Source organism: Onychomys torridus, chromosome 13, assembly GCF_903995425.1.
Source record: "Onychomys torridus chromosome 13, mOncTor1.1, whole genome shotgun sequence".
Classification (NCBI taxonomy): Eukaryota; Metazoa; Chordata; class Mammalia; order Rodentia; family Cricetidae; genus Onychomys; species Onychomys torridus.
In genome coordinates, this window is record NC_050455.1 from 48,128,756 (window position 1) to 48,200,844 (window position 72,089).

A 72,089-nucleotide genomic window follows, 5' to 3' on the forward strand; every position below is an offset into this window, starting at 1 on the left:
TCTAGGCTGAGTCATAATGATGTTGAGTTCTTTAAAATCCCCATGCTATTTCTGCCATAATTGCTTCTAAACAACAGTTCCAACATTCTGCTCTTTCAGCTGCACAACTGAATCACCTAATGTTATAGTTTTATATTTATTCTGGCTAAAGTGTACTTTATGTTTTCTGTCTATAATTTAGGCCTGTCATGATGTTTTCCACCTTTATTTGACAATTTCCATCTTGACATGACAATTGAAAATATCTCCATTAATTTTCTGAGTTAATGAGCAACATTCTAAATCTTTTAAGTGCCTCTCTAGATATGAACATACGATAACCACAATGATTACTTTGTTCATGAGTCCTCTGCTACCATGTGAATAACGGTTTCCATAGCTTCAGTATAAATGGATCAAAACTCTTTTCAAATGCTAAGAAGATTTACATATAGGCTTTCATCCGATCAGCCATTCTGGGTGTTACACTCACATAACAGTTTTATCTTTCTGAGATATCCTAAGATAATTTATCTTTATCCCTAGAAAATATTGCTTTGTTTAAATGTTCATAAATGATCTACACAAGATCTTTTCCAAGTTTTGCCAAAGTATATTTTAAAGGAGAACGTGATGATGAAACTGAAATATCATGTGCTGGTGTTTATATGTCTAGAAGGTCTCTTGTGCCTGGCTGCTTCCTAAGCTTACTGAAGGTGTTCCATGTTCACATCTGTAAAACTCAAACTCTTTTGAGTACAAGTGGTTGAAATTCACTTCAAGGGTTAACAGCATCTCTGTACTATATGGTCTCTTGTATTTTAATCACTATACTGTTGGCTATCTCCCTTTCATCCCTTTCAACTGAAAAACCATTCTCCAAAATATCTTTTGTAATAGTATCCTTGGTTCATATCTGCCTTTGTTGATGAAATAAAACATGGAGCTGATTCTTTCTGTTTTTTTTTCTATTTACATTGTTCATAAACTAGAAAAGTGTCTTTTAAAGGTGTTTTTCAGATCTTAGCATACTGTCACCGTTTGTCAAGTGAGCAGCAGCCACTAATGTAGTGATGCTCTTTGATGAACTCTCTAATCCCTGACTGTGCTCTTAAGCCTGCCAGTAATAGCCTTGGGTAAAATTTTAAGTGCTTAGCTGGTCCTTATTCTTATGTCCATTTCTTGGCATTTTAATTAAAAGAATTTCACATCTTCTGCCATAATATGCATTAGAGGTTTTGAGCATGACAATATACCACTTTTCATATCAAAGGGTTAATCTGACTCTCTCAAGTCTAGTATAATCTGATTATGCTACTTATATCTTTGTGATCATCAAACCTTGATGTTTCTTTTTCTTCTATACTTCTTGTTTTAAAGTTTATTTTTATTTATTTAAATTATTACCATGTCAGTTTGAAAGGGAAGCAACCCTGTTGCCTCAGGCATTTTAACACTTGGTCCTCATTTGGCAGTGCCATTTGGGGTAGTTTAGGAGGAATGGACTTGCTGGAGGAAGAATGACACTGGGGGTGGGCTTTGAGAGGAGAGAACTTCACCTACTCCCAAATTGTTCTCTGCTTCAAGTTTGCATTTGAAGATGGGAGCTCTCAGATTCCTGATAAATCATTATTGATTTCTTAATTCAAGAGTCCAGTCAAGAATATCAACAATCTTTGTTCTTATTTTTCACTTCTGAGATAAGTTTTACAGTTAGATTAGCATTACATAGTCCTATACTTTAATTTTTTTAAAGAATTGTTTAAATTGTGGCAATTATCATTGTCTTCTAAGCATCTAGAGTACTATTACCATATATGTATATAGTATTACTTGATTTTCTTCAGTGGAAGTTTGTTCATACTCATAAGCTGGCTGCTCCTGTCCCTACTACACTAAGCCATGATCCTAATTTTTTTCAAAACAAATTATTTTAAAGCTCTACTATGATTTTATTCTAAAATACTGCTACAAAAATCTCTTGTACTCATAAAAACATAAATTTGAATATCTCAATGCCAGGTTATCTTATCATATGCACTTGACACAATGAAACATATAGAAAATCATATATAGTTCCAAGACATTCTTCATAGAAGCATCTCTGGCGTTTTATGGATATGAACAAATACATGATACTGCTGATCATCTTCAGCTTCCCATAATAAATATCAAATATCTTCTGTATTTTTCTTCCTTTTGACAACTCACCATTGTCCTGTACAATATAATGTTGTTCTGTGTAGTTTAGGATTGCACCTACTCTTGGGTGCAAAGTTCACTTGGTACTTAGATTGACTCACTGTATTACCTACTACAATACTCATACTTATTTTCTATCACTATTCAATAGTCTTTCAGTGATCCAAAAAAACAAATGTTTTCTATCCTTTTGAGTATGTTTTAGGCTATAAATTTGTCAACATGTAACAGTTTTGTCAGTGGAGAGATTTCAACACAGTGGGGATTTTTGACCACTTGGAAGACACATTCCATCGAAGAAGAAAAATACTACATGATACTACATGATCCAGTCAGCTGAGCCAGCCTTTGAAGAAATGGACAAGGTCACTTGAAGAGAGTCACTAAAAGAGAAGAGGGTGAAGCTGCAAAGACAGATATTTTGTCTGTGAAGGAGAAAAAACAAAAACAAAGTTTTGGACCCTGTTCCATTTTGTAAATCTTTATAAAGCAATGAAAGGTCCGCATGTTTCAAAATTACTCATGTAATTTGAAAGCAAAGATTGACCTGATCCCAGCACTGGGAGGGAAAATTGGCACAGGCTCCCATCCCTAACCAAGAAGCCATCTTCATTTGACATCTATTTGCAAAGAAAAAAAAAAATGTTTTCTCTCACTAGATTCATTAACCACACTTAAAGACAGGCCCCATGCTCAGCAGTAAATGGCCAACACAAAATAAGTTCAATGTTATTTTGTTGACATTTGTCTCATATTTATTTGGGCTTTTTTGGTTTGTTTTGCTGGTCTTTTGATTATATGTTATGTTTTCCAATTTTGCATTTTATGCATTTGTGTGTGTGTGTGTGTGTGTGTGTGTGTGTGTGTGTGTGTCTGTCTGCCTGTCTGTCTAAGTGTGTTTTTTTATTATGGTTTGTTTGGTTTATTTGTTTGTGTTTTTGCCTGTTTTATTTCTAAAGAGAGAAGAGAAAGAACATGGAATTAGATGAGTGTGGATGTGGAGAGGATCTAGGAGCAGTTGAGGGAGGAGAAGCTGTGAACAGAATATATTTTATGAAAAATAAAGTTTTCAATAAAAAGTGGAAAGTGTTTAAATACAAAAATAAAAAAATACAATAACTACTATCCATTCCATATCTAAATTAGAAATTCAATGACACAAAACAACCGAACAAACCCTTTTACTCCAGGGCTGTTACAGAGAATCACTAATTTTATATTTTTTATTTGATTACATTGTTTCACTGGAAGTCTGTTCCCATCATTCCCTCAAGATACCCTGCTGTGTTTGTGGGTAAAACTATAAATCAGACAGTAGGTACTTCCTTTCTCTTTATTCTCTATTGTGAAGCATAATCTTAGTCTTAACAAATAAAAACCTGGAGTCAGATATCAAGGGTGAAAGCTGTAATATCAGAGAAGCAGAGCAGCCAGCCCCTAGAGACTTCTTACCTCTATGAAATTTCAGACTGAATTGGGGGGGAGGGGTGATCCTGTCTCCACCTGCTTTATATTCCTGTCTTCACCTCTGAAGTGCTGGGATTAAAGGCATGAGCCTCCCAAGTGCTGGGATCAAAGACTTGTGCAACCACTGCCCAGATCTGTTTCTCTTTTAGACTGGCTCAATTTCATGTAGCCCAGGGTGGCCTTGAACTCCTGATCTTCCTGGTTCCTCTTCCCAAGTGCTAGGATTTAAAGTGTTTGCCACCATTGCCTGGCTTCTATGGTTAACTAGCGGACTACCTGTGCCCTCTGATCTCCAGGCGTGCTTTATTTGTCAGAACACAAACGAAAATCATACATTATTGTGTTGTTTTATCCACCAGACTCTTTACAATGACATTGACATATTTTGGTTGCCTAAAATTTAATAATTTTCCCCCAGCTTGTTTACTAAGCCACTTCAACTTTTTGATGAGTAAGGAATGAACAGGCATTTCTCAAGATCACTGTGTGTATTCACAGTGGCTCATGGTTCTTTTCAACTGCTATGAAAGGAATATAGGCATCTATCCTTAACACTCTGAAGGAATATCTGTCTGTTGAGTGATCCAGACCTCAGACCTGGTTTTCCAATTCTAAGTCAGTGTTCTTCCATCACAGGGCATATTTGACAAATTTCCAGCTTGTCCCCACCTTGGCTTCTTATTCATTGGCTTGTAAACAAATTGATTAAATACAATGAATGATTTCCAAACTTTATAAACTTTGTGCAAAACAGAAAAGTCTCAGGTGAAATAAATGACACAACTTGTAATAATTAATAGAGCAAACCAATCATCTGGTAAAAATTCTAAAGTTATGTTAAATTAAACAAATTATGATGTTTATGTGTGATTTTGAGTTTTTAATGTGATACCAATTTAAAATATTAATTATCTCTCTTAAAATGTCAACTCATGTTTCTTTTTTATTTAGTTTAAAAATATTTTATTAATTCTTTAAAAATACATGTTTTTCACCCCCTTATTTTCACCTCCTCTTTCTCCAAGCCCTTCTAGATCTAACCCTCCTTGACTACTCGCCCAACTTTATAACCTCATTTTTTTTTTAAACCCATCAAGTCAAATGTGTATTGCACATATATTCTTGGGTGTCACCATCCACTGTCACCTGGTTCACCTACCAGGTGCCACAGTCTTAAATGAAACTAAATCTTCCTTTCTGAGAAGACATCATTTCCAAGTATTTACTTAAGTAGGTGAGGGATTTCATGCCCACTTCTCCTTTATACAAGGATTTTGTATGGCTTAAGTTGATGCAGGCCTTTGATAGAACCACATTGAGTTTGTATGTGCAATTTACCTGTTTCATTTTGTTTGGAAACACTGATTACTGTCATCCACTCTCTCTGACTCTTACAACCTTCCGTGATAATCTGTGAGCATTGGGAAGAGGGGTATGATATAGATGGCCCATGTATGTCTGAGAACTATGCAGTCTCTTATTCTCTGTACCTTAACCACTTGTGGGTCTGTGTTAGTTTTTATCTTCTGCAAAAATAAGCTTTTCTAATGAGGTTTGAGATACACACTACTATATGGGTGTAACAATAAGTCACTAGGAGTCAGTTTAATGCTATGTTCACTTAGCAGAATAATAGTAGTAGGTAGTTTCCTCATTCCTATGACCTGTCTAGTCATAGGTTCTTGATCCTGATAATAGTACTAGATATGGGTTTCTTCTTATGGTGCAGGATTTAAATCCAGTCAGAAAGTAGTTGTTTATTCCTATCACATTCAGACCACTACTGGAACAATAGGCCTCTCTTACCAGGTTGGACATTACTATAGTTCATAGAGATCATACTTGAGAGATATTAATGTCATGTATCAGCTTGGTTTTTCCATGTTCTATGATTCAAGTATGTGATGTCTTCAGCAGTAGGTTCTCACCATGAAGTTCCCAGGTATAACATTAGCAATGGCCTGTAATATCTGTGTGTGGGAAGGTATATGGGAACTCACTGGCCAACAACTTTAAAAGAGATAGCCTGTTCAAAGCACCTGCTACCCTGTGGTGTCTAGTAGGGGTGTTGTTTCCCCATTATAAGGTAACTTTATTTAAGCTCTTTTTATATATGTACATGCATATCTTTTAGCAGGCTTCTGAAGCATTAGGTTGTTATAACTTTTAGAAGAGTTCTTTAGTGTTAATTATATCCCTCTTCATATTCCTTCCTCTTCCCTGGCTCTGCCAATCCTCACTCAGTTTAACTTTCCTTGCTTTATTTTTCCACTTTCTCCCACCTTCATATCACTGCATTCACTCTCCTCTACCTTGAAATCCCACACCTTGGCCCTTTACTAATTTTGTGACCTTTGAAGACTATTCCAACTGGAACACACATACTTAAAAATTTAAACCTAACACCCACAAATGAGAGAAAACATGCAACATTTATCTTTCTGGGTCTGTATGTCCTCAATTCAAAATTATTGCTTCCAGCTCAATCTGTGTACCTGTGAATTATGTAATTTTGTCTTTCTTTTTTAAAAAGTTTTAATTAACTTTATTAAATTCAAACAGCTAATACACAACACACATAACTAACCATTAGAACAAAAAACCCTCCAAAATGAAGAAAATCACATACAAATAAACAAATAAATACCAACCATTAAGAACCTTGAACTATATGTTTTCGTTACTTTCTTTACCATCAACTTGTGATCCTGGATTTTATTAAGTGGAATCAAACATTGTAATTGTGTCTGAAATGCAATGTTTGTTGGACATTCATTGTCTGACCATTCTCTTTATGCTTAAATTCCTCTTCACTTTCCAATATACATTTTTTTCACAATAATATAATATGTCTTCAGTGATTATTTGAGAATTTCATACATGTATTTTCATCACAGTAATTCTGTAGTCCTCCCACACGATCCATTCATACCCTCCTCCTTACCCCTCCCTAGGTAATGTCCTTGTCTTTTAGAAATTATTGCTTTGCAGCAGGCATCCTGGTTCCTGGTTCTCTTTCTCCCTACCTCCAATGATATTTCCTGAGCTTTGGTGTGGAGGTTATGTTGTAAATGTATCAGTTGGGGGTTGACACCACCATCTCAATTGTTCTGTGTTTTGACCAGCTGTAGCTTCCATAATGATATCCTTTTGCTGCAAAAAGAAGCTTCTTTGATTATGGATGAGAGCTATACTTATCTGTGGATATAAGGATAAATATTAAACATGATGTTAAAAGTTATACTGGTTTAGTAAGACAGCAGAATATACTACTGCTAATTTCATTTTTCTTAACCACCAAATAATATTCTACTGCATAAGTGTAGCATATTTTCATTATCCACTTATTAGTTGATGGACATCCAAGGTATTTCAAAAACTGACTCTTCTAAATAGAGAAGAAATGAATATAGAGAACAATTGTCCTTCCTTTCTAATACAATTAATCATTTTGTTCTTCCATTGTTTTGGAGATTTGATATTTTAATGGCAATGTTACATTTTTGCAAGCATATGATATATTATTTTCTCAGTTATATTTCCAGCTTATTTTAGATAATTTTCAATTTTAGGTGATGTGAAAAAATCTGCTGTTGAAAGATTAAGGATAAACGCTCAGAACAGAATATTTCCCTCAATAAAGGAAATTTTTAATTAGCAAATGGCTATGTTGAAAATCAATTTGTTAATTACTTTTGCCTAGAGCTTTCTTATCTTCTCAGAAAGTCTGGTGTTATGATGCACTAGTGTGTGCCTGTGGAATGTTTTATTTATCATTTACTTTACATGCTATTACATCCTCAAATTCTTCTATTTTGGAATAACAAAACAAAACAGAAACATGACTAGTGTTCAAAATAACTGCATGTCAGATTGCTCACTGAGAGAGGCAGGATGAGTGAAAGCCCTTTGTCATTTTAGGGCACAACATATGAGTGATCTTTCCTCTCCTACTCACAGCTCTGCAAGAGTAGCTTGCAAGGTGACACACTTTCCTTGTTTTGCTTCCCTTTGCTATGTCCCATCAGAAAGAATATGGCTTCCATGGATCAAAAAGAGCAAACAAGTTGGGACTCTCCAGGCATGGCTCAAATGTAACATATGTTTTTCTTCCTTTGGCATTTTCTTAATATTGAATTGAACACCAGCAAATGATCATATGTTCACATTAATGTTTATAACATTTCTGTTGGGATTGTGTAATCATACATTAAGGATACAGGTCCATAAAAGGAAACTAAATATTATATGAACTTGGTAAAAATACAAAATACTTTAATATTCCCAAATGAAGAAGTTATTTTCATGTTTGTAATGGGCTGAATGTTCAGGCATTCCAGGGTCTCATGCTGAAGTCCTGACCCCCAAAGTGATGGTTTAAGACATAAACCTTTTGGGAGATGATTTTGCCTTAAAAACAGCTCATATCTAGAATAGACACCATTATAAAAGAGATTCTAAAGAGGTCCCTGATCCCATCTACCAGGTGAGAAAATAGTAAGAAAGTGCTTGATACAAGCTCTGCAATCCCATGATTTTAGATCTCCAAGGTTTTAAAGCAATAGTAACTAAATTCTATTACTTATAAACTATACAGTTTACTGTATTTTTATTCTACCACTCTAAATCGGCTTAGAAAACATACTTTTACTATTTTTGAAATGTGATTTATATTTTGCCACTGAGTGTTTTCTATTCTTTAGCCTCATAGTTTGCCTTTATCTCACATAGTAAAAATGTTACCTCAAGTGTTAAAAATTGGTCAATGATAGAGCCTGACAATGCATAACAAAAAGGCATGTAATAATTGCTCTTCGTGAACTTGTAGGAAAGGGAAAACAGCCAAAATTCCGTGCATGAAGTTTATTTTGCAATCAAATTGATGCAGCCACTGTTGGAAGCCTTTCTGAAACCCCTCTTGTACACTTCAGTCACACTAAAATGACAAGGATGGCAGTAGTAGATAGCTGCCAGTTGTTTGGAAGCTTGAGATTTGTTTATTTTCTGTATAACTAATAATACCTTCCTTTGTGTTATAAGAATAGTATGGGGACCTGCATGGCTAAGCACTCAGACACACAACAAGTTTTTGACTGATAGAAAATCCAATGACATAATCTCATGCTCCAGGTTGCATTCACTTTATGTGCAGACTGAGCACATTCAGGGAAGAAAATCCAAACTCCTCCCACTGAGTCATAATCAAATATCTCCTCTCTACTTCTCAAACATATTCAGACATGTGACCTCAAGATTAGTTCTTAACTGTATACCAACAGATTCATAGTCCACAGGGCTGTCCTCCTTTACTGAATTGTGAGCAGCATTCTACTGCATGAATACACCACCATTGTGCTACAAATACATTTACTACTACTCTGGTCTATGGCTTTTCACCCACACCAGTACTTCTCTTCAGTATTTACCCATGAGCGAATGCTGACCCACAGGTTATTTTACATACTCAGCTTCAAGAGGTGCTGTCAGTATTCCTAACAAATTTACATATTCAATAGCAGCTTAGGAATATTTCAAATGCTTGGTATTTTTCTCATTATCTTCCATTAGTATCTTAAAGTATCAGCCATCGTTATAACGTAAGATGACATTTCATTTGAATTCTGATCGTCACTCCTCTTAACTAAGGTTTAGGCACCTATAAATGGTTGGTGGAGATTTTATTCTGTTTTTGTAAAGGTCTTGTTCAAACATTTTCTGATCTTTTTAATGTGCTACATACCATTTTTTGATAATACTCTGTACAATTTCTTTATATAAACTTGGAGAAAGATTCTTTGGGTTGTGTGATTTGAAAATATCTTCTGCCGCTATGCACCTTAAATTTGCACTGACTCAAACATTATTCTTGAACAACTTCACTGATTTCAATGTTTCATTTATGCATCATGATTGAATTTTATGCTTTGCATGACCCTTTATGATATTTATGTATCCCCAAATTATGAAGCTCCATATATTGTTTTCTACATATGTTGATATTCATTTTTGATATCTTTATTACTAATTATACTAAATTTGTTTTGGAATATAGTATAGAGAATGAAAATGTTAATTATGTTTTGTATTTGACTATCCACTTGATGTAGACTTTAATTTTTTTTAGAAACTTATTTATTCTGCTACTTTGAAATCTACCTTTATAATAAACTCACTATTTATAAATGTGTCAATTTATCACTAAAATACTTTCTGTTCCCCTAGACAATTTGATAATCCATCTACAACATAAAAGTACTTTTTAAAACAGACTCTCATAGACACCAAGATAGCCTGAAACTCAATCTGTAGATGAGGCTGGATCTTCCTGCCTCCATTTCCCAAGTAGTCCTGAGATCACAGGTATTTATGAATGCACTCTGTTTAAGTGCCAAAGTATTCTGAAAACTACAGCAGTGCAATAAAATTTGCTACTCAGCACTGTCATCTCCAGTTTTACCATCACTCGAGAACAGTTTAATGATCCTTAGCTTGATATAAAGTTTAGAAACCACATATTAGCTTCAGATAACAACCAAAAAAAAAGGTTTTGAATGGAATTGCATTAAACAGATACATAAATTTTTAGAGAATGCTTTCACCATAGTGAATCTCTGATCCCATGAACAAAGCTTCATGTCAGGTAAAATCTAGACAACCATTATCTCCCCGATCCTCAAAGATTCTCATCAGAAAACATTATCCTCATGATTGGTACTGAAAATATGGGTGCTAAAACAGAGCATCTTCAGCCTTTTGTGTGAATATAATTTAATTCCCAAGCACATTTACAGACATGGAGTAGACATTGAGATACAAACTGGGTTATTTGACTGGTTATGCTGAACAGTTTCAAATTTACAACCAAATAGTTTTCCCTGTATTAGTTTCCAATAAAGTTATTTGTGTTGTTCAAAATAATTTATCTGTAAAAGCAACCTTCTGGTTAGTCTGTTGTCTGATTATATGAAACTTTGATCAAGAATTATGAACTCATTCTGTAGACTAGCCTGGCCTCAAACTAACAGATCTGCCTTCCTCTGCCTCCCAAGTGCTGAGATTGAAGACATGTGCCACTATTACCTATCAAAAAGGAAATCAGTTCACCAAAACCTAGAGTTACAGGTAATTAGGTTCTGAGAATTGAACCCAGGTCCTCAGGAAGAACACCCAGTGTTCCTAACCTCTGAGCTATTTCTCCAGGCAGCCCAGACCCAGAAAGACAAACATGTTATGTCCTTTTTTATAAGTGGATCTTAACTGTTAAGTAAAAGGATAATCATGCTAAAATCCACAGACTCAAGAGCGGCTAAGTAACAAGGAGGGCTCTAATGCGGATACGTGGATCTCCCTGGTAAGGAGAAATAGAATAGATTTTTGTGAATGGACTGGGTGGTGAGAATGGGAACAGGAAGAATGAGGGAAAGAGCACTGGGAGAGATGACTGAAATTGAGGAAGCATTTGGGGGGTAATGTGAAAAACTAGTGCAGCGAAAACTTCCTGGAACCTATGAGGGTAACCCTAGCAAAGACTCCTAGTAATGGAGGGATAAGGACCCTGGAGCAGCCATCTTCCATTGGTGGGACTGGGACATCAACCCAGCCCCAAAAGCTTTGACCTACAACCTGTCCTGCCTGTAAGATGTGCTGGGGCAATGATGGCTCAGAGCTTGTAAGAATAGGCAACTAATGATTGCTCTAACTTGAGACCCAGGCCATGAGAGGAAGCCCATACCTGGATAGCCAGGAACTAGAAGCTGGATGGTCCAGACCTAAGACAGACATAAACACGACTAGACAAAAATAAAATAAAATAAAATAAAATAAAGTGATGGTGGTGGTGGTAGTGGTGGTTTTATGTCAATGAAATGATTCCTAATGAAATTCTACTATACTCACAGATTGATGTCTAGGCCAACCTCATCAGAGAAGCTTCCTCCTGCAGCTGATGGGAGCAGATGCAGAGACTCACAGCAAAACACTAGATGGAGCTCAGGGATCCCTGCAGGACTAAGGGGAGGAAGGACTGTAGGAGACAGAGGCATCTACAACATCAGGAGAACATGGCCCACAGAATCAATTAAACAGGACTCATAGGGGCTCACAGACTGAAGCAGCAATCATAGAGTCTGTATGGGTTGGAGCTAGGTCCCCAGCATATAAATTGTAGTTGTTTAGATTTTTTTTTTTATTATTTTTTTTTGAGACTCCCAGCAGTGGGAATTGGGCTGTCTATGACTCTTTTGCCTACTCTTGGGACCCTTATTTCTCCTACTGGGTTGCCTAGTCCAGCTGTGATATATCTAGTCTTACTTCATTTTATGTTGAGTTTGGTTGATATCTCTGGGAGGTCTGCTCTTTTCTGAAGGGAAACAGAGGAGGGTGAATCTGAGGGAAAAGGAAAGTTGGGGGATTGGGATTAGAGGACTAAAGGGAGGGAAGGCTGGGGTTGGGATGTATTGTATGAGAGAAGAATTAAAAAAAAATATGGAGTTCATTTTCCTACCACCATAAATAGTATCACAGCACAGTGTCTATAACAATTTGTCATCCTTTCCCATTATGTACCAATCAAAGATACTTGATAATCAACTCTCAGAGTATTTTACTTAGTCTTTAACTTTGAAACATTTTAAAAATTCATATATTACAAATATTTATTGAGTACTTAGCAATAATCCTAGCAATATGTAATACAATAGAAACATGTTTATTGTTTTATAATATATGTAAAATATAAACTTCTTGTGTATGAACTTAATATAAATGATAATCCACAAATCATTTATTTGTTTAAGTCAATTCAGATGATTTCTCTTTTGCTATTATTTGGGGAGTTTTACTCAATGTTGTGGAAATGTGTTGTAATTAATCCCACAGTCATACTAGACCACAATGCCTCACATTTTTATTCTAAAAAAAAATCCCACAATTGCCTCCAAAATACTGAGTTCAATGAATTCACTTTTAAGCATCTTTTTGAGGAGCCTCACTTACACATAGCCACTGGCTTGTTAGTTTTTTTCCACCCTAGAAGCTCCATCCTGACTCCAAGCTCACTCCTGAACATACTGTGTTTCCTCTTAAGAGATGCCCACATCCTATAATGACTATGATGGTGTTTAGGGACCCAATTAAAAAAATACATATTATAATGTTGAGATTGAATCTAGTCAACTTGTGTTTTTGCATTCCAGTGACTACATTAATGATATTTACTATTACCTAATATTTTCAAATATCAAGACAGAAACAGGAGCAACTAGAGAAAGCATTGACCCCATTTTCCAGCACTTCTTTCCATTCCTTCTCTTATTCACACTGCATTTCTATTAGTAGATATCTGTTCATCTTTAACACACATTAATTCCTTATATTCAGAATGGAATGATCCAACCTATTCTGTCTTCTGGGTTTATACAGTAAAATACCCATTAGATAATCAAGTTTCCCTATTCAATGTTTCTCTGTTCCTCCTAAGATATTAGCAGTAATGAGAACAGTGATTATTCTGGTTAATTTCCATGTCCCCAATAACTACCTTACATCTCAAGAAACAGTTTTAATTGATGAACAAGGGAATAAATATATAGGTTAATAATATAAATTATTTTTGAAATTCATTCATAATTTTCATAATATTTTACCTCTATTATTTGAACAAGCAATGTATACTTTTTCTTTATCAAATAGTATATTGGAATATCTTTTGACTTATTAAATTGTCTTCCCTCTTTTTTGCGCTAATTCTTTAATTACAACTACAAAATGTTTTCATCATTCATAATGACACATGCTGAAATGTTAGTCACAGGAGAAATATGCAATATTAAATAATTCTCAGATTATTAAATAAGAATCAAACTATGATTCTTAGCAATTTTATAAATATTAATGATAGATTCCAAAAATTCACAGCTCTCTTTTCAAAGAGTGCAGGAATTTTGTTAAACTACTGACAGTCACTCCAACTCAAGATGGGTAATCAGCCGAAAGAAAACGAACACTGACTATCTTTCTGGGGCTGCTTTGTACTTCTTTAGTTACACTTGACGCTCCCACATGTACTTCATGCAAGTTTCAATTGACATTTAACAAAGGGCTGGATGGGAGAAGTGTTTTCGAGATACTCTGGGGAAGCAGGGACATAGAGACATCCACGAAATACGGTCTTCTGACCAACACAGATGATGACAGTAAGAACAGAGTTTACAGAGGAAGGAAATCAGAAAAAAACTCAATGCATAGAAAACTAGTGATTTAAAATAAAATTTTCTCCCTCCTATAGACCTATAATCATAGAAAATGGGCTCAGTCCATAGAGATTTGACAAGTGTCAAATATCTCCATTTTTTGGTGATAGTTTAGAAAGAACTCAAAGGGCTCTGAGGATGTCGCTTATAATAAATTGAAATTAATTTACAACACATTATTCACAATTCATAAATTAGCATAGTCCTTCAGGCTCAAAAAAACAACAAAAAACACCCAAAAACTCCATTAGATCAGACACAAGAGAAATGAAATTGAAAACATGAGCAGTTTTGAATAATAATTGAAATTGAAATTCACAATGTATAACAACCCTTCAGGCTGACAAACTATCCATTGTTTTCATACAATTGATACTTTTTAATTGGGAGAGTTTTTTCACTGTTTTATTTAATATGTAGCTTGATGGGAGGCATGAAGTCAAGCTGCTATGACACTAGGGTAGGTGGGAAATGCCCAATAAATGTCAGTCTAACATGGAAGACCACAGAAAGAAAAGTAGAATTTATAGAGGTTAGGAACATTTTCTTTTACAAAGTTTTGGAAACATGACTACTTAAAATGGTAAGTTTGGTTCTATGTTCATTTTGCAAAATAATGCTAGTAGGTTTACCTCCAGGTCCTTTGAACTTGCCATCTATGGCATCTCCTCTTGTAGAATAGGCCTTGAATCCAATCAGAAGGAAGTCATTTATCCCTGTAACATTTATGTTGCTATGACACCATCAGACATTTCTTGTTATACTGGTAACTATTGTGGCTCAGAGCATTCACAGCTTTGGAAGACTGTATATAGTCTTATATAAGACAGCAATATCATATACAGTAGCCTACATATAGAACTGTCTTGTATTTTAAAAGCTAGACAACATGGAATATACTTCCAATATAGTATCAATTTGTCTTCAAGTCATGTGACCAAAGTGTGTGGTGTCTTCAGCAATGGAGTCTTATTACAAAGTTCTGATAGGCATCCAAAAGCAATATAATAACCAGTATTGTTTGAGGGTTCTCCAGGACATCCCTTACCAACAACATGAGGAAATGTATTCCACATCTGGCACTGGGATTTTTATTTGACAACCTACTGTTTCTGGAAAAAGTTATCCTCTGTACAGTGTAACTCTAATATATATGTATATGAAAATAGTAGATTTTCAAATATCTTTAATGTTAGTTATCCCTTCCTGATCCTTCTTCTCCTCCCTACCACCCTACTCCTCTCTCCACTTAGATGCCCTTGCTCATTACTCTCATTTTCTTCTTCATATCACCTGTGTTCTACCACTGCTCATCTTCGAGATCTTTCTTCCCTCTCCTATCAATGGCTCTTTTCTAGTTCCCTAGATCTGTAAGTATCCCAAGCTAAAATCACAAATCTAAAGATTTGATACTAGAATCCACATATGGGTGATTTCCTCCTCTGGGTGTGGTTTGATTCACTCAATATACTTTTCAGTTTGACCCATTTACATAAAAATTTCATAATTCATCTTTCCTTGTAGCTGAATAAAATTATGTTGTGTTTTGGTGCCTATATCCATTGATTGGTGTGGCTCATCAGAGAAATTTCTTTGTGCAGTGGAAGACAGTTCATTCAGAAACTTACCTGTGGTAAGTGCAGAGGGTAATTGTCTGAACAGTTACTCAAATATAAAAACATGTTTATAGGAGTAAAGAATGCAGATGAAAAGTTCCAGCACCTGGACTGAATGCATATGTAAGAAAAGGCACACTCAGTTAAGTGGGAAGGACAGAGTTACTTTACCCATCTCACCCTAGCCTCAGCAGCATAATTAGAGAAAAAAAGAACTTTATGTAGGGATAGAGCCCAGGCCTACTACAACACTTGTCTCACCTGAGGGAACTTTGCCCCAGTCAGCTCCAGCAGCTCAAACTCCAGACCAATTCGTGTGGGCCAAGACTGAGGTTGCCCCACTAGTACTAAGTTAGCCCCTTTCTCCAGAGCACAGGGTAACTCCTGATGTCCCATGCTTCAGTATTCATAGGGTTGAGACTTGCTATGGTAATACCTGAACAGTCTCTCCAAAGCAGACTCCAGACCTGGCCTCTATATCAGTTCCCATTGTAGCAGACTCTAGGCTTGTAGCATCACCAGGACAGCTTCAAGGACCGAAAGTGTTGGCTAGCTTCCTCAAATGCATGCTTCAGGTCCTCTCCAGAAGACCCTGATACAATATCATGAGACACCAACACTAATAATTCCTAGGAAATTTTCCCAAATTTAAAGGGTTAAAATCATGTATTTCAAATGATTTCAAAACTGAAATTGAAAGAAATACTCCCATGCTTGTTTTACTAAGTCAACATTACCCTGATACTAAATACAGAAATAAAAAGACAAGGAGAGTATGAGAGAGCTAATGAGACAGCATAGGTGATTGACACAGATGAAAAGATTCCTTCAGAAATTGGCAGCAAGCTGAAATCAACACATTAAAAGGATCACACATTAACTATTTTGCTATCCTTCCTGCACTATATTTAAGTACCATGATAAAGTGAGATTTATTACAGAGACAGAAGAATTAATCAATAAATATGAATTTATAAATATGAATCATAGTCACAACAAGAGGAGTATATACCATGTGAGCATCTCCTTTGAGGCTAAAAATTGTCAAAAAAAACATCCTTCATGATTAAGAATTCTGAACTAATTATGTATAGAATTATTGTATCTCACTACATCAAATGAAAAGTACAGGAAAATTATAATTCACTGTTATTACAGCTAACACCACACCATTCAGCAAAAAATTGGTTTTCTTCTAAGACTGAAGCAAGACAAGCATGCCTGTCCTTAGCATATTTATTCAACGTGGCACTAGATTCCTTGCCACAGCTAAAAGAAAGAAATGAGGTACCTCAGCTTCAAAGGGAGAAGTAAATTCTCTCTTAAAGCCCTGAAGACATGTGCTAAAATTAATAAATGTAGTAAGTAAACTTTTGAAGGCTAAGAAGAAAAATTAAATCCGGGATCATTTCTGTCCATTAACAACAAACTGTCCAAAATCAAGAAATTAGGGGAAATACCTACAACAGCATTAAAAAAATAAAGCCAATACCCCAGAATAAAGTTAAACAGGAGGTGAGAGAGTAAACTATAACTATTAACTACAGTTAATAATGTGTACTGGAATTGCTAAAATGGTAATTACTAATTTTTTTTTTAAATCACAAAGTGTCAAGTATATGAAGTGATTGTTGTCTTTTATTTTCTTGCTTTAATCATTTCACAAAATATAAGTATACCAAAATATTACACAGATAATAAATACATGCCAGTTGTGTCTGTTGACTATAGCTTATACAATGGGTTATATGGAAAGAGATCAAAGGGATAGAGAGCTTAAGTAGATCAATTTAAGGTCGTAAGGATGAATGGCAGAGGCCAGGGTGAGTACCTGGCTTTCTTTGAAAGGCCACACTGTCATCTGTCAGAGGTATTCTGCCTCTGTCTTCTCAGGTAACAGAACACTTCCAGTGATTGCTGAAGAGGGACAAAGTGAAACTATTTTACAGACACTACAAGAAGAGAGGAAATGCCACAGATATGATAGCAATTATTTCTACTTTAAAAGTTAGCTTCCTGTGCTTTATTCTTTAAACATAATTTTTCTTTTATGCAATGACATCCCTGTTTAGAAAGGCAACTTATTAACATGCTATACATTTCAAGAAGCTGACAACACAGGCGTCACGAGAATTTATGAAAAACATAGAATATTTCCTATGTTGTTGTTAATGATCACTCCGTTTTTTATCTGTGTGTATTTTATATATAATAATTGTCTACAGTGTATTTTATATAATACTTACCTACATTATATTTTAAGACATAACTATTTTTAAAAGTGTAAGTTTCACATCAACACTGAGCAATGCATGCATGTTCAATATAAACCTTACTTCTCCTTCTCATCAACTTCACTCACTTGAGTGGACATCTGCTATACCTCTTGAACTATACTGATATAGCAGTATACATGAAACCCATGGTTTAAATTAGGGTTTGCTCTTGGTGTTATATATTAAATATACCTAATAAAATGCATGATAATGTGAATCCACTATCATAGTGCATATACAGTATTTTAACTCGCTGAAAGTCCTTTGTGTGCTACTCATTTGTATGTTCATCTGTTTCTCCCCATACACCACACCCGGTCTCTGCCATTCACTGGACTTTCAACTGTCTCCATAATTCTGATTTTTCTAGAATGTTACATCATTTGAATCATATCATTTGTAGAGTTTTAGAATCACCTTTTAAATTTAGTGATATACATTTTACTTTCCTCCATGATTTCACTGCTTAATCATCCATCTGTTTTGCCCATAGATAGCATTCCATTCTCTGAATACATCTCAGTAGAGTTATACATTCACCTGCCAAAGGGGATCTGTTACTCCCAAACTTGGGCAAGTATAAAGATGATTTACACCTGTATGACTGATATTTGTTCAAATACTAAGTTTTCATATTGTTTGGTTAACAGCTGGATCATATGAGAAGAGTGTTGTAAGAGATTACAAAACTGCCTTGCAAAGCTGCAGTGCCAATTTGTATTCCCACCAGCAATGAATAACAGTTTCGGGAGCTTTACACCATTGCCAGCTCTTGGTGGTGTTATTATTCTGTTTTTCATCATGTTAATAAGCACATCCTGGTATCTAATGGTTTTAATTTGCATTTCCCTGATAACACATGGTTTACAATTGAAGATGATGGGAAAGTTTTCAGAATTTAAAACTATCTTAATGGCTTGATCTTGCACAAGGCTAATGACACAACTGAGGTGAGTGGATGTGTGCAACATCCGTGTCGTGTCCGGGTGTCAACATTCACAACTTTTCTCATCATCGCTTAGCTCCTACATTCTTTCTACTCACTCTTCTGTGATGCACCAAAAGTCATGGACAGATTACTAATAACAAAACAAAACGGAAGAGACAATCACAGCAGAGGGAGTTGGAAGTAGATAATGGTAGGCAGATATAATCAGAATACATTGTAAAAATGAACAGCATTTTAATAATAAATAAAATATCACACCATAAAAATAAATTTTATAGTCAATTATGCCAAAGTAGTAAGTAATTCAGCATAAATCATAAAGCTCACTTATTTATTAACAATTAAATAGTTTCAGCAAACCCCACAACTAATAGAGTAATGGGATTATACTATTTCTTTATTGCAGTATCTTTACTTTCATAAAGCTTGTTACCTAAGCATAACTTTTTTAATTAATATTTTTAATGGTTATAATGATTTTAAATGATACAATCAACTTGGCTAACAGCTTGAAAATTATTCTAGTAAAATGGGAGTACATGTCTTATGTGTGTTTTTAGCAGCTACATATGGAAAGAAATCCAATTGTCCATAAACATGTAAGTAGATAAATAAATTGTGACACACACATATATGCTGCCTATCAACTGAAATTAATATTTATTAATATACACTTTGAAATAGATTAATTTCCATATAGTTATAGTCATTGAAAGAAGATACCCCAAGTCAAGAAAAAAAAAGAAAAAGAAAAAAAGAAAAGAATGGAGTTTCATTGAAAAATAATTCTTGGAATGCAACCTCATGAACAATGACAGAAAAAAGATGAACTTTCCTCTTAGATAGATGTGACTATCTGTATCCCAATGGCCTGGTGAGTTGTGTGTTTTTATTCAATTACCCACTGTAATACCCAGTCTTTCCAGAAGAAACACAATAAAAACCCTTTTGCAGAGCCACTGTAACTATCTCTAAAAGAGACCAAATTCTTATCCACAAATCAAGTCTTATGAAATATGAAAGACTCAAAATAATTTCATATACTGTGTCAGATAATAATGCAACAACACTAGAAATCAATAGCAAGAAAAAAAAAAAACAAGCTATAGAAAAGCTTAAAGACCAGGACCTTTGGGATACAGCTAAGGCCGTTCATGTATACAGCTAAGAAAGGTTCATAATTATGAAGGCTTACATTAAATAAAACTCTAGGACACATCAAATAAATAGCATAATGATCCACCTTAAGGATCTAAAACAACAAGAACAATACAAGCCCCCAAAGAGTAGATGGTAAGAGGTAATAAAGATCAGGGCATAAGTCACTGAAATGCAGACTGAAAGAACAAGAGCCAGAGGCTAAAGACGTGGCTCAATGGTTAAGAGCACTTGTGGGTCCTACAAAGGACCCAGGTTCAGTTACTAGCACCCACATGGTGGTTCATATCTTTAATAACTTCAGTGCCAGGAAATCTGAGTCCTCTACCTCTTTAGGCACTAGACAAGCAAATGGTACACACACAAAGGTGCAGGCAAAATAGTAACATACATAAAATAAATAAATCTAAAAAATAAGAACCTTGGGCTTACACAGGGATACTTTGCTCAGCCTGAAAGGAGGGGACTGGACCTGCCTGGACTGAATCCATCAGGTTTAAATGAATCCCCAGGGGAGTCTTGGCCCTGGAGGAGATGGGAATGGAGGGGAGGAGATGGGGGGAAGGTGGAGGTGGGGCAGGAGGGGGGAAAACAGGGGAACCCATGGCTGATGTGTAAAATTAAAACACAAATATAATAATAAAAAAAGAAAAATAGAAAAAAATAAGAACAGTACATAAAATTAACCAAAGAGTTGATAATGAACTAAGACAGTACTCAAAGGAACCAAGAGAAAGAGAGATTAGATCCAAAGTAATAACATTAAAGACTCCTTATCACCGCCAGCAAGTGGGACCATTGCAGATGCCGTCATCCTTGTGTGGCAAGCTCTTTTGCCTGCTGAGCCATTTTGTCAGCCTAAATCCTATTGATTTTTAAAAATAAATTGTAAACTAGTGGAATTTACTGAGAAATTTTATTACCAACTATTTGATTCCGCTAATTCCCTGATTTTCAGAATGTCTATCATTTGGTTGATACTTGGAAAGAATTAATAAAATTTTATATTGAAAACTTAAATAATTTCTAAATTACTATCAAAATATTATCCTAGTAAATCAAAATATTTCTATTAAGTGAATTGGTTTTTTTGTAGAATAGGACAGAAGTGATCTTCTAGATCTGGACATTCAAAGCCATTGATTGCCTATCTATCTAATTAAGGACACACGCCTTAATCATGTAGAACTCAAAATAAGATGTTTGATTTAATTGCGTTAAGAAAAAAGAAAATATGGCAGATACACACAATGAAATTTTTATGGAGCTATAACTACATTCTTAAATTTGCAGACAAATGGATCCAATTTGAAATAATTAGGTCAGAGAAATAAGCCTGACTCAGAAAGACAAATACGATTTTTTTCATATGTAGAACCCAGAGGTGTGTGAGAGTGTGTGTGTGTGTGTGTGTGTGTGTGTGTGTGTGTGTGTGTGTGTGTTTGCATCAATAAATAGGTAAAAGAATGAATTTGAGAGGGAGTTGGGGGTACTTGGAAGGTATGGAGAGGGTGGGGTGGGAAATATGTAAATATAGTCCTCATGAATGAAGTTCTCAGAGAAATAAAATAATTAGTAACTAAAAGAGAGTGTTAAGGACCAAAAGCTATGTTAATGGGAAAGACTTCTTCAAAGATGGGAGATGTAAAAATATGTGTCAGTCTAGGAAGTCTACAGAACTTGGGGACTATGAGTACAGTGTCATAATTGTCATCATAGACAGTCCCCGTGGAGTGCAAGTGACCCGGAAACAGGATACCTTCATCATCATCCAACCCCCAGTGACACATCAAATGAACAAGGGCCAGGAGTTGAGAGGAAGAGGAGTGCTGGAAAGAGGTTGTCGGTGAAGGAAAGGGGAAGGGATGACTCAGAAGAAGGGTAACGCAGAAGCAGCTGGAACACAGCCGAGGACTCTGCTAACGTGGCAGAATACATAAATTTAGTCAGTCCAAGAGATTTCTAAAGTGTATTTATAAAGCTGGCTTTAATATACCTTAATAGGGATTCATTAAGGAAATAGCTTCTTTCCATTCATGTGTTTAATGATTACGGCATATTTCCTTAACTAGATAGGCAATTGATGACTTTAAATAGCCAGCTCTACCAGGCAATTTCTGTACTGTGCTGCACAAAATCAGTTCACTTAATAGAAACACTTCTATTCACTGAGAAAAGATAATATTTTAATATCTACAGTGCAGAATATTAAAGAAGGCACAGACTGAGCACAAAACATCGATTTTATTATTATAATCATGGTTGTTTCCAGTGGACTTATATATACTTCTCGTTACATTGGCTACGTATTCTGCATAGATTCATGGGAGGTTAAATAAAAATTAATTATGCATCAGGAAAGGGTTTAGAGTCTGATTTATCAAGGCTAATGTATTTTCCTATATTATCTTCTCCTTCCTGCCTTCATTATTATCATAATGGCTGTAGTTTAATTATTTCCATTATTCTCCAGGGAAGGGGTTTAGTGGTGGTTCTATTTCTGGCGACCCCGGTGTGCCTGAAATGAGCAGAGGACACTCATCTTCTCAATGAACCCAATATGTTTTCTGGAACTGTCTTTTGTACTTTTCCATATTTTCCTTTCCTGCCCGTCATAAGATGAGTGACCTCTCTGACATGCTTCTACTTCCATGATGTCACGTCTCATCAGAGGTCCAGATCCATTTGAGTCAGGCTGTGGAATGATAACCTCTGCAGCTGAGGATAAATTAATCTTCTTCCCTTCAAGTTTTTTTGTAACAGCAATAGTATTTTTGCAATAGTGATGTGAAGCCTTACCAAACAGTGTCAGAGAGTGGAAGGTGCTGAGGAGCAGAAGAGAGCATAGAAAGTTGATAGAAAATGCTGGGGTACAGAAGTAGGCTTGACTTTAAGTGGGGCAGTTAGAGTAAAGCCCACATGTAATGCTGGGCCAGCTTCCCATGAGATGAAGGAACAAAGCCACAGAAGTGAGGGGAGTATAGCTGGTGTGTGTGTGTGTGTGTGTGTGTGTGTGTGTGTGTGTGTGTGTGTGTGTGCATTATTTCTTATTGAAATTAGATTTGCCTAGAAACATGATAAGTCGACACTAGAAAAAGGTTGCTTACTTTAAAAAGGTAATAACCATTCAATTTGAGAGTGACGCAGAGTCATAAAGGGTACAGCTTTCTCTTCTTTAACATTCTCTGGGTGATTTGGCTCATTAAAATTGTGTGCATTTCTCATGATTCCATTTTATTATTTCACCTTTTCTAAAATAGAATATGCCATTTACTTGATATGCCATCAAATAATGACTAGCAATACAAAAACAGAAAGTGTCTGGCCAGCTGCAAAAATAGAATCATATTTAAAGAAAGTAAATCAAGGGTGTACTTGGTATGAATGGGTATGACAGTTTTTGTTAGGGGCATTACTTTGTATTCTGTTATAACAAATAAGCTGACTGTTTCATGTTTCAGGAGAACTTAATCAAGGTACTCTCAAGTTCTAAGTAATTTTACCCATGTGAAATAAATGTCAGGTACAGGAATGGTGATAACCCAAACAGCCAATTGTTCCTGAGTCTATAGACTCATAGCACTTACGACAAAACTTCAATCTTTTTAATGTCCATGTAAAAATGGCCAAATATTAGTTATAAACAACATGTAAGTAAATCCTGGTGGCTTCAGAGAAGGGAATTGTACCTTATATGCCATTAAAAACAGCTTCAGTTTGTGACAAATAGAAACATAGAATTATTGCTACACATAAGAAAACCAGACTAGCTAGTAGCATCAGAGAACTGAACCTTGAAACTACTGTTATTTGGTATTATCTTAGATTAATTATTTGAATTACACTTGGTGTATTCCTCTGTAAAACCTGTCAGAGCTAAACGTGAGACAAAATTTAAAGATGAAAATATAGTATGAAATATGTAGCATATTATATTGAAATATTTTTAATGTGTTGATGCTGCCTGGTTTATTCACTTAATATTTAATTATTTATCCATTAGTTTACTGATATTTGAGAAATGGAATAGACTTAATGAAGCACAAAGATCAAGGAAACTCATTACTCAGGAGTCACCCAAGAAACACAGAAATGGGATTCGTGTATGTATACTGGCTTGAATGATTTTGGAGTTGACAAGTCACAATATCTGAAGTGGTCAAATAGAAGACAGAGAAGCAAAGTCACAGCTCTATTCAGAGACTTCAGGCCTGAGAAGCAGGAGGACAATGGATAAAGTCCCCGTCTGAGTCTATATCTAAAGGATATCGACGACTAAAATCCCAGTTTAAAGACAGGAAACAAGTTCTGCCTTATTCAGCTTCTTTGTATTATTTCCCTTCGTAGAAAGAATGTATGAGGACCACCCACAACAGGGGCATGAATATGCTTCACTACCTACATAATCTCATACTCATCACCTATTAGGGCCAACTTCAAACACAGGGATTAAGTTTTCAGTATATCAGTTCTAGAGGCCATACTTTCAAACCACAGGAAATATCATAATTCATTTTATTATTAGTTGATAAAGTGAAGTTTTCTCTTTTAGCTGTTGGATGTCTTATTTCTTTGAAACTTCCTAAGAAGCCTTATTGAAAGCAGAAACACCTAAATACATCACAAATAATAAAAAAAAAAAAAAAATCAGACCACACCAACCAACACATGCTTCATTTCAAAAACAAGGACAAACTATATAAAAGAATTTTATTGAAATATTCAAGATGTTTAAAGAGCTCTTTAAAAACAAAATAAAAACACATTTTTTTAAAAAAAAGTGATCCGGGAGGTGGTGGTGCACGCCTTTAGTCTCAGCACTTGGGAGGCAGAGGCAGGTGGATCTTTGTGAGTTCAAGGCCATCCTGGTCTACAGGGTGAGATCCAGGAAAGGCAGAAAGCTACATAGAGAAACCCTGTCTTGAAAAAACTAAATAAATAAATAAATAAATGAGCAATGTACATAAATCATTAACTCATTTTTAAAAAAATCACATGGAAAGTGCATTATAACAGAATATTTGGTAAAGTCTCAATGATCATAATATTTTATATTTACTTTATATATACTATTTAATTATATATGAATATATATTATATGCTATTTAATTATATATACTATTTAATTATATATGAATATTGTGTGTGTGTGTGCATGCGTGTGTGTGTGTGTGTGTGTGTGTGTTAAGTGAAGTTATGCCACTTAGAGAGACAATGCTCCTCACAAGAGCCATAGACTAACAACAGCCCAGAAGCATGTATGAGAAACTTCCATTTGAGTTGGTCAGGGAAGTCCAAGGGACTTCTAAAACCATTACCCTTGGTTACCTCTGAGAGGTTGAATGGAAATCCCTGTTGCTGGAGACACCATGCATTTCAGAAGATTTGAACAGGATCTAACATGAAAGCCTCCTTTCTGCAGTCTAGCTTTCATAGTACTGGAAGGTACCATATAAGCTGACCAAATCATATCTTGGTGCCAACAGCTGACTAAATGGACTTAAGGACCTCTCAAACAGAAAAAAAAAAAATCATGCCTGATAGTAGAAATGCAGATTTCCTGCTCATTTGGTTCTTATAATCTTTTTTGCTTCCTGTTTCTTGGTGTTCCCTGAGCCTTAGGTATAGGAGTTGTGTTGTAGATATATCCACTGAGACTGGTACTCCATGATCAGTTGATGTCTCCATTATGACTAGCTGTGGTTTCATGTAATAGCCTCTGTTTCCTGCAAAGAGAAGCTTCTTTGATGAGGATTGATAGCTACACTCATCTGTGGGTATAAGAATATGTATTTAGAATAAAGTTAGGAATTATGCTGCTCAAGTAAAGTAACAGTAATAGGGTCTCCTCTAAGATCTAGGACTTCACTAGCTTGAATAATCTGGATTCCTACTACCAAGCCTAGCAAGTTCAAGTATAAATGAGGGTGAGCTTACCTCTCAGACAACAGGAACTTCTAGGGGCCATCTTGTAGAACCAAACTTGAGACAGTGGTAAACAAGATAACATTATGACCAAGTCTCTCCAATTATGAATATCTCCTGCCCCCTGTTTTAAAATTTTTATTAAAATTAAAGGCTCATATTGATAGCCCACATATGGAACTAAGGCTGTTAGACCTATCTAACTCCTCTATCTACCCCTCCAATCTAGGTAACATTGATTAAATCTCCTTTCTGTGTCTTTTGCCCTTACTTTTTCATTAACTGGACTATTGTAAGAGGGTCAAGATTAACTGCCTGCTAGGGTAGGGGTTATTTCTCTTAAAACTTCAGTTATACTAGGAACCATAGGAATTTGTATTAATTTGCTAATTTAACTTGCATGAGCACTCACTATTCTTTTTTCTAATTGAAAATAGATATTTTTCATAAACTATATTCTGATCTGTCCAACAACTCCTCCAAGATTCCCCTACCTTTATTCCCATTGGGATCCACACCCTTTCTGTCTCCAGTTAGAAAACAAACATCTAAAGAACAATAACAAAATAAAATAAAACAAAAACAAACAAACTGTAATAGGACAAAACCAACAAAAAGAATAAAGAGAGCCAAAGAAAAAGCAGAAGATACATATGTAGACTTAGTACACACATTTATTTCTACACACAGTAATCCCCTGAAAACAAAAACAAACAAACAAAAAAACCCAGGAAGCTATAATATATATTTTCAATGAATATGTAAGGTAAAAAAATAAAAAATAAAGCTTTGTCAAAACCTTGTGAGGGAAAGAACCTCCCAATATGTCACTGAGTTCATTATGAGTAAGCCATCTACTGTTCAACATGAGTTCTGCCCTTTAGGATAGTCTCTACCCTGTAATACTCCATTGAAGAGAACTGAGTTTTCATTTGCAAGAGGTTATCAACTGGACATAGCTTCTGGGTTATAGATGGGGGCATTTGTCCACTTCACTTCACAGTGCTGAGAGATCCCATCTGACACAGACCATTGCAAGGTCCTGTGCATGATACCACAGTCTCCCTGAGTTCATAAGTTTATTGGCCTTTCTGTGTTTAGTGGGACTTGTTTCTTTGGTATCCTCCATCCCCTCTGGTTTTAACAATCTTTCTGCATCCTCTTCCATAGAGTTCCCTGAGCTCTGAGGAGAGGTATTTGATGGAGATATTCCATTTAGGACAGAATGTTCCAAGGTTTCTCTTTATCTGTACATTTTCAAGTTGTAGGTCTCTGAATTTGTTCCCTCCTACTTCAGGAAGAAGATTCTCAGATTATGCCTGAGCAAAGCACTGATCTATAACAGAATGTCATTAGGAATCATTATATGGCAATGTCCCTTCAGCAGAACAGTAGTATTTGGTTTTCCCTTAAGTCCCTGATTTGTTTGGACTCTGATTCTTAGCTACCCAAACAGTGTCAGGTATAGGCTTCATCTCATAATGACCTTAAATCCAATCAGATATTTGTTGGTTACTCCCACATCTCTGTGCCACTACTACATATCTTGCAGGCAAGTTATCATTGTAGATCAAAGACTTTGTAGCTAGGTTAGTATTTACCTTTCTCCTTTGGTATCACTTGGAGTAGCCTCCAGAACCATGAACACTAACCTATAGAGGTGAAGGCTAGAAAGGTATCAGCTAGACTTTTACATACTTGATGAATTATGTAGATGTTGTTGTCAGCAATAGATCCTTAATATCAGTCTGTGGAAAACAACCAATAGTCTTGGCAATAACCTGGGTTGTTTGGGGATTCTCATGTGGCCCCCTTGGCCAACAACTTGATTAGATGTAAGTCATTCCTGCAAATGAAAACTTCATTTTATAACAAGATATATCGAGGTGATGCTACTTCTTAACAATTATTTGACATTTTTATTAAGATCTACTTCATATATGTTTACATTTTAGCAAGATTCTACTGTATTAAGTTCCCATTATACCCTGCCAATGGCCTTCAGTTTTTTTCTGTCCTCCCATATTCGTTCCCCCTACACACTTGATCCTCCTGTTCCTGCTTCCCCAGCCATCCATAATTATCTATTTCCCCTTTCTAGGAAGATGGATACCTCCTCCATTCCATTATTATATATATGAAACCTCTATGGTTTCATGGATTATACTTTGTTCATTAAAGACTTAACACATAACATTCACATAAAAGCAAACACATACAGTATTGTCTTTCTGGGTCTGGTTATCTCACTTGAGATGGTTTTTTCTATATCCATGCATTTATCCACATATTTCATTACTTATTTTAACAGTTGAGTAATGTTCCATTGTGTAAATGTACCACATTTTCTTTATCCATTCATATGTTGATGGTCATCTTGAATGTTTCCAACCTCTGGATATTATTAATAAAGCAGCAGCAATGAATATGGTTGATTGAGCAAGTGTCTCTGCAGTAAGATGGAGCATCCTTAAGGTATAGCAAAACCTTTGGGTAGATCTGTTCTCAAATTCCTGAAGAACAGTCACACTAATTTCCATAGTGGCTGTACAAGTTGGAATTCAAGCAATGAATAAGCATTTCCCTTACTTCACATCCTCACCAGTATGAGCTGTCATTTCTTTTATTGATCTTGGCCATTCTGATTGGTATAAGATTGTCTCAAAACAGCTTTGATTTACATTTCCCTGCTGACTATGGATGGTGAATACCTCTTTCCACTATTCTCAGACATTGGAGTTTTCTCCACTGAGAATTCTCTGTTTAGATCTGCATCCTATTTTGTAATTGGGTTTTTTTTTTCTTAATATCCAGTTTTTTGTTTGTTTCTGTTCTTTGTGTAGTTGGTGAAAATCTTTCCCAATCTGTAGGCTGCCACTTTGTTAAATTGATGGTGTCCTTTACTTTGCAGAAGCTTTTTAATTTCACGAGATTCAATTTGTTAATTGTTGATCTTAGCACCTGTGTTTGTGTTCCGATCAGAAAGTTTTCTCCTGTGACAATGAGTGCAAGCAACTCCCCACTTTCTCTTCTATCATATTCAGAATTCTGGTCTTAGGTTGAAATCATTGATCCATTTGGAATCAAGTTTTGTTCAGGATGATGAATATGAATCTACTTGCATTCTTAGTTTTGGTTTGAAATCTATCTGGTTGGATATTAAAACACCTATACTGCTTTCCTTCTTGGTCCCATTCTATTGGAATATGTTGTTCCACCCATTTACCCTGAGATGATCCCAATCCTTGATGGTATAGTGTGTTTCTTGGATGCAGCAGAAGAATAGATCCTGTTCTAATATCCATTCTGTTAATCTTTGTCCTTTTTATGGCAGAACAGAGACCATTGGTGCTGAGAGTTATTAATGAGTAGTGTTTGTTGATTGCTCTTATTTTTTTATGCTAGTGTGGGTTCCCCCCTCTTTTGATTTGCTACTTTGACATATTTCATGTGTTCTGTTGGATGTGGTTAACTTCTTATTTAGGTTTTCATTCTAGAACTTTCTGTATAGCTGGATTTGTAGATTGGTAATGATTAAATTTATTTTATCATGGAATATCTTTTTTTCTCCATCTATGTGATTCAAAGTTTTGCTGTGTATAGTATTCTGGGTTGGCATCAGTAGTCTCTTAGTGTTTGTAGAACTTCTGTCTAGGCCTTTCTGTCTCCATTGAAAAATCAAGAGTTATTTTAATAGGTCTTACTTTATATGTCATTTGTCTTTTTTCCTTTTAATATTCTTTATTCTTTATGAATGTTTATTGTTTTGATTATTATGTATTAAGGAGTATATCCTTTCTTGCCAGTCATTTTGGTGTTCTGTGTGATTGCTGTACCTTGGTAGGCACACCATTTTTGGGTTGGGGAAATTTTCTTCTATGATTTTGTTAAAAACATTTTCTATACATTTGACCTAAGTTTTTTTTCTCTTTGTTATATTCCTGCTTTTCATAGGGTAAGTCTTTTCAAGGTGTTCCAGATTTTCTGGATGTTTTGTGCCTGGGTTGTTTAGATTTATTTTCTTTGACTGAAATACTTATTTTTCTATTGTGTCTTCACTGCTGAGATTCTCTTCCATCTCTTGCATACTATTAGTAAAACTTCCCTCTCAGGTTCCTGTTTGAATTCATAAATTTTTCATTTCCAGAATTCCCTCAGTTTGGGCTTTCTTTATTGATTCCATTTCCACTTTCATGTTGAATAGTTTTCTTCATTCCATTCCATTGTTTGTTTGTGTTTTCATAGTTTCTTTAAGGAATTTATTCATTTCCTTTTTGAGGACCTCTGTGATAGTCATAAAGGCTATTTTAAGGTCTTTGACTTGTGTTTCAGCTTTATTTCATTTCTCAGGGCCTACTGTAGTAGAGTTTGGGGATCTAGTGGAGACATATTCCTCTTAGCTGTAATTGTGGTTTTATGCTGGCATCTCTATTTAGGATAGTTGTAACTCTAGGTGCTGATATCTGGTATTGTGTTTATTAAGTGGATGTTCTGTTCCTTGGTTTATGTTCCCCTCTTGTTCTTAGGAGACTACAGTTGCTGTGGGTTGCTGGGTTGGGAATGCTTCTGAGATCCTGCCAGGTATGGTCACTGAGAAATCCCAAGTAAAATGTGTTTCTAGGAATTTAGGAGCCAACATTAAGGAATGGAGATAGGCTAGAAAGAGAAAGGCCTGGAAGAAGGGGAAAGAATAGAGAAGGGTGATATCTGGGTGTGCCACTAGGATCTGCACAGTTCCCTGGGCATAGGAGCAGAGAGGAAGGAGAGGCCACAGTCGGCAGTATACTATAAAGCTGGAGATAAGACAGGGTGATTGGAACTGGAGGAGAGGAGGGGGAGTGAAGATTGCTAACTAACCAACAGGGTCCCAGGGAGTGCCTGAAAGATTGGTTGATGGGACAAAGAGATAGTGTGGTGGAGGAAGGCTGTAGTAGATGATCTTCAGGATCTGCTGGGTAAAGAGGCAGGAGTACAGGAAGATACAGCAGACAGTCCTGTTGCAAAGCTGCAGATCGGCTTCACTGATCTTAAATGCTAAGTTAGCATTGCATGAAAAAATGTAAAAATGTAAACATATATTGACAATAAATCTGTAAACAGAGTCCTATGAAAACAGAATGCAATATATTATATAAACATACACACATACATACATGTATGTATAAATGTATATATGTATGCCTGCAAGGAATAAATTCCACCAATGCATAAAGAAACAAAAAAAAATTGTAGTTTTCACTTACAATGATTGTTAGATTTTGATCTTGTTGTTTTGACTTTCTTAGAAACAAGGTAGAAAACTTAAAAATCTAGACCTAATCTGATCTCTGATAGAGCTCAAAGCTCAAGTAGATAAGGATAATTCTTTTTTTTTCCATTTTAAGAACAAAACAGCAGCAGGAGAGATGCCTTAAGACACTGGCATTTCTTTCTAAGTGTGCATTTCAGGCTAAGGTTTAGTCTTCTCTAATTTGTAGTGAGTCTAAACTATATTTTGTTCTTGCTTGTTAATCTAATATGTAAAAAAATGAATGAAATAAAGAAAATGGTATGAGATACCTATTTTAATTCCCTACTGGGACTAGACATCATTGACCGAACCAATGTAGCCATTCACCTATCATTTGAACATCCCCAAAGCTCTGGTGACTAGCTTCTTTCTCAGGCATTCTCAGAGGCCTTTCCAGCCTGGATCAGACACCACAAGTCCATTTCATGTAAACCCAGGATACTTCTAAGACCAAAAATCACAATACCCCTATCCCTGGCCCTGAGTGATAAATTTAATGACTGTAAGATGCACAGAACAACTGGACTGCAGCATCTCATGAAGTGCAAACACATAGAATCTAAATTCATTTACTTGAGTGTTGAGAATTTTAGAAATTTCTTGTTAAAAATTGTCTAATAAGAATCCAGAAATAAAAATGGGAATAAAGAGTCTCACAAAGAGTAACCTGAGGAGAAAAGAAAATTGTCAATAGAGAATGAAGGAGAAACTCAAGAGTATTTCCCTTAATTGGAAATTGGTAAAGTAGGATCAGCAAGGGCAAGTGACCTTACGATTGTAGGATCAAGTGAGAATCCAGAAGCAGTCCTTTCTACTGTGTTTGGATCCTGAATGTGTTGCTTTAGAGAGTAGCTCTATCAACTCTTGTCTGGAATAATGTACTATTCCAACCAATTCCTGTGAAAGTCATGTACTATTCCAGCTAACCCAGGAACAGCGTATGAATGACACTAAAGGATTCCTATCATCAGTGTCTGTGACACTTATTAAACCTTGTGTGTCTATGGCTATAGAAATAAATGAGTAGATAAATAAAAGCAGGATAAGTCAGGAAGAACGAATAAGAAAGTAAATACAAACCAAGAAGAAAATCACCAGTAATGATTCAGATAGATCCTGAACAAGTCCCTGTGCAGCCTAGCTATTTGTCAACTTGACCCAAACTGGAGTAATATAAGAAGAGGAAAGGTCAACTGAAGAATCACTTCCATCAGCCTGGCCTGTTGGCAAGTCTGATTCCACATCTGCATCAGTAGGAGCTGTCACTGTGTTATTGATCTTAGCCATTAAGACAGGTTCAAGATGAAATTTCAAAGTAGTTTTGATTTGGATTTCCCTGGTGGTTACAGATATTGAACATCTCTTTAAGTGATTCTCATCAATTTGAGTTTTCCCTATTGAGAATTCTCTGTTTAGATCTGTACCCCATATTTTGTTTGGAATTTTTTGATATCTAGTTTATTGAGTTCTTTATATATTTTGCATATTAGTCCCCTATCAGATATGGAGTTGCTAATATTGTTTCTTGTTCTGTGGGCTTCCACTTTGTCCAAATAACAGTGTCCTTTGCTTTACAAGAAATTTTTAATATAGGGTTGAAAGACAGGGGTTAGGGGACTGAATAAGTCACTTGGGAAGAAAGTAAGATACATCTAACAAAAGGATGTGGGTTCCTTTGGGAGTCACTTTATCTTCCCTCTTCTCTGGTCTTTTAATAGTGTCTTACTATGTGGCATTGGCTAGCCTAGATGTCAATAACTCACTATGCAGATCAGGCTAACCCTGAGCTAATAGCAATTTTTATATTTTAGTTTTTCAAATTCTGGGGCTGCAGGCAGATAATACCATGCTCATCTAATTATTTCTAAAATTATGGCTTTTATATTTTATATTTCTGGTTACAAAGAAAAAATTAAAAATATGTGTTTAACTTGTAGTTTTGGAAGGGGTACATAGCATGATGTATGTCTGTCTGTCTATATGTGTATCATATGCTTTCAGTGTTCATCAGATTGCCTTGAATTGGAGTTACAGGAAGTTAAGAGATGCCTAATGTGGGTGCAAGTGTAACAGGTGCTCTTAACTATTGAGACATTGCCTCAGCTGCAAAAGTGGTTTTCCTCTTATTTTTTGTTTTGTTTTGTTTTATTTTATTTTAAACCTTGTGCTTTTCATTCTCCTCAAACTATGCGTTGTACATTTCTTTCTTCTACATATATCCAATGTTGTTTTGTTATAAAAGTCAGAATAGACTTAGAAAAATAATTATTCTCCAAGAAAACAAATTTGGTCCCTTAGAGTAATAAGTAAATCCAAGTTGATACTGGAATACATGATGGAGCTGGTACTTGTATACTAATACTCTATAGGACCAGGAAGTAAAAAATATTCAAAACATGATAGGAATATGTTATAGAGATGCAGAAAAATCTGAAAGTTTGCCCTTGACAAAATAATACAAAATAAATAATAGTGACAAATTGTGTTTCATCAAAGGAAAAAGATAACCATGATTCTGTTTTATAGAAATAAACCATGTAATATATAAGCAAGTGCAGAAAAAAATATCTTCTTCATAATGTATTTTCAAAAATGTAGAAATAAAGACAGAAAAAATCCTGATAGGACAAACACATCAATGTAGTGTTGTTGTTAAGCTACATAAAGTTAAGCAAGATGCCAAAAGTGATAAATTTGCAAGAAAATTTGTTTTTAATATTCTTATGAATCTGAAGCTATTTTAAAATGTAAATAAGAAAGATTATGCAAGGAAAAATAATTTTCTTAAATAAAAAAAAGAAAACAGTCAAGGGTGGAACTGAGATTTTTTTAAACTTTTTTTTTGTTATATTTGTGTTTTAATTTTACACATCAGCCATGGGTTCCCCTGTCCTCCTCCCTCCCATCCCCGCCCCCACCTAACCCCATCCTCTCCCCTCTGTTCCCATCTATTTTAAGAGTAAATAGCAGTTATTTGGGGGCATGTTAGGATCAAAATGGGTCACTGGAACATAAAAATTAGAGGACAGGTTCACATAAGATGGCAGGACTGGAAATGCCTCTTTAAAGATCCTTGACTCCAAGGGAACACACGGGAAACCAAATGTCAAGACAAAACCAAACAGAAGATACTCCGGGAAAGGCATGAAACGTGGGAGGGATCCCACAGGATACAAGCTGAAGAGTATCAGAAAGAAAAATATTTAGCAAGCCCAAAGAGTTGGTATCATAGAGTACAGAGCTTTTTAAAGTAATTTTCTTGTTGTTGTTATTCAACTACTCCTGAGCACAGATTTACCCTGGAGTGTGGTTTATACCCTCAGTGTCACTCCATTGGAGAAAACTGATTTTTCCCATTACTACTGGGTATCGGTTGCAAACAGTGTCTGGTTAGCAGTGTGACTCTGTGCCCACTTCCCCATCTCTGTGCCCAGATGTTGTCTGGCTTGAACTGTGCAGGTCTTGTGCATGCTGCCATGGTTTCTTTCTGTGAGTTCATATGCCCATCTACCTTGATGTGTGCTTTTGCTTTGTTTTGACTTGACTTGATGGCTTTTCTTTTCTTTTCTTTTTTCTTTTTTTTTTTGGAGAAAGAAAACATGGAATTGGGTGGGTAGGAAGAGATAGTATATGGGAAGATTTGGGAGAGAGGAAAGACTATGGGCAAAATACATTATATGAAAAAAATAAAAATAATTGAGTCAGTTGCTTGCCAAATGTTATAGTAGAGGAGAGGGAAACAGGGGGTCATGGAGGGGAGTACACTGGGCATGCCTTTAAAGACAATGTGGCTAATTCTGAATTATAAGAATAAGAAGGAACTTTCACAGGCATCCAGGCAGTGGCACTTTTAGGAATCTACTTAAACTATAGAATTTACATTTGCTGTGGTGGAAGTAAGAGGACTGGATAATTATCTACATCTTGATAGTGAAGAATTGCATTTTAATAATACTCTATAGAGCTAAGATATAATTTATCTGTCAAATAAGAGAGAAACATCTGGGGCCTGAAAGGATTTAGCAGTTCTATTAGCCAAATTATTTGTCTGATAAAAAAGTTCAAGAAAGAAAACATGCAAACCATTAGGAATTCAGGCAGATATTGCAACTAGAATACAAGGAGGGAATACATGAGATGATCTGAGTGGGGTTTTTTCACAGTTAAATTATAAATGGATTATAAAGTTAATGGGATTGTATAAAGTATTTGTGAATCTGGAAATAGATAAAAGGAACAACATAATACCGCAAACCATAATGTCCTTAAATCTTAGCACAGGATTTGGATATGAATGAGGAAATAGAAAATAAAAACTTTGGTATAAAGGGATTAGACAGATGCTCTGGAGAAAGAAACCCATTTGACATCTTGAGGTGACTCATGTTCGTACACATAGTTAGATGTCATTTTATAATGTAAACATATTTTTATGTTTTGAATGTCTAAGTCCGGAAAACAAACATCATTTGTTCAATCCTCTTATTGGTAACAGTGAAGAATAAAAAGAAGGAGAAAAAACTAAAACCAAATGGTAAGGTTTAAACTTCAGTAATTGTGTTTAGTTATTCTAAAATGAAACAAATATATTGGCATGAAAATTAAGCCCCTCCTCCTGAAGCATTCTGAAGATCAATGTAATTTATAAAACATTTCCCCTCTATCTTTCCCTTCATCTTTCCCTCCATAATGATCACCAGACATCTAAGCATTCTTTCTCCCTCAAATTAAATTGCTAATTAAAGTGATCATAAAATTTCTTCTTAATTTCTGTCCAAAAGTTGATGTTTCTCACCCAGAAATGAATGTTCAAGATATTTTCCCTAAATTTGATGTGATAATCTTATATAATCCTTCAGAAAAATATTTCCATTTTTCAGCCTGCTGCTCTGCCTCAAATTCACAAGGCTCTTAAGTAGATGTCTTAGCCTAGTATTCCTCATTTCAGGGAATCACTTAATACATTTAGGAGCTTAATAAAAGGTGTCATAAATCATTTCATTCATGCCTTACTTTTTACACAATGCTTGGTTGAAAAAGGGGAGGCAGTGGGTTTATAATGATTAGACAGATGGAGAAATCAAATAACAGACTTAAAGTCCCAGTAATATCTGGTGTTTCCTCTCTGATCTTTACTTCAGAGTTCAGACAAGAAAAGAAATGGGATAACTTTTAAAAAAGGAGGCCTTGGTTAGGTTCCTCTGATTTTGAGGAGAAAAGGAAAACAGCTCCCTAACAGTGAGATTTGGTGTCCTGGGTCCTTCCTACAGGCTCCTTTTGGTATTACAACCTATTTAGTTCATACTTACTAAACTCTGAAATATTGATAATTGACAATAAAACAAGTTGGCTTCTCTGTATAGCCCATCAGTTTCCCTGGACAGCGTAAAGTAAAAATTATAAACAGCGAAACATGTGTAAACAATGCTACAAGAAAGAGTCAATTTAGATATTAACAATTATAAATCTTTGTTAATTTAAAAATACGCTCAGTGTTTATATAGGTATTCTTTTGATATCATATCAAATTATCACATATTTAGTGGTTTAAATATAATTTAACCACCATAAAGTTTTGTGGACAAAACCCTAACATGGATCTCTTTGGAACAAGGCAGAATGGAAGTCTTCTCTGGACATTTTGGGGGAGAAATGTTGTCCTTCTTTTGTAGGATTTTGCAGACGACATGCATTCCTGGCCTCTCAACTCTGTTCTCCATCTGTCAAAGTAGCAATATCACATACCCTTGATCCTTCTCCTTCCACATGTTTTTCTGATGACAGCTGTAATGGCTCACATCTAGTAAACATCTGTGAGACTGGACTGTTATTTCAAGCCACCTGAATCCTATCTGTAGCTCCTCTTGTCACATCATCTAACATATTCACAGGCTCATGGGATGAGCTTTTAGACACCTTTGAGGTACATTCCAAAATATTAATTAGAAATTATAGAGCAATGTTGATAAAGAGGAGGAATGGAGATCTCAAAGCTGATATCAAACATAAAGGAGAGATTACTTCAGGAAATAATCTTAGCCTCTTTTATTATTTTGCCTGGAAACTTTTTCTCACAGAGCCTCTTTTACCTACAGCTCTCTTAGGCTTATAAGTGTCAGTCTTAACCTCCTAGGAACAAGTTGCTCCTTGTCATGCCTACACATTCTGGTCCATAATACAGAATATAACAACATCAACAAGGACAATAATGCATACATTATCATTCGTATTATTAGTTTTGAGCTATTAGTTATGTGCAATATACAATTTTATAAGAGTATCAAGAGGTAAAGGATGAAGAAGTACTTCATACCACTTTAATCATCATGGAAAAGCAATCTTATTGTGTCTAATACACATGAAAGAAAAATTAAATATAGACTTTAGATAAGATATGATGGGACATATCCTGAGAGGATGTTTTTCAAGAGTTATGGGGGTAGAAGTGGGTAGAATAATGGTCACTGAAATAAATCATGAGCAAATCACTACATCCTTCATATGGAAATGTATATATTCCTTTACATATGCCATAGTATCAAATGTTTCATGGGGTACATTACTATGGCCCAGCTCATCTTAAATTACATTCTGCAAGGGTTTACAATTAAAATCCACTACAATTCTCTTGCCAGAGTCATGACTTCACCTAGAAATTCCCAGAGCTAGAGCTCTCAGGCTGAAAGACTGTACAATGCATGTGCACCAAACACACAAGATATGCATTAGTTTAGCCCAATTGCTGTTGAAATTCACATATTAATATTTCTGATAGGTTATTATAGTAGAGATTGATTACAAGTCAAATTACTCATGCATTCTCATTTGTTATTTCTGTTTGGACAGTGGTAACAATAATAACAAGAAAAGGAGAACCAATTACAAAACTTTTTAAAAAAAATAATTCTGGAGCCAATAGGACCCTTGATTTATTATTTCAGTTTAGTTTTACTTTACATCTTTGATTCAACTGCAGCCTTGAAGGTTATTGAAGGAACTAAATATAATACCACAACATTGAGAGCAGAAATGGAAAAAATATGAAGAGGCCAATTTATTAGGCCATTTGATATTTACCTATTTTACTTCCTAAAATAGCTACATTATTTTTCTGGAAAGAATTTGTGTCTGTTTATTTTGTTTATTTTATTTTTAGCAAATTCTGTACACGTGTGGCTCACTATTTTTCCTTCAGGGATGATAGAGTGATGCTGTATTGAAGAGGAATAGCTTCCTGTACCCAATTAATTATTTCAGTAAAATTTCTCCATGAACAACATCACTCATCTTGACTGCTTATAAAGCTGTTAAGTGCTGGCTCTGAGTCACTTTTGGATGTTGTACAAGACAGTCTATCAACCTGTCTTTATACTGGCTTTGAAACAGTCCTCAGAGAACCCATATGAACTGCAGTATAGGTTTTAAAGATTTTCTCTGACCTGATTAACAAAGTATATAAAATTGAGAATTATTGTTTAATATTAAAATTTTAAAGTTCAAAATTCATAGAACAGATACAGAATCTACATCAGGAAGTTATTTATGAAGACAAGAGCCTCAGGAGTATTCCCCTACTCTTTAGTTTTCCCCTTTACACTGAGTTGAAAATTGAAAATTACAGTGAGAATATACCACAGAGTGGAGATCTGAGGATTTGAACTGATTGACCATGTTCAGCAGTAATGGACGAAAACAACAACAACAACAACCAGAAACTTCACAAAAGAAGCCCAGTGCTGTTCCTTGCCATGTATAGGTTCTTGAGGATTTGTTTTTGTTAGTGTTAAAAAGCAAAGATGATGTTTGTGTCCACCCTCATTAGAATCCTAGCTCTCATGCTAGAGTTTTGCCTTAAATGAGATGCATGTTCATAATAAAATAGATTGAAGAAGAAGCCCACATAGTAAAGACACACTTTGTCGTATTCACAGACTTATGGTCATCAAACTTATAAACAGTGCTAAATTCTAATTCTCAGGGACTTGCAGTGCTTGCTTGGGACAAAATTCCTAACCACACTACTCATTTACAGATGTCATGACCTCCAGGTAAATAGAATAAACTCAGTATTGTGTTATTAACAGTAACATATTTACTCTGTATCAATTCTCAGAATAAATTGCTTTATTGTTTTCTGTAATGGTTCCCTTTTACAGTTAAATGAAATTGTATATGATGATGAAATTTAATACATCTACAGATACCAGTGGCCATGTCAGAGGAGCAACGGGTGACAATTGAAGTTCAAGGTGTCAGACCACCACAAGACAACTCCCTGATGGGTGAATTTTGGATAGGCAAGACCCTGAGACCACAGATCTCAGAATGTCTTTTGCTTCTGCTGTGCCTTTACATGTTTGCCACTGCCATTTTTCTCTAGTATCTGGCATGGTGTGAATGGGTGTGGGGAGATCCCCACTGCCTGCAATGTAGTGTGTTTATCTCATGGAAACATCCCGCCCTACCGTGCATTTTTAACTGTGGATTATTTGAAGATGGTGTATTCTTAAACCCGTACTAATTGATAATAAATAATGTTAGTTTAAATAGAGTTTTGATGATTAAAACTATAAACAAGGAACTGTCTCACAGCTAGAACACTTAAGTTGCTATTGAGAAGCTGTACAGACTATGGCTTAGGTTAATGATTAGGAAAAACAGTTAAGCCCCTGTAGCCCAGCTAGCTTAAATTCTTTTAACTTTAATGTTGGAAGATGTGTTCACAGGTTTTGGAGTGCATAATAACTGATACAAAGCTTTGAAAGTAACTTAAAGTTAGACTAGGATGTTTTCATCAAATGGCTTTGAGGTAAAGTACCCAAGAAGACAATTTAAAGTTTTATAAAGGCACATGGTTGAATGAGGAACTCGTTATGGTCAGGAAACAAGAACAAAGCAGCCTAATTATCATTAGCTGATATGCCTTTCTTGCTAGGATTGGTTGATGACCAAAGGTGATGATTAATTCCTTGTACCCATTTTTACCCTCACTATCCTGATATAAAAAAAAAATTATTAGTGAGTGGATATGTACCTTAAAGATTTAAAGTAGAGCTAACTGATTCTTTTCCATGTATTTAAGTTTAGGTTTGTTATTCCTTTAAGATTCCTTATAAGATTACCTTTCAAGATAAGTAATAAAGTAATTGGCTCTTTCTTTGTAAATGTAAAACGCAGCCTGCCAGTAAAAGGCCTGACTGAGAAGAATATCTTGCTTGCCTACACAGTTAATCTATAACAAGTTGCTTAGGTATGAATGCACATGGGTTCTTGTGATAATTTTTCACCTGTAAAACATAAAATGTTTAATCATGTAAGAAATATGGAAACACACTGTTCTTTTTACTTGTTTTTATTGTAGTCATTCACTTGAAAAATAGAATGTAACCACACTGTGATTTTTATATTGCTGGGTATATAAGCTGTAAGGAAAAGAATAAAGATGGAGTTAAAATGGGTTAGAAGGAAAACATCAAGAAAGAGAGTTAGAAGGAGTTAGAAGAAAAACATCAAGAACAAAAATAGAAGGAAAACATTAAGAATGAGGGAAGGAAATCATGAGAAAAAATAAAGAATAGAGAGTATTGAAGAAGAATAAAGAAAAGGTCTGAAGAAAACCATCAAGAGAGTGTGTGAATATCTTTTTCCTTTACCCCCCAGACAGAAAAAGTCTTAGTACATGCCAACTCCATGGACTCCCTTTGAGGCCCCTGGGGGCTGGTCCACTAGGCAATGATATGCTGGGTTTACAGCATCAAGTTGTAAATGGACAACTTTAGAGAGTCAATTCTGTTCAATAATTTTGGGGGTGATTATTATCTTATTTGCTTTAAAATTTTTCCCTGTTTTCTTCCCATAGCCTGGTAAGATAGATGAATTGGGGTCGTTATTATTACACTTCAGATAATACTCAATAAATGGTTATAGTAGTTCATTTTGGTGAAAGAGATGCTAGTAGACCTCATTTCTACAGACAGCTGCTGCTACTTTTTCCTAATGGAATTGTTCATATGAAGAACAGTTCTAGAGCAAGCCTCCATTCTTAACAAATTTGCTGATGACCTACTTTATGTGAGAGATTGTTTGGAGTAGTATATATGGTTGTCAGAACAAAATATTCCCTGTTCCCACAGAAGTTACATTCTTGTGGAGTGTGTAAACTTACAACAAAGACACATGAGTAAGTAGAGTTTTAAAACACATGTTGTCCTACTGTGCTTCTCTGTTGCTGTGATAAAACACTGACAAAATGCAACTTGGAGGAGGAGAGTGATTATTTTTACAGATTCAGTATTGATGGACATCAAAGTAGGAAGTCTAGGTAGGAGCTTAAAGCAAAAACTGCAAAGGAACAGTCCTTTGTGGCTTCCATCATCAGATGTTTAAGTACTGATTTTCCATCTGCTTCTTGCCTGTACTGAATCCACCAGGTTTAAATGAATCCCCAGGGGAGTCTTGGCCCAGGAGGAGATGGGAATGGAGGGGAGGGGATGGGAGAAGGTAGGGGTGGAGGCGGGAGGGGGGAGGACAGGGGAACCCATGGCTGATGTGTAAAATTAAAACACAAATATAATAATAATAATAATAATAATAATAAATGGAATTGTAACACAAATTTAAAAAAAGGTGGAAATCAATGAATGGAACCTACCAAGTAAGAAAGTAAAACTTAAATACTGCATGTTACATAGTAAGCATTCAAAAGTGATGTTTGGTGAATGATGCAGTATTGTAGCTGAAGAAAGACAGAGCAGATGCTGGTAGCCACCAGAAGAAAAAGCCAGATGTAAAAGTGCCAGTAAGCCAAGAGCCATGTGGCAAAGTATAGATTTATAGAAATGGGTTAATTTAAGAGATAAGAACTAGATAACAAGAAGCCTGGTGTGGCCATAGTTTAAAAATAATATTAGACTGTTTGTGTTTATTTGGGTCTGAGTGGTTGCAGGACTGGCAACTGAGAGAGATTTGTCCTGACTGCAGGCAAGAAGGGAGACAGGAAAACTTTCAACTACACAGTATCACCATACAACATGGATATCAAAATTTGACTTAAATTGCTGGGGATATATGAAAGGAAAAGACCTTATGTCTAAATTCATGAAGACCTTGATCATGAAGCTTCTGGCAGATGGCAGAATCTTCAAATAGAGGGGCTTCTGGGAAGTAGATATAGGCCCTCTTGATATAGCCAGCCCAAACCCTCATGACCCCACAACTGCCCAACCCCCTCTTCCAACCACAAAATCTGGATTCCAGAAGTTAGACCTCTGGCAGTCACTTCTGTCTAACCAATAACTATCATTGATTTCCTAAGCCAGGACCTCATCATCACTCCTGCTCTACAGTAACTCTGATTGCAAGCATCTGGATGTGTGACAGGAGAATCATTTACCCACACAATGCCTGGCACTTTCCATGCCTGAGGTTTAAGATTGTGAATCTCTATACAATTAAGTTAGAGAAGTAGACACAGCCATGTCTTCCTGCTTCCCTTTGGACATCACTGTTCATTTCACAGCTCCGGACAAAGAACATGGACAAACAGGTGCTTTCGGATTCAAGCATCGCCAGCCTTTTTTTCAGACAAATATAGAAGTATGGAGTGCAAGAGCATATGTGGTAGTGTAGGTAGAGTTACAAGGGACACACCATGCAAACTAGGAGAGGCTGCTGAAAACAGGTTGAATTTATGATGTTTTTATATCAATAAATAATATTATATATAAAAAAAATTATCTCGCCAAGTACTTAGGTTCATGTCTAAAATTCCATCCATGAGGACAATCTTCAACTTACATGCTTTTAAGTCATGCTCAGGAAATATATCATATCCAAAGAGCTGTTGTCCAATTATCCTCACAAAAGCATGCTATGTGCATAGTTAGGTTAGTAATAGGAAATAACATGTAGATGAAATATGCCATGAGAATGAGAATGCCAGACACGGTATGCAGGACTTATATGTGAATCAGAACGCAGTTATTAAGGTGCTGATGTCTGAGCATTTGTCTGAATCCACAAGAGATCACATTGTTTTCTAAAGATTTTTCATGCCTTGGGTTCTGAGGGGGGAAGAGTATGAATACATGTTTCAGCATCTGAACAATTTACCTTCCCCTGGAGACTGATCACTGTCAGCCTCTCCATTCCTCCTTAAAGGAATACTGCCACAATTACAAGTAGATGCACTGAGGAAACATCTGTACTTCTGGGTTGTGAGGTCCAGTTTCTAGTACAGAAGCTAAAGGTCAGAGCCAAGAAATCTTGGATTTGGACATCAGTGAAAACTGTTAGAAATTACCACAGGCAAATGGCAGACATATCCCTAAACTAGACCCTATATTTTAAGAGTTTAACCCCAAATTCAGAAAACTTATAGGTTACATTGTAATGTTATCTTGAAGCTGTTCTATGACAAGCTTGTGCTATCCTGTCATCTTACGAACAAAACCTAACACAGGTGTCCCATCGGTTTCTCAAGTGGCTTTGTGTGATGTCAAGTCTCATTTGCATGTAGCTCAATTCTTTTTCTGTTTTATTTTGCAAGTTAATAAAATTCTACATATTCACCACGCACAGCAGGTATTTTGAAATATGTAAACACATGCATTAATTCTTAGTTTAACTAAGACTATTATTATTTTTCAAGTCTTTAATTCATTTCATTTGCTCTGGCCTTTGTGTTCTCCTTCCACCTTTTGAGGTCAGTTTGTTCCTTCTTAGTTCCTTGAAGTAAGAATAGTGTTGGTTTACTCATTTAAAATCTATGCTCAGTTCTTGTTTTGTTCCATCCCATTCATTTCATGTAGTATGATAATTCCATCCTCAAACATATATTTATCACTAGAAATAATTTTTCTAGTCTATTGTATGTGTCAAATTTTCATTCTGAAGGTCCTGATGACTGGTGGGAAGAGTTTATTCTACATACTTTGCTCAAAAACATTGTAATTTTTTCTCCCAGGGGCTTGCATAGAATTAAAATATTTAGATGTAGTGATAAATCTCTATTTATTAATCATTTTAATGAACAAAATATGAAATGTATGTCCAAAAAGTCAGAATCAATTGAAACCCATCCCGTTGAGTCTCTAGTGTGTGTTGCACTTGACTGAATTTCCATAATTAACTGATCCGTTGGATTATGAAAGGATTTGGTTAATCCTCCATAGGGGCTGCCTTGGATGATGAAGTTTCATCATCATTAATTCTATGCCCCTGCAGTATAACCACAGGTAAATGTTGATACTGTCACTAGATTGCCTGGCATTTTTACATCACCTAAGATTGAAAAAAATGAATAAAATAAACATGTTTTTCACTGAAAAAGCACACTGTTAAATCTACTCCCTCTAAATGAATACCTTCAATCTGTATAAGAACAGAGTCCCCCTCTTGTAGGAATAAGTTAAGAGTAATGATCTGGACAATCTGTGTATATTTTGATTTCACACAGAAAAATTAGTGCTTTCCTGAGGTCACATAGTTAATAAATGATACAGGGGACAATTCAAAGCTAGGATTGGTAGGGTTACAGTGCCCAGTATTGGCGATTCTGCAAAGGAGGCAAGGCAACATGTAGGTCTCTACAGTCCCACTGCCTGGAATCAAACCATAGTTTCATAACTTATTGCATGTGTAATTATTTTTTGACAATTCACTTGTTTATCTAACTCTAGAAATATCTCACTGAGAAACCAGGATGTGTGTGGGGAGTTGATATTAATTATCTCTTTGCTTTGTTATAAGTTGTACAAAAAAACCACAAATATGAAGTACATAGCACCATCCCTGACACAAACAGATCACTCAGTTTTCTACTCACTGGCCTAAATATTAGTCAAGTAAGGTACTATCATGGAGAGAAGGATTTCCTAGTCCATCTGAGGATATATTGAGAAGAAGAACAAAGGAATATATATATACCTGAAGAAGCATTTTTTCAGATTTATTCATCACAAAATGTTATAAACAATGTATCACAATTAATGAAAACTTTGAAGTTTTCCAATTAATTTGAAATGATTTAAGGTTATAAAAATGCAAGGCAGGGTCTGGAGAGTTGACTCAATACTTAAGAACGCTGGCTGCGCTTCCAGAGGACATGGGTTCAACTCCCAGCATCAGCATGGTGGCTTACAACTGTCTGTAACTCCAGTTCCATGAGATCCAGCACTGTCTTCTGGTTTCTGTGGTCACCAGGCATATGTGTGTTACAAAGACATATATTCAGACATAACATCTTACATAGAAAAATAAATAAATAATTTTAAGTGGAAAGTATTTCATTTCGTCTTCCATCAAGAGAGCCAGCCTCTCATTTGTTTAGTTGAAATGCAGGTAAATAATAAACAGAAGTGTCCAAATACATTAATGCAGTTACCAGTGTAAGAATGTATAAATGCTTATAACACTCAAGAATGGGCATCGAAGTGTGGTTTAGAAGACTATGTGAGACTTTTCAGACACTCCAGTGTCAATTGTTACATCTGAGGAATGATGCTGAGGAGAGACCAGGGAATGTTTAAGATCAGAATGTATAAGGTGCAAACAGAAACAGGTTCTATCTGTCCTCTGGACAACAGGGATTCCATATGGCCTTTTGGTCCCTAGGTGAGAACAGTTAGATGCACATTAGGAAGTTCTCTAAGAATAAAGTTGGATTTTAAGTGCATTGTGTCAGCTAAATTATGCCTGACTGTACTTTACAGAAACCATAAAACAGCAGCACATGTGCCAATATTGGCAGACAGGAGGCTATAATAGTGACTCTACCATCACCACCTTCAACATTTGGTACATTTCATATCTGTCATCCTTTAGGTTCCTGGCTAAAATCCTTATGCTTACATCTGGGTAACGATTAAGATGTTGCTGACTACGCCCAGTGGGACTGAAATGATTATACACTGCTACACTGAGCATGTAGGTAGGTCTATGCTTTTCTATAAAGAAAGAAAGAACTAGTTGTCCATAACCATGCTGTATGCTTATCAGAGAGGACTGAAGGTGGCACCAAGGTTGTGGCTGAAAATGTACAGTGATTGAGTGCCAGGGCATGAAAAATGCTAGCTTTTTTTTTTCAATATGAGTGATTTGGTGAGGGCATTTTGACTTTTTTCTTAATGTGTAAATTCTGAAAGTGTATGAGAAAAGGAATGTTTATGTTTTGTAACATGAGCCCGGAGGTGGTGGCGCACACCTTTAATCCCAGCACTTGGGAGGCAGAGGCAGGCAGATCTCTGTGAGTTCAAGGCCAGCCTGGTCTACACAGCAAGATCCAGGAAAGGTGCAAAGCTACACAGAGAAACTCTGTCTCAAAAAAAAAAAAAAGTGTTCTGTAACATGGTAAGCTAGGAGTGCTCAGAGGAACTTTGAAATGTAAGCCTGTACCTATATCTCTTCACTTTTAGCTCCCCTGGAAAAAGACTAGGTAAGCACATTAAAACCATAATGATGGAGGGACACATTTCCAGGATATAGGATTTTCAGAGTTAACAGTCAGTGCATGACAGACAGCACTCACCTTTGTGTAGAGTATGACAGAACTCCAAAGAATGAACCAGAGAAAAGACATTGAGAGATAATAGAGAGAAAGTGAAAGACTTGAACGTATGATAAAGACCTCAGTAACATCCTGAACAGTTTCTGTTGTGTCTTCTACACAGAAGAATTTGATGGAAATTTTGAGTACCAAATAGGTAAAGTTAAATGGATACTGATAGTTACAGTTAGAACATTTTCCCAAAGTACACGAGTAACTATCTCAAGAAATCATAGAGAATTATTTCCTGTGGCCTCTTCTAGCAATAACTAAGATGAGCCAGTGTTCAGTTAGTGCTAGTTTACTTGTATTATTCCATCTCTATACTGAAGCATAGGATAGATGTCATTATCTGTAACTTACAGATGAGAATTTTGAAGCTATTAACAGCTAACTCCCCTGTAGGGTTGTTATAGCTACTAGAGAAATAGAAGGTATCTGAATCATCTGTCTCCAGAGCTTGAAGTCCCACCAAGAGCACAACACATCTTCATCACAGCTATGTAAGGTTTTCCATTGCTAGTTAAGTTTTACATGTGAGACAACAGTCTCAGGTGAATCAGCATTGTGAACTATTAGTTCAGCTGCAAGGCAAGTAGAGAATACTCCAGATAGTTTCATTATTTTTAAGAGAAAGAGTTGACCCTGAAAGTTCACAGCATATGGATGTTTTAATTTTTCTTCATAAGAAATAGAAAAATAATATCTGCTTATTTTTGCTGAATTATAAAGGTTTTATCTTGCATTTACTTGTGTATAAACCAAGAACTTCAAAGTTGCATCTATCTTTTCCATCTCTGATGTGTCTGTATCCCCAGGAGCATGATTTCATGTCTGAAATGTTATTTTCAACACAGTAAAACTCTTTTAAATGCTTTTAGGTCAACTGTGACCATAGCACGGAGAATAATGTACATATTTTCACATAATGCTGTTTCATTGCTATGTTCTACATTTAACACTACTTTTTAGACCTATAAAATTTCCCCATGTGTTCTCATAGAAATAACGTTGCTTTAGATTTTCTTTGTTATGTGTGAAATGTGGTATAGAAATAGATGCTTTTTCAAGTGTCTGTTTGAAAACTTTTAGTCAGAACCACAATCAGTCTAAAGCTCAATATGGTTGCTGTGTAAAAGGGAAAAGATGGGATATGGAGAGCAGCCAGTAGTCACTGGAGGCATCCAGATTGGAGACCATGTAGCACTCTGGTCAGAGGGTGTCCTCAGACCTATAAAGTCTATTTATTCTGTGCCAAAGATGTGGAACTTGACATTCTGAACCAAACCACTCAGACAATAAGAAGAGAAACTAAAAGACATTTTGGTTTAATCATGAAGACTTTTAGCTTAATTTGAGCAATCATCTCAAGCCATAAGAGTGTTTCAAATATTAATGAATCCTCATTCCATGACTATGACCAACTGTCTGCACATTGAAGGAGCTCATTTCAGTTCAACTAGGAAATTGTCACATTCTTGTGGTTCAAACAGGGAATTCACCTGAGCTACTCTAAAGCCTTTTCCTCTGCAGATTAAAAGGCTAGAGTGGATACTTCTAGGAAGTAATAGAGTTGCTTTTTAAGTCACCCTACCTATAACAACAAATAAGGATACTGTAGCATCCACTGATGACTTAAGATTTCTTTTAGCCAGGAAAAAAGTACATCTTGTTGCTTATCTGAAATTCCAACTGTTTGGCCTGGAGTTTTGGGAGCCAAGTGCTTGTCATTGACTCACAAGATTACTGACCTCATTAAAAGCCTCAAGTGTTTGAGATGTTTATTTGACCTGCCATATTTCATAATGTTATCCTAGATCAGTAAACAAGTTTGTATTTGTTAAATACAAATAAGACCTATACCTATAAATAGAGCCCAAAAGCATACCACTGAGAGGGCCCTCTTGATGAGAGAAACATAATTCTGTGGGTTTGGATTATTCAGAGGCCATATTAGACCAAGACATGATTACCAAGAATAAGCAAAACACTAATAATAATAATAATAATAAGAATAATAACAATAACAATAATAATAATAGAACAAAGATGAGAGGAAAAGCTGTGCTGAGTGTGAAAGCCCATTGGGCCAGCACCTCATTTCAATACTCTCCCCATTTCTTTAGCATTTAATACACTTAGTACATATTTAATGTCAATTACCAATAGTGATTTACTAAAGGTATTACATATATGTATATGAGTGTGCAAAACCATTTGCTATCTTAAGTTTCCAAAGTAAGAACATATTGAACCATCAGTTCATTTGAGTCCATTTATTATTATCTTTAAGAGAAGGAAAGGGATGTATATGTGCCCAACTGAATTTAAACTGTATTAAATATTAATGTTTTCCTAAATGTGTCCCAATTTCAGGAAAAAATATAATTTAACCCATCATATTTAGGGGGGAGATGAAGCACTGTTAATGTTTCTGTTTTAAAACCTCAATATAGAGTTTTTAAAATATTGACTGGAAAATAAGAGCCCTGGACTCTCAGCATAGTTTCTTATAATTAATCACATGCTCTTCAGTATGTCCCAGGCCACATTCTCCTCTCTAGGCTCACGATTAGCAATGCCACTCACTTTTATAACTTTAATTCATTTTGGAATGGGTAATGTGTTCTCTGGGAACTCAACTCTTGCCATGAACCTAGAAGTGAATTCCTCTTCCTAATTAAACCACATTTGGAGAATTTCTGTGACATTCTTTCGTAAGACATCTGATTTCATAACTTTTTTTATTATTACGTGTCTTAATTTTATACATCAGCCATGGGTTCCCCTGTCCTCCCCCCTCCCGCCCCCACCTCCACCTTCCCCCCAGCCCTCCCCTCCATTCCCATCTCCTCCAGGACCAAGACACACCTGGGGATTCATTTAAACCTGGTGGATTCAGTACAAGTAGGTCCAGTCCCCTCCTTCCAGGCTGAGCATGTGTCCCTGTGTAAGCCCAAGGTTCCACACAGCCAGCTCATGCACCAAGGACAGGTCCCGGTCCCACAGCCTGGGCGCCTCCCAAACAGATCAAGCTATTCAATTGTCTCACTTATCCAGAGGGCCTGATCCAGCTGGGGCTCCACAGCCGTTGGTTCATAATTCATGTGCTTCCATTCGATTGGCTATTTGTCCCTGTGCTTTTTGCAATCTTGGATTCAACAATTCACGCTCTTGCAGTCCCTCCTCCTTCTTGACAGTTAGACACCTGGAGCTCCACCAGGGGCCTGGCTAAAGATCTCTGCATCCACTTCCATCAGTTATTGGATGAAAGTTCCAAGACAACTGCTAGGGTGTTTAGTCATCTGATCACCAGACTAGGTCAGATCAGGCCCTCCCTCGACCACTGCCAGCAGTCTATAGAGGATATATCATTGTGGATTTCTGGGGACTTCTTGAGCACTCTGCCTATTTCTGTTCTCATGTGGTCTTCATTTATCATGGTCTGTTATTCCTCGTTCTCCCTTTCTGTTCTTGATCCAGCTTGGATCTCCTGCTCCCCTAAGCTTTCTTTCCCTCAAACCTTGCCCTTCATTACTCCCACTGTTGTCCAGGTTGTTCATGTAGATCTCATCCATTTCTCTGTCATTGGGTGATCCCTGGATCTTTCCTAGGGTTCCGTTTTCTAGGTAGCCTCCCTGGAGTTGTGTAGCAGTCTAGTCATCTTTGTTTCACATCTAGTATCCTCCTATGAGGGAGTACATACCATGTTTGTCCTTCTGAGTCTGGGTTACCTCACTCAGGATGATTTTTTCTAGATCCATCCATTTGCCTGCAAACCTCATGATGTCATTGTTTTCTCTCCTGAGTAGTACTCCACTGTGTATATGCACCATATTTTCTTTATCCATTCTTCAGTTGAAGGGCATCTAGGTTGTTTCTAGGTTCTGATGATAAGTAAATTGTTTCTTTGGTGTCAAAGTTGACTAATGTAAACAACTAAGTTACATTGAAAAAGTCACATTTGCTCTTTGCTTTTGCTTCCCAGTGGCGGCAATTAAATTAGACTTAGTAATTTATTTGACTTACATTTGTTAGTATTTACTATTTGCCTGGCTTTTATAACCTTAGCACTTTGGGTGAAGCAAAGTATATGAGAAAATAATGCATGCCTTCTTATGGCTTCTTTCTAAAGCAAGACAGAAAACTATTAGATCATTATGGCAGAAAGGGGTGCTTGGAATCATGCGAGAAGGAGAGAGAACTCTGGGTGACTGAAACTATATATATAATATATAACTTGAGTTTCTCTGATAGAGTGAAATTTGAAATGATATCTAAATTAGGTGAGAAAGTAAATTGTTCAAATAGCAGAAAGAATGTTTGAAGCACAATGAACAGGTAGCAAAGGTGCCCTCAAGTCTCTAGTGAGTTCAAGAAACACTGAAGAAGCCATATGTTACAACAACAGGATACACAGAGGTAGAGGTCATTGCATGACCCCTTCAGTCCCGGGACTTCAACTGCCACTGAGGCTGTACCTTCACCAATTGCCTCTCATAGTGTCAAGCCTCAGCTGATCTCCCTGACCCCTTCATGCCTTCCAAACCAATACTAGCAAACAAGTGCCAGAAGATTTCACCTCCATGATGCTGGTCTCTTCTTAATCACCATTAATTTATTAGCTCCAGATGACCAGCATCAAACAAAGCAAAGTTTTGCTTTAGTACTTCTGGTATCTTGTCAATCATAGCTGATTCTTCAGCCCCAGCTAACTGGAACCAAAGGATTTTAATTCAAAACAACAAACAACCCTGATAGAGTCTTCCAACTTCCCTCTGAAATTGCATAAGCCAGGCCTCCATCTTCTGCACTGCTCTTAACATTCTTATCTTTCAAGTTCCCACAGAGCTTTTAACACTCAATGTCTCGTCTAGCACAAAGTTACACAGTCCTTCCACAAACCTTCCCAAAACATGGTCAGGTCTGTCACAGAAATACCTCACTCTTGGTACCCACTGGTTTTAGTTGGAGTTTCTGTTGCTGCAATGAATCACTACTGAATCAAAAAAGCAAGTTGGGTTGGAAAGGATTTATTTGACTTATATTTCATAATTGCTATTCATCACTGAAGGAAGTCAGGACAGGAATTCAAACAGGGTGGGATCTCAGAAGTAGGAGCTGATGCAAAAGCCATGGAGGGGAGCTGCTTACTGACTTGCTTTCCATGGCTTCCTCAGCCCACCTTCTTATAGAACTGAGGACCAACAGCCTAGGGATGGCACCACCCACTACAGGCTGGGCCCTCCCACATTGATCACTAAATGAGAAAATGCCTTACAGCTGGATCTCATCAAGGTATTCCTCAACTGAGGCTCCTTCCTCTGATGACTCTAGCTTGTGTCAAGTTGACACACAATACCAGCCAGTAGGATGCACTTATGGCTTGTAAATTCAAATCTCTGGGCATACTTCCTTTCTAGGAATTTCATGTTTGTCAAATTCCATCATGGATTTTGTTTATAAACAGAAGAATTCAGTTTGTGGTTCAAACATATTCCTGTTGCTATGGCTCTCAATGTCCAGGGCAGCTGCCACAGTAGTCAAAATGGATTGATCATCAACTATGTAATTGGACATACATTTTGTAACAATCTTATCCAAAAGGTTGTATCACTGCCATTTCCCATTTTAAAGGTGAATCTGAGAATGAAAGGGCAAAACCTGTATGTGGGAGCATAGTTTAACAAATGCAGAACCTAGACTGAAAACTATTTCTTCAAAGAAATCAAATTTTAATTTTTATTCCACCATCAGTCTTACCTGAACCATCAAAAGTATAAAGTGGATGAATAGGTAAATATGAAACTGAAATGTAATAATAATGATGAAATGTTTGTTTTAGAAAAGAAGAGAGAGGCCACAAATTCAACCTGAAGACAATATAGATGTTGTTTTGATTCTGAGTCACGTGAAATGTGTAGCAAAGCAAGGAATTGTTTTCTCGTTCCTTCAGAGGCATGCTTCAAATGCAGCAGGGCCAGGCTTAGAAAGTCACACTGATACTCACCCTTACAAAAACTCTGGTTCCACATACTGATTTACCATTTCCTAAACACCTACTGTGTGCCACCTTTCATTCTGGAAACTACAGCTTCTTGTCAGAAAGATGAATGTCATGTGGATACTGTCTTCAAGGAGCTAACAGTCTGTTAAGGAAGACTAATGAAGGAAGACATAGAGTAAACTGAGGTAAATGTTATGTAGTTGGTGTGTGCAGTCATTTTACTACATGGGACCATTAACCTAATAAGACTTCCTTATGTGAATCCTATTGTGGTCTGGAAAGGAAATAATATACATTTAAGTAAAAAAGTAATACTATATGGCTCGATTTCATATATATATATATATATATATATATATATATATATATATATAAACAATTAAAGAAAAGGAGGCCATGGATTTGAGAGAGAACAGGAAAAGTACATAGGAGTGGTTGGAGAGAGGATAGGGAAGTTGGAAAATTATTTATTATATTATAGTTTCAAAAACATTAAAAATATGAGTCCTGGGTGCAAGCTTAAAGGGTGAACTCTGTGAACCAGGCAGAAAAGGCTTAACCAAATACCAATGAAAGAATATATACACTGTATGACAAGAGAGGTCAAAGGAGTGTGGAAGGGAGGTGACCTCTGGTCTTATTCAGGGTGAATCTGGGAAGGTAAATACATAATAATCAATGAAAGCTGTGTCATTTATGGTATAGACTTTGAAAGTTTTTTAACTTGGGAATGACATAAGAGTCATTGTTTAGAAATCAACTGCATGTGGTATATAGAATTTGATGACATAATGACAGGATCATTCAGCCATAGGGAGACAAACTACAGCTTGCCGCAGTGATCCACATGAGCTAACATTAAGGTCTGCACATTAAGGGAGAGAGACATGTTAAAAGTACAAAGTTGATCATCACTGTCTGGATGGATAAGAGAACAGGGATAAGGCTCAGTTTCTAGGATTTAGGAAAGATGTGTCCTGACTGTGCTGTGAATTGGAAAACAGGGAAGTGCTCTTTGAGAAAAGAGTAGTTGTTCAATTATGAGTGCAGCTTCTCAATGGTGGATGTTGAGAGTGCATGAGGCCTTGTTGTAAGGTGCCAAGCACTGTCAATATTCAGTCTCATTCAGAGATGGGAGGCTGCAGCTGCTTGTGTGTGCTTGAGTCACCAGTAGAGAGGTACAAGTGGAACTAAGGGAATTGATGAAATATCATTTAACTATGCTGTAGGTTCATCATCTCTAAGAATAGGGGAGAAGAAGAGCAAACAAGGACACCTGTTCAACTATGTTCATAGCTTCTTTATTCACAATAGCTAGAAACTGGAAACATCCTAGAAGTCCCCCAACTGAAGAATGAATAAAGAAAATGTGGTGCATTTACACAATGGAGTATTACTCAGCTGTTGAAAATAATGACTTCACAAAATTCACAGGCAAATGGATGGAGCTAAAAAAAAAAATCATCCCAAATGAGGTTAAGTCAAACCCAGAAAGGCAAACATGGTATGTACTCACTTATAAGTGGATATTAGCTGATAAGTAAATGATAATCATGCTATAAGCCACAGACCCAGAGAGGCTAAGTGTAGCATGGATTGTTAGAAGGACTCATTAATTAAACAAACCTGGAGCCAGGTATTGGGTGAATGCTGGAAGATCAGAGAAGCAGAACAAGCCACAGCCACCTCACTTTGCCAATTCCTCAGCTGATCCTGTTTCCTCAGACTAGAAACCTCTGAGTCCTCATCCAGAATGGATCTCAGCTGAACTGCTTCTCAAAAACGTAAAGCTTTACCAGTCTCTAGTTTCTGGTCTTCACGCCTTATATACCTTTCTGCTTTCTGCCATCACTTCCTGGGATTAAAGGCTCATTTCCTGGGATTAAAGGCATGAGTCACCATGCCTGGCGGTTTCCAGTGTGGCCTTAAGCTCACAGAGACCCGATGATCTCTGCCTCCCAAGTGATAGGATTGAAGGCATGTGTGCCACCGTTTTCTGGTCTCTATATCTCGTGGCTGTTCTGTTCTCTGACACCAGATAAGTTTATTAGGGTACACAATATTTTGGGGAACACAATATCACCACAACTAAGTAACAAGGAGGGCTCAAGGTGGGATGCATGGATTTCCCTGGGAATGGGAAAAAAGGAGCTTCTTGTGGACTAGGGTCAGGTGAGAAAGGAACAGGAGGAATTGGAGGTGGGGTGGAGAATGGAAAGAGAGAGTACAGGGAGAGACCACTAGGATTGGGGCATTTGGGAGGCCATGTGGAAAGACCATGGAAACTCCCTGGAATCAATGAGGGTTACCCTAGTGAAGACTCTTAGCAGTGAGTGGTGGGTCTCTTGCCTGTTCCTGGGACCTTTTTTTTCCCATTGGGTTGCTTAGTCCATCCTTGATAGCAGAATTTGTGCCTAGTCCTATTGCAATCTGTTGTGTCATGTTCAGTTGATATTCCTGGGAGACTCACTCTTTTCTGAAGAAACAGAGGAGCAGTGGATGTAGAAAGAGGGGAGGGTGGTAGGAGTGAATGGAGAGGAGGCTGCGATTGGAATGCATTGTATGAGAGAAGAACAACAAAGAAACAAAGGAAAAAGGGAGGGGGAAGAAATAAAAGAATAGACTGTGATGAAATCTCAACATTTAAGTAGAGTGAGAAAAAAATCTAAAGGCATCTTGAAAAGCTCAAAGAATGAGAGAAAGTATGAAGTGAGAAAATCCAGGAAGTTAAGGACTTAAAATATTAAGAAGAAGGTTAGAAATATGTCAAAGATATTTCATAAAATCCTTGATCTCAGGTCACATGATCCCTTCCCTTAGGACTGATATGATACCATGATAACTTTCTAATAATTATAAATGAAATAAATTTCATAGAAAAGATGTCAAGTACAGTAGTACAGACCACACTGATGTTTGTGGCTGAATTCAGGAATTCTAAATTGTTCTAAAACAAATGGAAAATTGTGACTATATGCTACTTCTATTTAACAACATTGAAGCAACTACATCATTTCCAATAAACTGTATGGCAAGGAGAACATTTTCTCCAACCAATGTTATTACTCCCAAGTTGAAGTCCTGCATGATTTTAACTTCAAAATGCCCTAAAAATCAGACAGTTTCCCTGAATCCATGATAGTCTGACTGACAGTGTTACAGTTAAATGGCACAAGCATTTAAATACACTTAGCTCATATTTTATCTTATGTTTTCAAAGTTTTTTTTTTTCTCTTGGGGTCAGGGATAAGGGTCATGAAGTGTCCCAGATGGTTCAAATTTCAGCATGAGAAATCAAAGACAACCAAAAAAACTTGGTCACACTCTAGCCAAATTTCATGCTTTAGCTAAAAATGCTGTTTTAGCTGCTCAGTTGAAGGAGCAGAAAATTAACATGCAAAATTTAAACTTCAATTCCAAGAATTCAAGTTAAAGACAGATGAGTGGAAACCAGGATTTCAAAATGAAATAATGATCATCACATAACCATGCTATCACTAATTATCCAAAGTATCTTTACAGGAAGAATATGATACATATAGGGTGTGTGTGTGTGTGTGTGTGTGTGTGTGTGTGTGTGTGTGACAGATAAGAAGACCCATACTCATCTACCTGGATATTTAGATTATTCTTTAATTTACCATATCTACTATGTTATGGTTACTCCTTTTTCAATTACTGATCTTACATGATGACTTCAATTTCTATGTTAAATGATAATTAAATTTTTATTACTCCTTTGAACGTATGGCTTTAATTAGATTTTCCTGTTGTCTAGGTGAGATATTAGGAAACAAGTGATGCTATGACCTTCCTATGGCTCCCAGTAATGTGACTGCAGAAGCTATAGGAAGAGAGCACATTAACACTGCAGAGAAGCAGCTTTTCTCTGCACTGAGATGACTCAGTCTGTTACAAACACTGCCAAGCCAGGAGCAAAGAAAGTTTTCCCAAGTACTGGTACTCTCTTCAGACCTGTCTGCCTGTCTCAGACCGACACTGTGAGCACTTAAGTGTTTTCTTTATTTCCTGTTTTTGTTTTTGTAAAAAGATACTCTAAAATTTCAATAAGGAGAAAAATCTCTTGTCAATTACTCCACACAAATAGATGCATTTTTCAATCCTCTTACACCCATGGCCCAACCCATGGCCCACCCATGGTCACATAGTTCCATAGGTTACCCGAAGTACTGGCTTCCTTTTCTAAATGCTAGTCTTCTCAAAATTTTTTTTACAAAGTACGGATACATTTTAAATAAAATAGAATTCTTTTCAAAATAACCTTTCTGAATGTTCTTTCCTGAATGCTGATCATGAACTAAGTTTCATTGTCTTCTAAATTTCAGAGCCGAAATAATGAAGCTACAAATTGCTTTTCTTCAGCTTGAGTTGCTGCCGAAACTTAATTTATCCTCTTCTTGTTCAAATTCTAGAATCCTCATCTTAAATGTAGTCTCCAGTTAATTCAACTAATTAGGCAAATTGCAGAGAAGGCTGTGGGACAAAGACCATTAGAGATGAAACTGCATTTCTATTTCAAGTCTTCCCAAATAAACTAAACCTCCACTAGTATCCTTTCCTTTTCCCGTGTTCAGCCTCTACTAATTTCATGTCAAGTGGTCAGCTTTTCATTTACCTTTTTGCTCTATAGTCGTTATTTTTACATATATGCTGACGAGGTGAGTAATGACTGAAAGATATTTGAAATAATAGTTTCCAAGCTACATTCTGTGCAGTAATTTATGTACAATTTAATGAACATGCAACATAGGCTTTGGGGAGACACTGATTAAAATAAAGATAATGAAATCTTTTCAAGAATTTCACTTATATTTTCATACATTCAGAGGTAATTAATGAGAGGGTATTACAGATAAATGATATGAAGAAATTAAATTTGAATCTGTAGTAAAGAGAAAGAAAAATCATTGCATTTGATTAATTAGGGGGGCTAAGATTAGACACAGTTGAAGAAATTACCTACTCAATAGATTGGTATAATTAGAAAATTCCAGATAGAAACAACAACAAATCCTAAGTTGAAAACAACAGCAACATGTTTATGAATGGAGGAGAAAAAAAAGAGAGAGGAGGAAGAAAAGGGGAGAGAGCATAGAAATAGTGCTTGCTTTGCCTAGTATGTGCAATATCCAGGGCTCAGTTCCCAGAAACACATGAGGAGGGGGCTGGAGAAGAAGAAAAGGAGGAGGAGGAGGAGGAGAAAAGGGAGGGAGGGAGGGAAGGAAGGAAGGAAGGAAGGAAGGAAGGAAGGAAGGAAGGAAGGAAGGAAGGAAGGAAAGAGCAAAAGAAGAAAGAAAGAAATGAAAAAAGGAAGGAAGAAAGGACATTTGGTATCAGATAATTTTGGTACTTGTGGGTTATATTAAGAATTTGCCCTTAGGCTTAAGAAACCTTGAAAGCATTCTCCAGTTTCCTCTAGATGTTTTATAGCCCTGATTTCACCTATTGCGGCTATTTGTCTGTGTCTTCTGATGATTTATTTGCACACTTACCTACTCTGGTAGTCTGCATGCTCCTTATATATACCTGGAAAGCATGCATTTTGCAACATTGAGATCACTATACTTGCTTTCTAAATGTCATAGAAAAAAGAAATTGAGCATTATTTCATACATTCAGAGGAAATTGTGTTTTAACTGGTAAGTTTAATACTTTTATATATATATTGAAAGCACAGTATTAGTATTTTTTTATCTAATTTAACTTAATATATTTTAGTTTTCTCCTTTCATGATTTCTGTTGAAAAGATTGAATTATTTTCTGTTGGTTTAATGTTTACACTATTTTAATTTATATTGGTGTCTATAACACAATTTGAGAGTCATATTTATTTACTCACATCATTTTGATGATTAGTGTCTGTGCCTTCTAGCTAATCAGAAATACCCGTTACCTTCTCACATGTTTTGAGTTGGTTGTGGAATAGCTCTAATTGCTAAGAATAGATAGTCTCCTCCTTGATGGTTGATGTTGCTCTGTATGTTGTGAATGTGTTGCTCTGATTGGTTGATAAATAAAATGATGATTGGTCACTAGCCAGGCAGGAAATGTAGGGGGGATAAGCAGAGAAGAATTCTGGGAGAGGAAGGGCTGAGTCAGGAGAAGCCAGCTTGCTGTCCAGAGAATAGCATGTAATGGCACATGAGTAAAGCCACAGAACACATGGTGACATATAGATTAACAGACATGGGCTGATTTTAAGTGTAAGAGCTAGTCAGTAGTTAGCCTGAGCTAATGGCCAAGCAGTTATAATTAATATAAGCCTCTGTGTGTTTACTTGGTTCTGAGCAGCTGCAGACTGGGTAGGACACAGGAAAACTTCAGCTACACCTCCTGGCTTTCATTTGACCTTCATTTTCTTCATATTGATATTTTTTTGCTTCTGTGAAATAAGAAGCTTTGTAAAGATATTTTGTCAGTGATGATTTTGCTCACTGCTTCCAGAATCTGCTTCTTCCTAGCATGCAAATTTCTTCTAAAATGGATTGCACTGCAGGTATTTATATGCATATAAATATTTTTATTTGCATTTCAGTGAAAATATGGCCAAATACAAATTTATAAGTTCAAATTTATTTTTAATTTTAAGATACCACACACTCATATATACATACATATACAATATATATGTGTATATATAAACATATACATATATATGTATAATCCCACATATATATAGTAGTAAATATATAGGATGAAAAAGTATAACTTGCAAGCTGGTGATGATAGTCCATAAAACTGTGTATATATGGAATCTGTGCTAAATGAGTCAGTTTTAATTGCCCTTGCTACAAAAGGACACTTGTGTAAGCTGGTGGGCACGTCTATTTGATTTTTTTTTACTCTATATACATCCTGTAGAATCACATCACATACATATAGTATACACCACAAAATCTGTGTGAAAATCTCATGATGTCTTAGTCAGTTTATTTTTATAAAAATGTGGTACATGTAAGAATCATAAATATAATTCAGTTAGCCAATGCACCATGCTGCCCCATGAAGGCAGGAGGTGGAACACGACTGTAAGTCACATAGCTCCTCCCATCATAGTTTCTGCCAGTCACCACTCCCTCTCCTTTCTCAAATGTGTTCATTTTTCTGACTCCGATATTACAGAGGATATTTGCCCTTTGTATGTATGGAGTCACACTTTGTGTATTCTACTCTATGTGGTTTTTGCTCAATCTCATGTGTAAGTTTTTATGCACAATGCAATATTTTGATATATATAATCGATTGAAATACATACTTAATATAGTATATAATATACATTATGAAATGATAACTCAATCAAGCTAATTCTTATTTCCACCTCCTCACAATAGTAACTTTTATGGTGAGAATACACAAAATCTACCCCTTATAGCAAATTTCAAGTCTATAATACATTATTATAATACATGTCATATATGTATGACATTACCAGAAGTCATTCATTCAGGTAAGTTTACACACTTACGCTGACATATCTACCTATTTTTTTTTTCTGTTTTCATCCTCTGGAAGTTACAGTCTATTCTATGTTTATAAAATTAGCTTTTCTTAGACTTTGTGTATAAGCCAGATCATGTAATTGTAGCTGGGTTTTTGTTTTATTTTGTTTGTTTCTGTTTTTGTTTTTAGACAGTCAGTTTTTCTAAAAAAAAAATTACCCTGTCTAACCTTTGCCTGTGGACTTTTTAACCTTTCCCTATTTTATGTATCTTGTTTTCTCTCTTACTTACATGGCCAGCTGTGTGGCCAGGTGGCTTGATCCTATTTTTCTCTCTTGAGCCTAGATTTCTCCTTCTATTTATTCTCTCTGCCGATTCCTCTCCTGTCTAGCTATTGGCTGTTCAGCTCTTTATTAGACCAATCAGGTGGTTTAGACAGGCAAAGTAATCCAGCTTTACAGATTTAAACAAATACAACACGTCTTTGCATCATTAAACAAATATTCCACAGAATGAAAGAATGTAATGTATCCTTAACTAATATTCCACAACATGTAATATTGGTCTTTCTGTGCCTGGTTTGTTGCATTAGCATGGTGTCCATTAGGTCAGTCCATATTTTCACAAGTGGCATCATCTCCTCTTTTTCTAGAGTGAATATAATACTATAAATATTCACATATAATATCATAAATTTTCATTATTTATTAATAATGAGTCCAAGGATGTCCTTCTTTGTCGCTGTTGTACACAATGCTTCAATGAACTAGTAATTGCAGATATACATATATCTGATCTCATTTCCTTTCTGTTCATACATAGAACAGAGACAGATGAATCATATAGTAGTTCTACATTTTCATTTTTTAAAGAAAGCTCTGCATTATTTTATAACAACTGTTCCAATTTTTGTTTTCACCAATATAAAAGTGCCCCCTTTTCTCAACACTGTCAAAAATGTCTGATGTCTCTGGTCACTATGATAACAGTCATCCTTACAGATCAGATGTAACATCTACTTTTTGATGTGCAGTTCTCTGATGGTTGGTGATGTTCCAACTAACCATTTTCTTGATAATATCCAGTCCAAGTCTCCTTCGCAAAATATTTATTCAAGTATTTTGCATATTTACGAACCACCTTTTCTGTTAGATTATACTATTTGCTTACAGTTTTGGGGTATTAACTAGTCTGATAAATGGCTTGCTGGTTTTTTCTTCTGGACCATAGGCTGCCCTTTTATTTTGAGTCACTTACTCTTTTTTTGCAAAAGGTCTTCCATCTGAATGAGCACTCTCATTTGTTGCCTACACTTTACATTTTTTATTGTTTGAGAGTTTCATACATGCATATGTATTTTGATCAAATCTACCCCCATTCCCTCCCCTTAATTCTTCCCTGCTTACCTTCATGAATATTTCCTCCCCACTTCATGTGCCCTCCTTTAAAAAAAAATCCCAGAGAATCTATTTAGTGCTGCCTGTGTTTGCATGAGTACAATATCTACTGGAGCATAAGCAGCCTCTCAGAAGCTACGTCCCTGAAGAAAACTTATTTCCCTTCCCCAGTAGCCATCAATTGCTACGACTGTCTCACCTTGGAGTGGTACTCCATGACACCCTCTCCCTCGTGCTGGTAAGATTTTGGTTTGACTGATCATATGCAGGTCTTATACATGCAGTCTCAGCCTGTGAGTTCATGTTGCAAAGGCACTGTTGTGTCTAGCAATTAATGCATCACTGAAAAGATCCACTACTTTCGGCTCTTACAGTCCTCTGCCTTCTCTTCCATGATGACCCCTGAGTCTTAGAGGAGACAAGTGCGATGTAGATGTTCCATTTACGGGTGAACACTCTGTAATCCCTTATTCTCTATATGTTGACCCATTGTGGGTTTCTGTGTTAATCACCATCTACTGAAAAAAAAAAGAAGTTTCTCTCATGAAGTGTGAGAGACATACTAATTTAAATGTGTAACAATAAGAACTTAGGGGGTCGTTTAATACTATTTCCATTAGCAAAATAACAGTATCAGGTTCTCTCCTAGGGACTATCACCTCACTAATTATGTTTCTTTGGCCCAGTTAACTAAATTAGAAAATGATTGGTCACTCCCATAATGTGCATCCCACTATTGAGCTAGTAGGCATATCTTGTTGGGCCAATGCTGTGGATATCGCTCTGTGTAAATAAAATTCTGATTGGCCAGTGGCCAGGCAGGAAGTATAGGCGGGACAAGAGAGAAGAGAATTCTGGGAGGTGAAAGGCTGGAGAGAGACACAGCCAGCCACCTCCATGACAGAAAAGACATAAGGTACTGGTAAGCCACAAGCCACATGGCAAAGTATAGATTAATAGAAATGGGTTAATTTAAGATAGAAAAAGTAGATAACAAGAAGCCTTCCACAGCCATACAGTTTGTAAGTAATATAAGTCTCTGTGTGCTTACTTGGTTGGTTCTGAGCGTCAATGGGCCTGGCAGGTGAGAGAGATTTGTCCTGACTCTGGGCCAGACAGGAAAACTCTAACTACAGGCCAATGGTTATGTTAGCTCACAGGGTTCACAGCTGGATTAGACTGATGATTATTTTCTCCCTTGGTAGCATTCATAGAATCTTCCAGAACTATAAAACCTAGCCAGGAGGGATGGCACTCCCAGGTTCCTGTCAGCTTGACATCTCCATATCTGGGTGACTAGAGTCTGTGACGCCTTCAGAAATAGGGTCTAGCCAGGCAGTAGTGGTACATGCCTTTAATCCCAGCAATTGGGAGGCAGAGCCAGGCAGATCTCTGTGAGTTCAAGCCCAGCCTGGGCTACTTAGTGAGTTCCAGGAAAGGCACAAAGCTACACGGAGAAACCCTGTCTCTAGAAAAGAAAAAAAAAAAAAAAAGAAATAGGGTTTTATTGTCAAGTGTTGAAGGGTAACCAAGAGCAATGTTTGTGGGATTCCACTAGACAACAGTTCAAAGAGAAGTAACCTATACCTGACATGGTGCTTTTTATTTGACAGTCTATATTGACAGATTAAAAATCCTCACCATTGAGCTCTTTCTCTGCTTTTATTTTAAGAATTTTATGCTTTCTGATTATATTTAAATCTTCAACTGTTTGCCAGTCTGTTTTTTATAACATGATTCTTTATTGATCCTTGGGGAATTTCACATCATGCACCTGAATCTTGTTTACCTCTCAGTCCCTCCATCTCTGCCCCTCACTCCTGCAGAACTCCCACAAAAGAAAGCCCCTGAGAGAAATTAAAGACAAAAAAAAAAGAAACAGACCACTTCACTCCTCCATCTTTCCAACATCCTAGTGGCATGAGGAGCTATAGTGTGTCATGCAATAGACCTTTTTGTGCAACCAACCCTACCCTCAAAATGTTCATGGCAGTGAATCACTGGTCTGGTTCAAGGTCTCTGGCATACCATCATCACTGGACCCTCACTGAAACTCCTCTCAGATATCCTGCTGAATCCTGGAGGACCCATCCCTTCACATGCTCCAGCAGGTCATAGATAGGGTAGATGTTAAGGTGGGTGAATCCAAGGCCCAGGATGCGGGTCTGGGTGGTACCTGAGCTTGTGTGTCTCAGCCACTGGGACCTCGGCCCTCCAACCACCCAGGCAAGGGGAAGAGCCAACACTCCTAGGCCCATGCCATCAAGACCAGTTCTTCCATGTCTGTGGTGAGGGGTGGGGCAATCTCTTCTGAATGTGGGGGCCAGCTCTCCCATGAGGGGCTGTTCCAACTCTCCTGCTATAGTGTTCAGCACAGGACAGGGTCAGCTATCCCAGGGCCAGTGAGGGGTGGAGCCATCTCAGTATGGCCCTCGGATTTCAACACACATGGTTCCTATGACCCTCTGTGGTAACATGGGAGATGGACATCAACATAGAACCCAGATGCACCAGGAACATGGACCCAGACTGGGCCCTCAGAAGCAGTTTGGGCCAAGATATCACCATGGCCACCAAAATCAGTATGGCCCATAAGCAACAAGGTCCTGGGATGCCAACACAGTCTCAGGTGGCAAACCAGACCTCAGGAATTTGCACCACCCTAGGTGGTATCAAAAGCTGTGGACATGAACTCAGACCCTAGCTGTGGTAGTGCGACAGACCCAGTTATGGTCCCTAGCTGCAGCCTGAGCCTGTATGTCACCATGGCACCTTGTGGCAGCACAAGCCACTCAGATCTGTATGACTCTGGCTGCAACATTACCCTCAGACCCCCATTAGCTTCAGGTTATGGCCCAGACTCCAGGTATTTGCACGGACTTCAGTGTATCAGCAGCCACGGATATTAACACAACCCTGGCTTCAGTAGGGCCAAGGAACTAGACATGCCCTGGATGGTAGCACATGCTACCCCCATTAGCCTGGCCTTGGTAGCAGCACAGCTCTCTGGACACCAACATGGATTCAGGTGTCTGACCAGACCCCACTCATCCACACATGGCAACAACACAGACCCTGGCTACTGTAGGACCGTGGACCCAGATATAGCCCTGGGCAGCAGCTCTGCCCCCCATGTCATCATGGCTTCTGCACAGCAGCACAGGCCACACAGATCAGCATGACCCTGGCAGTGGCACACCCCTTGGACATCAAAATGGCCACAGTTGGCAGCCCAGATCCGGGGCATTTCTGTCACCCTTGGGAGCAACATAGGTCATGGATGTCAACACAGATCCTGGCTTCGGTAGGACCATGGACTCAGACATGGTTCTAGGCAACATCCCAGGCCCGGACATCACCCTGGTCCCAGGTCCCGACCATATCAGCCCATTCCTCACCACTCTCATTTCTTCGGATCTTATCACAGCACACAAACCATCCCACCTCTCTTTCTCTCCCATTTCTCCACCATATACTTGCTCATCATATTGGTACCAACCTTGTGGCACTGGTTGGTCCTGTCGATGCCTTCAGCTTCCCGGACTGTGAAACTCCAGGCTGGCCCACAGATGTCAGTTTATTTCTGTATGTAAGACTAAGATAAAGGCTCAGTTTCCTTCCTTTGTATAATGATATCCACTTTTTAAATATCAGCAGCATTTATTAGAGTGATGGCCCTTTGTGGAGAATAATACCTAACATGTATTCTTGGCATTCTTGTAGTAATGAGTTGAACTATGCTCTTGGGATTATTTCTATCTAGCCTCTCTCTTCTTTGAGTTAAATGGATTTAAAGAATCAGTTACCTGTAGTTTCTGATAAGTGATTTCATCTCCTTAACTTTGTATTTTCCAGTCTTTAGTAGTCTCCAATGCGTCTAGTAGCTATTTCCGGATTTATTTGCTTTTATTAGTCATTCTACTTAACAGTACTCCAGAATATCATCAATCAAAACTATATTCATTTTAATTATCCTTTAAGTACTGAAAATATTAGATTAATTAATGTGCTTACCAATGTGTCCTTGAACTTACCTGCATGCCACATTCTTACACAAAATAGCCTCATGTTTGTCAATGTGTAACTACATTCATTTTCCTCTTTATTCCAACAAAGAAATAATTTTAACCCTTTAGTGGCTAGTTGGAACCTTCTAAAATCTACTCTGTTCGTTCATTACTGATTTAAGGATTGAGAGATTTAGATAAATAATTTTACTAAATTATTATGCCAAACAACATCCCATACCATAGTCAACTAGGGAATTATTATATTTTCAAATAAGACATGATGACCTTGTATCCATATATAAAACCCAAAAGTTACATGTCATATTCTAAGTCCTTTCTCAAATACACTACTTGGTATTTACCACTTAGCATTTTTTTTTCTCCTGAATGTCACTCACTGATGTTTCCAGGTACATGATGGGGGATTTTAAAATGAGAAATTAGGAAATCTGAAACCCAGAAAAGTTTTGTGTCTCAAACAGGAAATTCAAAAGGAAAGTAACTGAAGGAAGTAACAAAACTTATTCATCTACCTTCCAATCAGGTTTTATTTCAAAAATAATGTTTAGGAGACTATGACCTTAAACGATTTTACTAACAACATCTTGTATTTGTCCTATGAATGAATTGAGTCAAATGTGCTCAATAAATGGTTCTTTTATTATAGATCATTCTATTGGGAAATAAAGCAAAGAGAATTCACCTCATAATAAGTGGACCAACTTCTAATCTTGGTATAAATGCATATTATGGTTCTTACAATGTATCTTCCATATGCTACAAGTATCCACACAAACAGGTTTCCCTGTGATTGTGCTAGACACCACAGTTGCTGCCAATGTCTTCTTTCTCTTTCCTGTGAGAAATCTTTTTACACATGTGCCAGCATTTCAAATTTCATTTTCCAAATTCCTTTATAAACACACGTACCCAAGGAGATGAATGTAAATGTCCAGTAGAGACTGTTCTTCAAAGGAGGCTCACTAAGCCTGGAAACTTCCCCTTTATCTTCTTTCTTCACACATCACAGAGGGAAAGGGTGGCATCATGAAACCAAGAATTATCTGATAGAAGAAAAGATAAAAGAAAGACAAGTGAGGTAACCACACTATAATAACACGTTCTAAAACTGTCCACAGAAGTAGCATACAATATGATTCCTGGAACTTTACTTCACAGATTTTCATATTAATTATTCTCTCTCTCTCTCTTTCTCTCTCTCTCTCTTTCTCTCTCTCTCTCTGCATAAACAGCTCACAGAGGTTCTGAAATATAAAAAAAAGCAACTGTAAGTTATTCTTCTAAAACTCAGTGCCAATATGGAGTCCTAAAAACAATGGGGTTTATAATATACAAGCACAAGGTTTGTTCTTTTCCCCAGGGAATGTGTGTATACATGCGCATCTGGGGTGTTTTAAATAATTTTGACTTACCTGTGCTCCTAGGGACACTTGATTTGCAAAAATAACCCAGGACCTACTTACAAACAAAAGCTTGGGGAACACGTTACATCTCTAGACTATGCTGTGCAAAACATGCACACTGCTTTGTTTTTAGCTTCTTGGTATTACAGTTTCTCAAGCTAATATCTTATGGTGCATCATAACCCAGGTAATGCACAGAAAATGGAGCTTTAAATATTTAAACATGTGAAACAATCAATATTCATGAGTATTTTATATTTGCCTTCAACTTTTATCACTTTGTTCTTTCAAAAAATAGAATAATTTTATTATCATCCCCAGAACTGCAAACTGCATAAACATTTTGTAATTCTTAACTATTTGAATAGGGAAGTTTCATTATCATGCACCCTTTAATAGATTATTAAAACCAATTTAGATAATATGGACAAAGTAGTTTACAGTTGCTAAAATTGTATAGTGAGAACTTACTTTTTTTTTAAACTAAATCTAATGTCTAGAAGTATTGAAAAGTGTAGAAAAACATTTTGTCTCTTCATTTTCAGTTAGGATCCAAGAAGGTCAGACAACACTGTCCAGAGGGAAGAGGGAGCCTGAAAATGCAGTTCATTTGTTTAGCATTTATATAATGTTTTGTGCCATAATGTTTCTCTACATTTCCACCCTGAAAATTAGTTCAAATTCACAAGAACATCTGGATATTTGGTTATTTTTAAATGATAAAAGCAAATATATTACTTAAAGATTATCAATTCAATTCAAAACGAAGTTGAAAAAAAATGTCAAAGACTACAAGAGCAAAGGAGACTTGTACAACACAGCATATGGGGAAGACTGAAATCTCAGAATGCAGCACATTTGCTCTAGAAACATTTAAAAATATGAACATCCAATTTCACAAAAAAAATCTCTTCATAAAGCAATTTTGAATTAAAATGCTGAGTAAACCGAAAGTTGACAAAAATGTATATCAATGGGATTTTTCATCTACGATGGGTAGGCTTATAAAATGGTTCAATCACTTAGAGATGACTTGGTAGTACCCTACAGTTATCTGTACAACTAAAAGAACATGCCCTTATCAACTCCTACCAATATGAAGGTGTATACACCTATTAATAAAAATGTCTATGAATGTTTTAGAAACTTACTTTGCTTTACTTTTTTTAAATAAGTATTTTTATTTTGTAATTAATTTAATTTTGCATATCAGCCACGGATTCCTCCTCCCAACCCCCAGCCTTCTCCCCTAGTCTCCCCCCACTCCCACCTCCTCTAAGGCAAGGTCTCCCTTGCTGAGCAAAGTGTCTCAGCATAGGCCCTAGGTTCCCAAAAGCCAGCTCATGCACCAAGGACAGGACCCAGTCCCACTGCCTGGGGACCTCCTAAACAGTTCAAGCTAATCAACTGTCTCACTTATCCAGAGGGCCTGATCCAGTTGAGGGCTCCTCAGCTATTGGTTCATAGTTCATGTGTTTCCACTAGTTTGGCTATTTGTCCCTGTGCTTTTTCCAATCATGGTCTCAATATCTCTTGCTCATATAATCCCTCCTCTCTCTTGCTGATTGGACTCCTCAAGCTCCACCTGAGGCTTGGCTGTGGATCTCTGCATCTGTTTCCCTCAGTTACTGGATGAGAGTTCTATCATGACAGTTAGGGTGTTTGGCCATCTGATCACCAGAGTAGGTCAGCTCAGGTACTCTCTCAACCATTGCCAGTAGTCTGTAGTGGAGGTATCTTTGTGGATTTCTTGGGACCTCTCTAGCACTCTGCTTCTTCCTATTCCCATGGGGTCTGTACTTTTTGAGACTATCTCTCTATGTAGTCCAGGATATCCTCAAATGCTCAATACTCTGACCTCATTCTCACAAGACTGGGATTGTAGGCATGCACTATCATATTTTGCTGCAATTGTATTTTAAGAGGTAAGATCTAAAAATGATCAAAGTCAGTAGATCTCAATCTTTCTAATGATGTGACCCTATAATAAAGTTGTTCGTGTTGTGGTGACCCTGGCTCATTGTCATTGCTGCTTCATAACTATAATTTTGCTGGTTGTGAATGTAGTGTAAATATCTTTGGAGCTAGAGGTTTGCCAAAGTGGTCTTGACACACAGGTTAAGAACCACTGACTAGTCCATAAACAGATGAATGCATAAACAAACTGTAAAACAGCCACACAGTGGAGGTATACTTTGAAATTAAGTATAACAAATTTCTGGTGTATGAAACATCAATGAATCTCAAAATCATACTTCATGGAAGTAGCTATCTGTATGATTCTGTATTATTTCTTTTAGAATATTTCATTTTAGAGGTTATAATCTGTTGCTTTGAGCCTCACATAAAGGTGCTGGATTCAACGGTGAAGAGCATGTGGCAGGGCAAACCACTCATATCATGAATGAGGAATTAGAGATCTATAAGGCAGGTAAGAGATCTACAGCCCACTTTGGGAGCTGCCTTCCCAATGACCCAAGGATGTACCACAAACCCTACCTCTTGTAATTCCACAGCAGCTGTGAATAGCACCACAATGAGATCAAACTTTTATATATGTAACAAAGAAAACAGTCAACATCCAAACTATTGCAGATCCTATTTCCTACAAAATTCAATAGAAAAAGAGTTTATCTTCAGCAATAGAAGAGAGCTGACTCAAAGATGTTAAAGTGTGGGGAAGAGAAAGGAATAAAACTTTGTACAAAGATGAGAGGAACAATTTGAGGATGAAAGTTATGTTAAATACTCTAATGTTTTAGCATATTAAAATGATACACTTTAAACAAGAGCAGCTTTGTATATTGTTAATTATACTATAATATTCTTACATTAATAAATTTGGGTTGATTAAATCCAGGGGATAAAATAACAAAAATTTATTTAACATTTAAATATACACTTTTTGTTACGGTTTTAAAAGCAAGCATAATCATACAGTGAAACTTGGAAACTGTTTGCATTGTTTTGAATTATATAATGAAAATCACAATAAGCTAAGGAATAGGTTGAAAACAAAGCAAGGGCTTGTTTATAAGAAAGAACTTCTACAATGAGTTAAATGGCCAACACACCCATGAGTATGTGGCAGCATTAATTGGTTATTAAAATAAAAGCACACAAAGTTGGAAGGGGGCTGCAGATGAGGGCCAGGGTAGAGTTAGAGGGGCATGGGTATGATTAAAATACACTGCATATAAGTACAAAAATCTCAAAGAATAATAAAAAAATGTATTTAAAAATTAAATGTAACAATTCAAAAATGAGAACAAGACATGAGCAGGAAGTTGGCATAAAGAAGAAAAAAAAGGTTAATAAAATACTGAAAAAAAGTTTCACCCTGACTAGTAACCATGGCAATAGGAAGTAAAATAATCATTAGGTATCTTTCGTATATGAGAGTGATAAGAATTTTTTAATTCTGGTTATACAAAATAGTAGCAAAGATGTGGAATCCCATGAAACACATACATTGCTGGCAACCATGTATTTATTTGAAGTTACTTGTGTATCTTTAAAATTACCATGCATATTCTTTACAGTCTCACAAAGCCAATACTGTGTGTCCTTGGAAAATTCTGGCACAGATGGGAAGGGAACATACATTGTGTTATTCTTCTTAGCATTGCTTACAATGCTGAAAACTGTAGTCAGCTCAACTGTCAATCAAACAAGCCTTCCTCATAATGCATGCTGCACATTAGTTTAAATTACCAATTCTCAAGCAAGGGAGGTTGTGCTGGTATCTTAGTGTTCTATTGCTATCATGAAACACCATGACCTAGACAATTTATCAGCCATTTAATTGGAGACTTGGCTCACAGTTTCAAAGGGTGAATCCAATATCTTCATGGTTGGAAATATGGCCTTGTGTGGGCAGGTCTGGCACTGCAAGAGTAGCTGAGAACTTACATCTCAAGCTACAGGTAGAGTATGGGGCTGGGCCTGGCATGGGTGCTCTGGTGTCACCTAGGGACATTTTTAGAACAGATTGTTGTATCTGGAGATAAGGGCTGTCTCTTAATGTACTGACTAATAAGGTGTAGGTCAGCATCACTCCATGCATCTTTTCATGGGTAGAAATGGGGGATGCTGCTAAACATTTCACCCCAGATAGCCCTGGCAACAGAGCCAGCTGTCATTTGTGTGACCTGCCCATAATGACAAATTATGAAAATGTTTTAATTAATTTATTTTATGTGTATTTGCCTTCATGTATGTCTACATGTGTGCCTGGTACCCAAGGAGGCCAGAAGAGGGTATCGGTTCCCCTGGATCTGATAGTTCTGACCTGCCCTCTGGATGCTGGACATCAAATCAAGGTCCTCTGGAAGAACAGCAAGAGCTCTTAGCCACAGATCCTCAGCCCTGGGAAATTATCTTAAACAACTAAACCTCATCAGTGTATCAACATGACACTAAAGGGAAGAAATAGGTAACATTATCACATGTGTAGAAAAAAAGCAAGTATATGTATGTATAAATAGCTATAATTATACATGCATTGTAGCTTTCAAAATGTATATGTAAATCATATACCTAGACATTACTAGTAGCTTACTTGGGAAAGGTAAGAAAATAAAGGAAATTTTAAGAATACTTTGAAAGTAATGTATTATCAAATAGCACACAGAACAGAATGTATATTCTTAAATGGAATAGTAAATTTTTGAAATGTCATAAAATCATGTTTCTTTACTAAATTTGAAATTTTGATAATATCAACTTCTACTACTAAAAATAACTCATTTAACCCATGAATCATTTTTTTTAAAGAAAGAACTCTTAAAACACTCCAGAGTAAGGAACTGGATAAAAACAGAGTCAATGAATCAGGCAAAATAAAAGTATTATTTAAACCTTGAAATCATTAAATAAAAGCAAGATCTTCTTTTTAGAAAGATGAAAATAAAGTAGTTTTTGAAACTTAGCCAAGAAAAAAGATAACAAAGCCAATGAGACTGCATAGAAGGCAAAATACTTGCCATATAAGCCTGATGACCTAGTTCCAACCCCAAGAACTGACAGTGGAAATAAAAGAATCACCAACTCCCTAATGTTTCCCTGTGACTTCCACTCAAGTCCTGGGGCACACAGAGGAATGCAGCACACAGATGCCTGCTCTCCCACAACC